Source organism: Pseudophryne corroboree, unplaced genomic scaffold, assembly GCF_028390025.1.
Source record: "Pseudophryne corroboree isolate aPseCor3 unplaced genomic scaffold, aPseCor3.hap2 scaffold_413, whole genome shotgun sequence".
NCBI classification, from domain to species: domain Eukaryota; kingdom Metazoa; phylum Chordata; class Amphibia; order Anura; family Myobatrachidae; genus Pseudophryne; species Pseudophryne corroboree.
Window position 1 is genome coordinate 231,528 of NW_026970047.1, and position 72,089 is coordinate 303,616.

The window sequence follows — 72,089 nt, forward strand, 5'->3', positions numbered from 1 at the left end:
TGAAAACAAGGTGATATCTAATTAGCACACAGGTAAGGAATTAAGAAAATCTTTATTTAAGGGTGAAGATGTTTCTCACAAAATTGTTGACCCAATGCAACATTGAAATTCAAGCTGGAAAGATGATTTTAATATATCACTTGTACATTTTGTATTGCTCTTCTGGTGACAATGTAGTTTGTTTTTGTCAATTACCATTTTAATAATAGGGTAAAGAAAATGAAGTGGATTTTTGAAAGAAAACAATACTGTCAATATACTATTAAAACAAATTAAAATGGTAAAAGTTATTGTACTTTAAGTAAAAATAAAAGAGACAAAATATCAATCCCAGTTTTGGATTACTTTAATTAACAAAAAAAAATGCATATAGCAGAGGATAGTTTCAATCTGCCTACCTCTCGGTTATGAGCCCAGCATGCTTCCATTGCAGTACTCTGCTGCACATGTAAGTTCAAGAGATCCTGAAGCACTCACTCATCATGGGAAAGTACCAATGTGTTTCTTCGTTGGTTGATGGAAGAAACATCTTACAAAAACTCTCCAGATTATTGACTTTTTAAAGTTTTTCTAGGAAACGTTTTAGATGAATGCTTATTAGCCTTTGTCAGTATGGACTTTTGCAAAGTGTCTCTGTGGTGCAATCAGTTAGTATGTACGGCTATTAACCAAAAGGTTGGTGGTTCAATCCCACCCAGGGACCTAATTGACCTTGTTATCAGATTTTGGTGATCTTTAAGTAGACAAGTCAAAATTTCAAACCCCCTGTTATGGTGTAGGGTACCTGGCCTTCTCTGATGTAATCAGAGTTAGATTTGATTCAGTGATTTTATAAAAACAGCTAGGAAGCACAATTTAGCAGTGGGTTGCAGAGAAAAAAAATATGCTGGCAGAAAAATCCAATTGAGTGATTAAACAGCTCTTTATTTTCTGGCTTTATTTTTATGCTAACAAATTTGTTCTCTGAAAAGTGTCCACAAAGCCAAGTCTCTGATTAACACCTTTGTAAGGATGGTTTTTCACCTATTACTAAATTAAACTTGCTTCATTGGAAAGGCAGCAAGATGCATCCTCATTTCAATGTCTACTGAAATAATACAGGTTGACACCTGGAAACATTAACGCCACTGCATCCTTGCTGCTTTCTCATGTGGAAGTCTGTTTAATGTGAAAACAAGGTGATATCTAATTAGCACACAGGTAAGGAATTAAGAAAATCTTTATTTAAGGGTGAAGATGTTTCTCACAAAATCGTTGCCCCAATGCATCATTGAAATTCAAGCTGGAAAGATGATTTTAATATATCACTTGTACATTTTGTATTGCTCTTCTGGTGACAATGTAGTTTGTTTTTGTCAATTACCATTTTAATAATAGGGTAAAGAAAATGAAGTGGATTTTTGAAAGAAAACAATACTGTCAATATACTATTAAAACAAATTAAAATGGTAAAAGTTATTGTACTTTAAGTAAAAATAAAAGAGACAAAATATCAATCCCAGTTTTGGATTACTTTAATTAACAAAAAAAAATGCATATAGCAGAGGATAGTTTCAATCTGCCTACCTCTGGGTTATGGGCCCAGCATGCTTCCATTGCAGTACTCTGCTGCACATGTAAGTGCAAGAGATCCTGAAGCACTCACTCATCATGGGAAAGTACCAATGTGTTTCTTCGTTGGTTGATGGAAGAAACATCTTACAAAAACTCTCCAGATTATTGACTTTTTAAAGTTTTTCTAGGAAACGTTTTAGATGAATGCTTATTAGCCTTTGTCAGTATGGACTTTTGCAAAGTGTCTCTGTGGCGCAATCAGTTAGTATGTACGGCTATTAACCATACGGTTGGTGGTTCAATCCCACCCAGGGACCTAATTGACCTTGTTATCAGATTTTGGTGATCTTTAAGTAGACAAGTCAAAATTTCAAACCCCCTGTTATGGTGTAGGGTACCTGGCCTTCTCTGATGTAATCAGAGTTAGATTTGATTCAGTGATTTTATACAAACAGCTAGGAAGCACAATTTAGCAGTGGGTTGCAGAGAAAAAAAATATGCTGGCAGAAAAATCCAATTGAGTGATTAAACAGCTCTTCATTTTCTGGCTTTATTTGTATGCTAACAAATTTGTTCTCTGAAAAGTGTCCACAAAGCCAAGTCTCTGATTAACACCTTTGTAAGGATGGTTTTTCACCTATTACTAAATTAAACTTGCTTCATTGGAAAGGCAGCAAGATGCATCCTCATTTCAATGTCTACTGAAATAATACAAGTTGACACCAGGAAACATTAACGCCACTGCATCCTTGCTGCTTTCTCATGTGGAAGTCTGTTTAATATGAAAACAAGGTGATATCTAATTAGCACACAGGTAAGGAATTAAGAAAATCTTTATTTAAGGGTGAAGATGTTTCTCACAAAATCGTTGCCCCAATGCATCATTGAAATTCAAGCTGGAAATATGATTTTAATATATCACTTGTACATGTTGTATTGCTCTTCTGGTGACAATGTAGTTTGTTTTTGTCAATTACCATTTTAATAATAGGGTAAAGAAAATGAAGTGGATTTTTGAAAGAAAACAATACTGTCAATATACTATTAAAACAAATTAAAATGGTAAAAGTTATTGTACTTTAAGTAAAAATAAAAGAGACAAAATATCAATCCCAGTTTTGGATTACTTTAATTAACAAAAAAAAATGCATATAGCAGAGGATAGTTTCAATCTGCCTACCTCTGGGTTATGGGCCCAGCATGCTTCCATTGCAGTACTCTGCTGCACATGTAAGTTCAAGAGATCCTGAAGCACTCACTCATCATGGGAAAGTACCAATGTGTTTCTTCGTTGGTTGATGGAAGAAACATCTTACAAAAACTCTCCAGATTATTGACTTTTTAAAGTTTTTCTAGGAAACGTTTTAGTTAAATGCTTATTAGCCTTTGTCAGTATGGACTTTTGCAAAGTGTCTCTGTGGCGCAATCAGTTAGTATGTACGGCTATTAACCAAAGGGTTGGTGGTTCAATCCCACCCAGGGACCTAATTGACCTTGTTATCAGATTTTGGTGATCTTTAAGTAGACAAGTCAAAATTTCAAACCCCCTGTTATGGTGTAGGGTACCTGGCCTTCTCTGATGTAATCAGAGTTAGATTTGATTCAGTGATTTTATAAAAACAGCTAGGAAGCACAATTTAGCAGTGGGTTGCAGAGAAAAAAAATATGCTGGCAGAAAAATCCAATTGAGTGATTAAACAGCTCTTTATTTTCTGGCTTTATTTTTATGCTAACAAATTTGTTCTCTGAAAAGTGTCCACAAAGCCAAGTCTCTGATTAACACCTTTGTAAGGATGGTTTTTCACCTATTACTAAATTAAACTTGCTTCATTGGAAAGGCAGCAAGATGCTTCCTCATTTCAATGTCTACTGAAATAATACAGGTTGACACCAGGAAACATTAACGCCACTGCATCCTTGCTGCTTTCTCATGTGGAAGTCTGTTTAATGTGAAAACAAGGTGATATCTAATTAGCACACAGGTAAGGAATTAAGAAAATCTTTATTTAAGGGTGAAGATGTTTCTCACAAAATCGTTGCCCCAATGCATCATTGAAATTCAAGCTGGAAAGATGATTTTAATATATCACTTGTACATTTTGTTTTGCTCTTCTGGTGACAATGTAGTTTGTTTTTGTCAATTACCATTTTAATAATAGGGTAAAGAAAATGAAGTGGATTTTTGAAAGAAAACAATACTGTCAATATACTATTAAAACAAATTAAAATGGTAAAAGTTATTGTACTTTAAGTAAAAATAAAAGAGACAAAATATCAATCCCAGTTTTGGATTACTTTAATTAACAACAAAAAAATGCATATAGCAGAGGATAGTTTCAATCTGCCTACCTCTGGGTTATGGGCCCAGCATGCTTCCATTGCAGTACTCTGCTGCACATGTAAGTTCAAGAGATCCTGAAGCACTCACTCATCATGGGAAAGTACCAATGTGTTTCTTCGTTGGTTGATGGAAGAAACATCTTACAAAAACTCTCCAGATTATTAACTTTTTAAAGTTTTTTTAGGAAACGTTTTAGATGAATGCTTATTAGCCTTAGTCAGTATAGACTTTTGCAAAGTGTCTCTGTGGCGCAATCAGTTAGTATGTACGGCTATTAACCAAAAGGTTGGTGGTTCAATCCCACCCAGGGACCTAATTGACCTTGTTATCAGATTTTGGTGATCTTTAAGTAGACAAGTCAAAATTTCAAACCCCCTGTTATGGTGTAGGGTACCTGGCCTTCTCTGATGTAATCAGAGTTAGATTTGATTCAGTGATTTTATAAAAACAGCTAGGAAGCACAATTTAGCAGTGGGTTGCAGAGAAAAAAAATATGCTGGCAGAAAAATCCAATTGAGTGATTAAACAGCTCTTTATTTTCTGGCTTTATTTTTATGCTAACAAATTTGTTCTCTGAAAAGTGTCCACAAAGCCAAGTCTCTGATTAACACCTTTGTAAGGATGGTTTTTCACCTATTACTAAATTAAACTTGCTTCATTGGAAAGGCAGCAAGATGCATCCTCATTTCAATGTCTACTGAAATAATACAGGTTGACACCAGGAAACATTAACGCCACTGCATCCTTGCTGCTTTCTCATGTGGAAGTCTGTTTAATGTGAAAACAAGGTGATATCTAATTAGCACACAGGTAAGGAATTAAGAAAATCTTTATTTAAGGGTGAAGATGTTTCTCACAAAATCGTTGCCCCAATGCATCATTGAAATTCAAGCTGGAAAGATGATTTTAATATATCACTTGTACATTTTGTATTGCTCTTCTGGTGACAATGTAGTTTGTTTTTGTCAATTACCATTTTAATAATAGGGTAAAGAAAATGAAGTGGATTTTTGAAAGAAAACAATACTGTCAATATACTATTAAAACAAATTAAAATGGTAAAAGTTATTGTACTTTAAGTAAAAATAAAAGAGACAAAATATCAATCCCAGTTTTGGATTACTTTAATTAACAAACAAAAAAATGCATATAGCAGAGGATAGTTTCAATCTGCCTACCTCTGGGTTATGGGCCCAGCATGCTTCCATTGCAGTACTCTGCTGCACATGTAAGTTCAAGAGATCCTGAAGCACTCACTCATCATGGGAAAGTACCAATGTGTTTCTTCGTTGGTTGATGGAAGAAACATCTTACAAAAACTCTCCAGATTATTAACTTTTTAAAGTTTTTCTAGGAAACGTTTTAGATGAATGCTTATTAGCCTTTGTCAGTATAGACTTTTGCAAAGTGTCTCTGTGGCGCAATCAGTTAGTATGTACGGCTATTAACCAAAAGGTTGGTGGTTCAATCCCACCCAGGGACCTAATTGACCTTGTTATCAGATTTTGGTGATCTTTAGGTAGACAAGTCAAAATTTCAAACCCCCTGTTATGGTGTAGGGTACCTGGCCTTCTCTGATGTAGTTAGATTTGATTCAGTGATTTTATAAAAACAGCTAGGAAGCACAATTTAGCAGTGGGTTGCAGTGAAAAAAAATATGCTGGCAGAAAAATCCAATTGAGTGATTAAACAGCTCTTTATTTTCTGGCTTTATTTTTATGCTAACAAATTTGTTCTCTGAAAAGTGTCCACAAAGCCAAGTCTCTGATTAACACCTTTGTAAGGATGGTTTTTCACCTATTACTAAATTAAACTTGCTTCATTGGAAAGGCAGCAAGATGCATCCTCATTTCAATGTCTACTGAAATAATACAAGTTGACACCAGGAAACATTAACGCCACTGCATCCTTGCTGCTTTCTCATGTGGAAGTCTGTTTAATGTGAAAACAAGGTGATATATAATTAGCACACAGGTAAGGAATTAAGAAAATCTTTATTTAAGGGTGAAGATGTTTCTCACAAAATTGTTGACCCAATGCATCATTGAAATTCAAGCTGGAAAGATGATTTTAATATATCACTTGTACATTTTGTATTGCTCTTCTGGTGACAATGTAGTTTGTTTTTGTCAATTACCATTTTAATAATAGGGTAAAGAAAATGAAGTGGATTTTTGAAAGAAAACAATACTGTCAATATACTATTAAAACAAATTAAAATGGTAAAAGTTATTGTACTTTAAGTAAAAATAAAAGAGACAAAATATCAATCCCAGTTTTGGATTACTTTAATTAACAAAAAAAAAATGCATATAGCAGAGGATAGTTTCAATCTGCCTACCTCTGGGTTATGGGCCCAGCATGCTTCCATTGCAGTACTCTGCTGCACATGTAAGTTCAAGAGATCCTGAAGCACTCACTCATCATGGGAAAGTACCAATGTGTTTCTTCATTGGTTGATGGAAGAAACATCTTACAAAAACTCTCCAGATTATTGACTTTTTAAAGTTTTTCTAGGAAACGTTTTAGATGAATGCTTATTAGCCTTTGTCAGTATGGACTTTCGCAAAGTGTCTCTGTGGCGCAATCAGTTAGTATGTATGGCTATTAACCAAAAGGTTGGTGGTTCAATCCCACCCAGGGACCTAATTGACCTTGTTATCAGATTTTGGTGATCTTTAAGTAGACAAGTCAAAATTTCAAACCCCCTGTTATGGTGTAGGGTACCTGGCCTTCTCTGATGTAATCAGAGTTAGATTTGATTCAGTGATTTTATAAAAACAGCTAGGAAGCACAATTTAGCAGTGGGTTGCAGAAAAAAAAAATATGCTGGCAGAAAAATCCAATTGAGTGATTAAACAGCTCTTTATTTTCTGGCTTTATTTTATGCTAACAAATTTGTTCTCTGAAAAGTGTCCACAAAGCCAAGTCTCTGATTAACACCTTTGAAAGGATGGTTTTTCACCTATTACTAAATTAAACTTGCTTCATTGGAAAGGCAGCAAGATGCATCCTCATTTCAATGTCTACTGAAATAATACAGGTTGACACCAGGAAACATTAACGCCACTGCATCCTTGCTGCTTTCTCATGTGGAAGTCTGTTTAATGTGAAAACAAGGTGATATCTAATTAGCACACAGGTAAGGAATTAAGAAAATCTTTATTTAAGGGTGAAGATGTTTCTCACAAAATCGTTGCCCCAATGCATCATTGAAATTCAAGCTGGAAAGATGATTTTAATATATCACTTGTACATTTTGTATTGCTCTTCTGGTGACAATGTAGTTTGTTTTTGTCAATTACCATTTTAATAATAGGGTAAAGAAAATTAAGTGGATTTTTGAAAGAAAACAATACTGTCAATATACTATTAAAACAAATTAAAATGGTAAAAGTTATTGTACTTTAAGTAAAAATAAAAGAGCCAAAATATCAATCCCAGTTTTGGATTACTTTAATTAACAAACAAAAAAATGCATATAGCAGAGGATAGTTTCAATCTGCCTACCTCTGGGTTATGGGCCCAGCATGCTTCCATTGCTGTACTCTTCTGCACATGTAAGTGCAAGAGATCCTGAAGCACTCACTCATCATGGGAAAGTACCAATGTGTTTCTTCGTTGGTTGATAGAAGAAACATCTTACAAAAACTCTCCAGATTATTGATTTTTTTAAGTTTTTCTAGGAAACGTTTTAGATGAATGCTTATTAGCATTTGTCAGTATGTACTTTTGCAAAGTGTCTCTGTGGCGCAATCAGTTAGCGTGTACGGCTATTAACCAAAAGGTTGGTGGTTCAATCCCACCCAGGGACGTAATTGACCTTGTTATCAGATTTTGGTGATCTTTAAGTAGACAAGTCAAATTTCATACACCCTGTTATGGTGTAGGGTACCTGGCCTTCTCTGATGTAATCAGAGTTAGATTTGATTCAGTGATTTTATAAAAACATCTAGGAAGCACAATTTAGCAGTGGGTTGCAGAGAAAAAGAAATATGCTGGCAAAAAAATCAAATTGCGTGATTAAACAGCTCTTCATTTTCTGGCTTTATTTTTATGCTAACAAATTTGTTCTCTGAAAAGTGTCCACAAAGCCAAGTCTCTGATTAACACCTTTGTAGGGATGGTTTTTCACCTATTACTAAATTAAACTTGCTTCATTGGAAAGGCAGCAAGATGTATCCTCATTTCAATGTCTACTGAAATTATACAGGTTGACACCAGGAAACATTAACGCCACTGCATCCTTGCTGCTTTCTCATGTGGAAGTCTGTTTAATGTGAAAACAAGGTGATATCTAATTAGCACACAGGTAAGGAATTAAGAAAATCTTTATTTAAGGGTGAAGATGTTTCTCACAAAATTGTTGACCCAATGCATCATTGAAATTCAAGCTGGAAAGATGATTTTAATATATCACTTGTACATTTTGTATTGCTCTTCTGGTGACAATGTAGTTTGTTTTTGTCAATTACCATTTTAATAATAGGGTAAAGAAAATGAAGTGGATTTTTGAAAGAAAACAATACTGTCAATATACTATTAAAACAAATTAAAATGGTAAAAGTTATTGTACTTTAAGTAAAAATAAAAGAGACACAATATCAATCCCAGTTTTGGATTACTTTAATTAACAAAAAAAATGCATATAGCAGAGGATAGTTTCAATCTGCCTACCTCTGGGTTATGGGCCCAGCATGCTTCCATTGCAGTACTCTGCTGCACATGTAAGTGCAAGAGATCCTGAAGCACTCACTCATCATGGGAAAGTACCAATGTGTTTCTTCGTTGGTTGATGGAAGAAACATCTTACAAAAACTCTCCAGATTATTGACTTTTTAAAGTTTTTCTAGGAAACGTTTTAGATGAATGCTTATTAGCCTTTGTCAGTATAGACTTTTGCAAAGTGTCTCTGTGGCGCAATCGGTTAGTGTCTTTGGCTATTAACCAAAAGGTTGGTGGTTCAATCCCACCCAGGGATGTAATTAACCTTGTGATCAGATTTTGGTGATATTTAAGGAGACAAGTCAAAATTTCAAACCTCCTCTTATGGTGTAGGGTACATGGCCTTCTCTGATGTAATCAGAGTTAGATTTGATTCAGTGATTTTATAAAAAACAGCTAGGAAGCACAATTTAGCAGTGGGTTGCAGAGAAATAAAATATGCTGGCAGAAAAATCCAATCGAGTGATTAAACAGCTCTTCATTTTCTGGCTTTATTTTTATGCTAACAAATTTGTTCTCTGAAAAGTGTCCACAAAGCCAAGTCTCTGATTAACACCTTTGTAAGGATGGTTTTTCACCTATTACTAAATTAAACTTGATTCATTGGAAAGGCAGCAAGATGCATCCTCATTTCAATGTCTACTGAAATAATACAAGTTGACACCAGGAAACATTAACGCCACTGCATCCTTGCTGCTTTCTCATGTGGAAGTCTGTTTAATGTGAAAACAAGGTGATATCTAATTAGCACACAGGTAAGGAATTAAGAAAATCTTTATTTAAGGGTGAAGATGTTTCTCACAAAATTGTTGACCCAATGCAACATTGAAATTCAAGCTGGAAAGATGATTTTAATATATCACTTGTACATTTTGTATTGCTCTTCTGGTGACAATGTAGTTTGTTTTTGTCAATTACCATTTTAATAATAGGGTAAAGAAAATGAAGTGGATTTTTGAAAGAAAACAATACTGTCAATATACTATTAAAACAAATTAAAATGGTAAACGTTATTGTACTTTAAGTAAAAATAAAAGAGACAAAATATCAATCCCAGTTTTGGATTACTTTAACAAAAAAAAATGCATATAGCAGAGGATAGTTTCAATCTGCCTACCTCTCGGTTATGAGCCCAGCATGCTTCCATTGCAGTACTCTGCTGCACATGTAAGTTCAAGAGATCCTGAAGCACTCACTCATCATGGGAAAGTACCAATGTGTTTCTTCGTTGGTTGATGGAAGAAACATCTTACAAAAACTCTCCAGATTATTGACTTTTTAAAGTTTTTCTAGGAAACGTTTTAGATGAATGCTTATTAGCCTTTGTCAGTATGGACTTTTGCAAAGTGTCTCTGTGGTGCAATCAGTTAGCGTGTACGGCTATTAACCAAAAGGTTGGTGGTTCAATCCCACCCAGGGACCTAATTGACCTTGTTATCAGATTTTGGTGATCTTTAAGTAGACAAGTCAAATTTCATACCCCCTGTTATGGTGTAGGGTACCTGGCCTTCTCTGATGTAATCAGAGTTAGATTTGATTCAGTGATTTTATAAAAACAGCTAGGAAGCACAATTTAGCAGTGGGTTGCAGAAAAAAAAAATATGCTGGCAGAAAAATCCAATTGAGTGATTAAACAGCTCTTTATTTTCTGGCTTTATTTTTATGCTAACAAATTTGTTCTCTGAAAAGTGTCCACAAAGCCAAGTCTCTGATTAACACCTTTGTAAGGATGGTTTTTCACCTATTACTAAATTAAACTTGCTTCATTGGAAAGGCAGCAAGATGCATCCTCATTTCAATGTCTACTGAAATAATACAGGTTGACACCAGGAAACATTAACGCCACTGCATCCTTGCTGCTTTCTCATGTGGAAGTCTGTTTAATGTGAAAACAAGGTGATATCTAATTAGCACACAGGTAAGGAATTAAGAAAATCTTTATTTAAGGGTGAAGATGTTTCTCACAAAATCGTTGCCCCAATGCATCATTGAAATTCAAGCTGGAAAGATGATTTTAATATATCACTTGTACATTTTGTATTGCTCTTCTGGTGACAATGTAGTTTGTTTTTGTCAATTACCATTTTAATAATAGGGTAAAGAAAATTAAGTGGATTTTTGAAAGAAAACAATACTGTCAATATACTATTAAAACAAATTAAAATGGTAAAAGTTATTGTACTTTAAGTAAAAATAAAAGAGCCAAAATATCAATCCCAGTTTTGGATTACTTTAATTAACAAACAAAAAAATGCATATAGCAGAGGATAGTTTCAATCTGCCTACCTCTGGGTTATGGGCCCAGCATGCTTCCATTGCTGTACTCTTCTGCACATGTAAGTGCAAGAGATCCTGAAGCACTCACTCATCATGGGAAAGTACCAATGTGTTTCTTCGTTGGTTGATAGAAGAAACATCTTACAAAAACTCTCCAGATTATTGATTTTTTTAAGTTTTTCTAGGAAACGTTTTAGATGAATGCTTATTAGCATTTGTCAGTATGTACTTTTGCAAAGTGTCTCTGTGGCGCAATCAGTTAGCGTGTACGGCTATTAACCAAAAGGTTGGTGGTTCAATCCCACCCAGGGACGTAATAGACCTTGTTATCAGATTTTGGTGATCTTTAAGTAGACAAGTCAAATTTCATACCCCCTGTTATGGTGTAGGGTACCTGGCCTTCTCTGATGTAATCAGAGTTAGATTTGATTCAGTGATTTTATAAAAACATCTAGGAAGCACAATTTAGCAGTGGGTTGCAGAGAAAAAGAAATATGCTGGCAAAAAAATCAAATTGCGTGATTAAACAGCTCTTCATTTTCTGGCTTTATTTTTATGCTAACAAATTTGTTCTCTGAAAAGTGTCCACAAAGCCAAGTCTCTGATTAACACCTTTGTAAGGATGGTTTTTCACCTATTACTAAATTAAACTTGATTCATTGGAAAGGCAGCAAGATGCATCCTCATTTCAATGTCTACTGAAATAATACAAGTTGACACCAGGAAACATTAACGCCACTGCATCCTTGCTGCTTTCTCATGTGGAAGTCTGTTTAATGTGAAAACAAGGTGATATCTAATTAGCACACAGGTAAGGAATTAAGAAAATCTTTATTTAAGGGTGAAGATGTTTCTCACAAAATTGTTGACCCAATGCAACATTGAAATTCAAGCTGGAAAGATGATTTTAATATATCACTTGTACATTTTGTATTGCTCTTCTGGTGACAATGTAGTTTGTTTTTGTCAATTACCATTTTAATAATAGGGTAAAGAAAATGAAGTGGATTTTTGAAAGAAAACAATACTGTCAATATACTATTAAAACAAATTAAAATGGTAAAAGTTATTGTACTTTAAGTAAAAATAAAAGAGACACAATATCAATCCCAGTTTTGGATTACTTTAATTAACAAAAAAAATGCATATAGCAGAGGATAGTTTCAATCTGCCTACCTCTGGGTTATGGGCCCAGCATGCTTCCATTGCAGTACTCTGCTGCACATGTAAGTGCAAGAGATCCTGAAGCACTCACTCATCATGGGAAAGTACCAATGTGTTTCTTCGTTGGTTGATGGAAGAAACATCTTACAAAAACTCTCCAGATTATTGACTTTTTAAAGTTTTTCTAGGAAACGTTTTAGATGAATGCTTATTAGCCTTTGTCAGTATGGACTTTTGCAAAGTGTCTCTGTGGCGCAATCGGTTAGTGTGTTTGGCTATTAACCAAAAGGTTGGTGGTTCAATCCCACCCAGGGATGTAATTAACCTTGTGATCAGATTTTGGTGATATTTAAGGAGACAAGTCAAAATTTCAAACCTCCTCTTATGGTGTAGGGTACATGGCCTTCTCTGATGTAATCAGAGTTAGATTTGATTCAGTGATTTTATAAAAAACAGCTAGGAAGCACAATTTAGCAGTGGGTTGCAGAGAAATAAAATATGCTGGCAGAAAAATCCAATCGAGTGATTAAACAGCTCTTCATTTTCTGGCTTTATTTTTATGCTAACAAATTTGTTCTCTGAAAAGTGTCCACAAAGCCAAGTCTCTGATTAACACCTTTGTAAGGATGGTTTTTCACCTATTACTAAATTAAACTTGATTCATTGGAAAGGCAGCAAGATGCATCCTCATTTCAATGTCTACTGAAATAATACAAGTTGACACCAGGAAACATTAACGCCACTGCATCCTTGCTGCTTTCTCATGTGGAAGTCTGTTTAATGTGAAAACAAGGTGATATCTAATTAGCACACAGGTAAGGAATTAAGAAAATCTTTATTTAAGGGTGAAGATGTTTCTCACAAAATTGTTGACCCAATGCAACATTGAAATTCAAGCTGGAAAGATGATTTTAATATATCACTTGTACATTTTGTATTGCTCTTCTGGTGACAATGTAGTTTGTTTTTGTCAATTACCATTTTAATAATAGGGTAAAGAAAATGAAGTGGATTTTTGAAAGAAAACAATACTGTCAATATACTATTAAAACAAATTAAAATGGTAAACGTTATTGTACTTTAAGTAAAAATAAAAGAGACAAAATATCAATCCCAGTTTTGGATTACTTTAACAAAAAAAAATGCATATAGCAGAGGATAGTTTCAATCTGCCTACCTCTCGGTTATGAGCCCAGCATGCTTCCATTGCAGTACTCTGCTGCACATGTAAGTTCAAGAGATCCTGAAGCACTCACTCATCATGGGAAAGTACCAATGTGTTTCTTCGTTGGTTGATGGAAGAAACATCTTACAAAAACTCTCCAGATTATTGACTTTTTAAAGTTTTTCTAGGAAACGTTTTAGATGAATGCTTATTAGCCTTTGTCAGTATGGACTTTTGCAAAGTGTCTCTGTGGTGCAATCAGTTAGCGTGTACGGCTATTAACCAAAAGGTTGGTGGTTCAATCCCACCCAGGGACCTAATTGACCTTGTTATCAGATTTTGGTGATCTTTAAGTAGACAAGTCAAATTTCATACCCCCTGTTATGGTGTAGGGTACCTGGCCTTCTCTGATGTAATCAGAGTTAGATTTGATTCAGTGATTTTATAAAAACATCTAGGAAGCACAATTTAGCAGTGGGTTGCAGAGAAAAAGAAATATGCTGGCAAAAAAATCAAATTGCGTGATTAAACAGCTCTTCATTTTCTGGCTTTATTTTTATGCTAACAAATTTGTTCTCTGAAAAGTGTCCACAAAGCCAAGTCTCTGATTAACACCTTTGTAGGGATGGTTTTTCACCTATTACTAAATTAAACTTGCTTCATTGGAAAGGCAGCAAGATGTATCCTCATTTCAATGTCTACTGAAATAATACAGGTTGACACCAGGAAACATTAACGCCACTGCATCCTTGCTGCTTTCTCATGTGGAAGTCTGTTTAATGTGAAAACAAGGTGATATCTAATTAGCACACAGGTAAGGAATTAAGAAAATCTTTATTTAAGGGTGAAGATGTTTCTCACAAAATTGTTGACCCAATGCATCATTGAAATTCAAGCTGGAAAGATGATTTTAATATATCACTTGTACATTTTGTATTGCTCTTCTGGTGACAATGTAGTTTGTTTTTGTCAATTACCATTTTAATAATAGGGTAAAGAAAATGAAGTGGATTTTTGAAAGAAAACAATACTGTCAATATACTATTAAAACAAATTAAAATGGTAAAAGTTATTGTACTTTAAGTAAAAATAAAAGAGACACAATATCAATCCCAGTTTTGGATTACTTTAATTAACAAAAAAAATGCATATAGCAGAGGATAGTTTCAATCTGCCTACCTCTGGGTTATGGGCCCAGCATGCTTCCATTGCAGTACTCTGCTGCACATGTAAGTGCAAGAGATCCTGAAGCACTCACTCATCATGGGAAAGTACCAATGTGTTTCTTCGTTGGTTGATGGAAGAAACATCTTACAAAAACTCTCCAGATTATTGACTTTTTAAAGTTTTTCTAGGAAACGTTTTAGATGAATGCTTATTAGCCTTTGTCAGTATGGACTTTTGCAAAGTGTCTCTGTGGCGCAATCGGTTAGTGTGTTTGGCTATTAACCAAAAGGTTGGTGGTTCAATCCCACCCAGGGATGTGATTAACCTTGTGATCAGATTTTGGTGATATTTAAGGAGACAAGTCAAAATTTCAAACCTCCTCTTATGGTGTAGGGTACATGGCCTTCTCTGATGTAATCAGAGTTAGATTTGATTCAGTGATTTTATAAAAAACAGCTAGGAAGCACAATTTAGCAGTGGGTTGCAGAGAAAAAAAATATGCTGGCAGAAAAATCCAATCGAGTGATTAAACAGCTCTTCATTTTCTGGCTTTATTTTTATGCTAACAAATTTGTTCTCTGAAAAGTGTCCACAAAGCCAAGTCTCTGATTAACACCTTTGTAAGGATGGTTTTTCACCTATTACTAAATTAAACTTGCTTCATTGGAAAGGCAGCAAGATGCATCCTCATTTCAATGTCTACTGAAATAATACAAGTTGACACCAGGAAACATTAACGCCACTGCATCCTTGCTGCTTTCTCATGTGGAAGTCTGTTTAATGTGAAAACAAGGTGATATCTAATTAGCACACAGGTAAGGAATTAAGAAAATCTTTATTTAAGGGTGAAGATGTTTCTCACAAAATTGTTGACCCAATGCAACATTGAAATTCAAGCTGGAAAGATGATTTTAATATATCACTTGTACATTTTGTATTGCTCTTCTGGTGACAATGTAGTTTGTTTTTGTCAATTACCATTTTAATAATAGGGTAAAGAAAATGAAGTGGATTTTTGAAAGAAAACAATACTGTCAATATACTATTAAAACAAATTAAAATGGTAAACGTTATTGTACTTTAAGTAAAAATAAAAGAGACAAAATATCAATCCCAGTTTTGGATTACTTTAACAAAAAAAAAATGCATATAGCAGAGGATAGTTTCAATCTGCCTACCTTTCGGTTATGAGCCCAGCATGCTTCCATTGCAGTACTCTGCTGCACATGTAAGTTCAAGAGATCCTGAAGCACTCACTCATCATGGGAAAGTACCAATGTGTTTCTTCGTTGGTTGATGGAAGAAACATCTTACAAAAACTCTCCAGATTATTGACTTTTTAAAGTTTTTCTAGGAAACGTTTTAGATGAATGCTTATTAGCCTTTGTCAGTATGGACTTTTGCAAAGTGTCTCTGTGGCGCAATCAGTTAGTATGTACGGCTATTAACCAAAAGGTTGGTGGTTCAATCCCACCCAGGGACCTAATTTACCTTGTTATCAGATTTTGGTGATCTTTAAGTAGACAAGTCAAAATTTCAAACCCCCTGTTATGGTGTAGGGTACCTGGCCTTCTCTGATGTAATCAGAGTTAGATTTGATTCAGTGATTTTATAAAAACAGCTAGGAAGCACAATTTAGCAGTGGGTTGCAGAGAAAAAAAATATGCTGGCAGAAAAATCCAATTGCGTGATTAAACAGCTCTTTATTTTCTGGCTTTATTTTTATGCTAACAAATTTGTTCTCTGAAAAGTGTCCACAAAGCCAAGTCTCTGATTAACACCTTTGTAAGGATGGTTTTTCACCTATTACTAAATTAAACTTGCTTCATTGGAAAGGCAGCAAGATGCATCCTCATTTCAATGTCTACTGAAATAATACAGGTTGACACCAGGAAACATTAACGCCACTGCATCCTTGCTGCTTTCTCATGTGGAAGTCTGTTAAATGTGAAAACAAGGTGATATCTAATTAGCACACAGGTAAGGAATTAAGAAAATCTTTATTTAAGGGTGAAGATGTTTCTCACAAAATCGTTGCCCCAATGCATCATTGAAATTCAAGCTGGAAAGATGATTTTAATATATCACTTGTACATTTTGTTTTGCTCTTCTGGTGACAATGTAGTTTGTTTTTGTCAATTACCATTTTAATAATAGGGTAAAGAAAATGAAGTGGATTTTTGAAAGAAAACAATACTGTCAATATACTATTAAAACAAATTAAAATGGTAAAAGTTATTGTACTTTAAGTAAAAATAAAAGAGCCAAAATATCAATCCCAGTTTTGGATTACTTTAATTAACAAACAAAAAAATGCATATAGCAGAGGATAGTTTCAATCTGCCTACCTCTGGGTTATGGGCCCAGCATGCTTCCATTGCTGTACTCTGCTGCACATGTAAGTGCAAGAGATCCTGAAGCACTCACTCATCATGGGAAAGTACCAATGTGTTTCTTCGTTGGTTGATAGAAGAAACATCTTACAAAAACTCTCCAGATTATTGACTTTTTTAAGTTTTTCTAGGAAACGTTTTAGATGAATGCTTATTAGCATTTGTCAGTATGTACTTTTTGCAAAGTGTCTCTGTGGCGCAATCAGTTAGTGTGTACGGCTATTGACCAAAAGGTTGGTGGTTCAATCCCACCCAGGGACGTAATTGACCTTGTTATCAGATTTTGGTGATCTTTAAGTAGACAAGTCAAATTTCATACCCCCTGTTATGGTGTAGGGTACCTGGCCTTCTCTGATGTAATCAGAGTTAGATTTGATTCAGTGATTTTATAAAAACATCTAGGAAGCACAATTTAGCAGTGGGTTGCAGAGAAAAAGAAATATGCTGGCAAAAAAACCAAATTGCGTGATTAAACAGCTCTTCATTTTCTGGCTTTATTTTAATGCTAACAAATTTGTTCTCTGAAAAGTGTCCACAAAGCCAAGTCTCTGATTAACACCTTTGTAGGGATGGTTTTTCACCTATTACTAAATTAAACTTGCTTCATTGGAAAGGCAGCAAGATGTATCCTCATTTCAATGTCTACTGAAATAATACAGGTTGACACCAGGAAACATTAACGCCACTGCATCCTTGCTGCTTTCTCATGTGGAAGTCTGTTTAATGTGAAAACAAGGTGATATCTAATTAGCACACAGGTAAGGAATTAAGAAAATCTTTATTTAAGGGTGAAGATGTTTCTCACAAAATTGATGACCCAATGCAACATTGAAATTCAAGCTGGAAAGATGATTTTAATATATCACTTGTACATTTTGTTTTGCTCTTCTGGTGACAATGTAGTTTGTTTTTGTCAATTACCATTTTAATAATAGGGTAAAGAAAATGAAGTGGATTTTTGAAAGAAAACAATACTGTCAATATACTATTAAAACAAATTAAAATGGTAAAAGTTATTGTACTTTAAGTAAAAATAAAAGAGCCAAAATATCAATCCCAGTTTTGGATTACTTTAATTAACAAACAAAAAAATGCATATAGCAGAGGATAGTTTCAATCTGCCTACCTCTGGGTTATGGGCCCAGCATGCTTCCATTGCTGTACTCTGCTGCACATGTAAGTGCAAGAGATCCTGAAGCACTCACTCATCATGGGAAAGTACCAATGTGTTTCTTCGTTGGTTGATAGAAGAAACATCTTACAAAAACTCTCCAGATTATTGATTTTTTTAAGTTTTTCTAGGAAACGTTTTAGATGAATGCTTATTAGCATTTGTCAGTATGTACTTTTGCAAAGTGTCTCTGTGGCGCAATCAGTTAGTGTGTATGACTATTAACCAAAAGGTTGGTGGTTCAATCCCACCCAGGGACGTAATTGACCTTATCAGATTTTGGTGATCTTTAAGTAGACAAGTCAAATTTCATACCCCCTGTTATGGTGTAGGGTACCTGGCCTTCTCTGATGTAATCAGAGTTAGATTTGATTCAGTGATTTTATAAAAACATCTAGGAAGCACAATTTAGCAGTGGGTTGCAGAGAAAAAGAAATATGCTGGCAAAAAAATCAAATTGCGTGATTAAACAGCTCTTCATTTTCTGGCTTTATTTTTATGCTAACAAATTTGTTCTCTGAAAAGTGTCCACAAAGCCAAGTCTCTGATTAACACCTTTGTAGGGATGGTTTTTCACCTATTACTAAATTAAACTTGCTTCATTGGAAAGGCAGCAAGATGTATCCTCATTTCAATGTCTACTGAAATAATACAGGTTGACACCAGGAAACATTAACGCCACTGCATCCTTGCTGCTTTCTCATGTGGAAGTCTGTTTAATGTGAAAACAAGGTGATATCTAATTAGCACACAGGTAAGGAATTAAGAAAATCTTTATTTAAGGGTGAAGATGTTTCTCACAAAATTGTTGACCCAATGCATCATTGAAATTCAAGCTGGAAAGATGATTTTAATATATCACTTGTACATTTTGTATTGCTCTTCTGGTGACAATGTAGTTTGTTTTTGTCAATTACCATTTTAATAATAGGGTAAAGAAAATGAAGTGGATTTTTGAAAGAAAACAATACTGTCAATATACTATTAAAACAAATTAAAATGGTAAAAGTTATTGTACTTTAAGTAAAAATAAAAGAGCCAAAATATCAATCCCAGTTTTGGATTACTTTAATTAACAAAAAAAAAATGCATATAGCAGAGGATAGTTTTAATCTGCCTACCTCTGGGTTATGGGCCCAGCATGCTTCCATTGCTGTACTCTGCTGCACATGTAAGTGCAAGAGATCCTGAAGCACTCACTCATCATGGGAAAGTACCAATGTGTTCCTTCGTTGGTTGATAGAAGAAACATCTTACAAAAACTCTCCAGATTATTGACTTTTTTAAGTTTTTCTAGGAAACGTTTTAGATGAATGCTTATTAGCATTTGTCAGTATGTACTTTTTGCAAAGTGTCTCTGTGGCGCAATCAGTTAGTATGTACGGCTATTAACCAAAAGGTTGGTGGTTCAATCCCACCCAGGGACCTAATTGACCTTGTTATCAGATTTTGGTGATCTTTAAGTAGACAAGTCAAAATTTCAAACCCCCTGTTATGGTGTAGGGTACCTGGCCTTCTCTGATGTAATCAGAGTTAGATTTGATTCAGTGATTTTATAAAAACAGCTAGGAAGCACAATTTAGCAGTGGGTTGCAGAGAAAAAAAATATGCTGGCAGAAAAATCCAATTGAGTGATTAAACAGCTCTTTATTTTCTGGCTTTATTTTTATGCTAACAAATTTGTTCTCTGAAAAGTGTCCACAAAGCCAAGTCTCTGATTAACACCTTTGTAAGGATGGTTTTTCACCTATTACTAAATTAAACTTGCTTCATTGGAAAGGCAGCAAGATGCATCCTCATTTCAATGTCTACTGAAATAATACAAGTTGACACCAGGAAACATTAACGCCACTGCATCCTTGCTGCTTTCTCATGTGGAAGTCTGTTTAATGTGAAAACAAGGTGATATATAATTAGCACACAGGTAAGGAATTAAGAAAATCTTTATTTAAGGGTGAAGATGTTTCTCACAAAATTGTTGACCCAATGCATCATTGAAATTCAAGCTGGAAAGATGATTTTAATATATCACTTGTACATTTTGTATTGCTCTTCTGGTGACAATGTAGTTTGTTTTTGTCAATTACCATTTTAATAATAGGGTAAAGAAAATGAAGTGGATTTTTGAAAGAAAACAATACTGTCAATATACTATTAAAACAAATTAAAATGGTAAAAGTTATTGTACTTTAAGTAAAAATAAAAGAGACAAAATATCAATCCCAGTTTTGGATTACTTTAATTAACAAAAAAAAAATGCATATAGCAGAGGATAGTTTCAATCTGCCTACCTCTGGGTTATGGGCCCAGCATGCTTCCATTGCAGTACTCTGCTGCACATGTAAGTTCAAGAGATCCTGAAGCACTCACTCATCATGGGAAAGTACCAATGTGTTTCTTCGTTGGTTGATGGAAGAAACATCTTACAAAAACTCTCCAGATTATTGACTTTTTAAAGTTTTTCTAGGAAACGTTTTAGATGAATGCTTATTAGCCTTTGTCAGTATGGACTTTTGCAAAGTGTCTCTGTGGCGCAATCAGTTAGTATGTACAGCTATTAACCAAAAGGTTGGTGGTTCAATCCCACCGAGGGACCTAATTGACCTTGTTATCAGATTTTGGTGATCTTTAAGTAGACAAGTCAAAATTTCAAACCCCCTGTTATGGTGTAGGGTACCTGGCCTTCTCTGATGTAATCAGAGTTAGATTTGATTCAGTGATTTTATAAAAACAGCTAGGAAGCACAATTTAGCAGTGGGTTGCAGAAAAAAAAAATATGCTGCCAGAAAAATCCAATAGAGTGATTAAACAGCTCTTTATTTTCTGGCTTTATTTTTATGCTAACAAATTTGTTCTCTGAAAAGTGTCCACAAAGCCAAGTCTCTGATTAACACCTTTGTAAGGATGGTTTTTCACCTATTACTAAATTAAACTTGCTTCATTGGAAAGGCAGCAAGATGCATCCTCATTTCAATGTCTACTGAAATAATACAGGTTGACACCAGGAAACATTAACGCCACTGCATCCTTGCTGCTTTCTCATGTGGAAGTCTGTTTAATGTGAAAACAAGGTGATATCTAATTAGCACACAGGTAAGGAATTAAGAAAATCTTTATTTAAGGGTGAAGATGTTTCTCACAAAATCGTTGCCCCAATGCATCATTGAAATTCAAGCTGGAAAGATGATTTTAATATATCACTTGTACATTTTGTATTGCTCTTCTGGTGACAATGTAGTTTGTTTTTGTCAATTACCATTTTAATAATAGGGTAAAGAAAATTAAGTGGATTTTTGAAAGAAAACAATACTGTCAATATACTATTAAAACAAATTAAAATGGTAAAAGTTATTGTACTTTAAGTAAAAATAAAAGAGCCAAAATATCAATCCCAGTTTTGGATTACTTTAATTAACAAACAAAAAAATGCATATAGCAGAGGATAGTTTCAATCTGCCTACCTCTGGGTTATGGGCCCAGCATGCTTCCATTGCTGTACTCTGCTGCACATGTAAGTGCAAGAGATCCTGAAGCACTCACTCATCATGGGAAAGTACCAATGTGTTTCTTCGTTGGTTGATAGAAGAAACATCTTACAAAAACTCTCCAGATTATTGATTTTTTTAAGTTTTTCTAGGAAACGTTTTAGATGAATGCTTATTAGCATTTGTCAGTATGTACTTTTGCAAAGTGTCTCTGTGGCGCAATCAGTTAGTGTGTACGGCTATTAACCAAAAGGTTGGTGGTTCAATCCCACCCAGGGACGTAATTGACCTTGTTATCAGATTTTGGTGATCTTTAAGTAGACAAGTCAAATTTCATACCCCCTGTTATGGTGTAGGGTACATGGCCTTCTTTGATGTAATCAGAGTTAGATTTGATTCAGTGATTTTATAAAAAAAACAGCTAGGAAGCACAATTTAGCAGTGGGTTGCAGAGAAAAAGAAATATGCTGGCAAAAAAATCCAATTGAGTGATTAAACAGCTCTTCATTTTCTGGCTTTATTTTTATGCTAACAAATTTGTTCTCTGAAAAGTGTCCACAAAGCCAAGTCTCTGATTAACACCTTTGTAAGGATGGTTTTTCACCTATTACTAAATTAAACTTGCTTCATTGGAAAGGCAGCAAGATGCATCCTCATTTCAATGTGTACTGAAATAATACAAGTTGACACCAGGAAACATTAACGCCACTGCATCCTTGCTGCTTTCTCATGTGGTCATGTGGAAGTCTGTTTAATGTGAAAACAAGGTGATATCTAATTAGCACACAGGTAAGGAATTAAGAAAATCTTTATTTAAGGGTGAAGATGTTTCTCACAAAATTGTTGACCCAATGCAACATTGAAATTCAAGCTGGAAAGATGATTTTAATATATCACTTGTACATTTTGTATTGCTCTTCTGGTGACAATGTAGTTTGTTTTTGTCAATTACCATTTTAATAATAGGGTAAAGAAAATGAAGTGGATTTTTGAAAGAAAACAATACTGTCAATATACTATTAAAACAAATTAAAATGGTAAAAGTTATTGTACTTTAAGTAAAAATAAAAGAGACAAAATATCAATCCCAGTTTTGGATTACTTTAATTAACAAAAAAAAAATGCATATAGCAGAGGATAGTTTCAATCTGCCTACCTCTCGGTTATGAGCCCAGCATGCTTCCATTGCAGTACTCTGCTGCACATGTAAGTTCAAGAGATCCTGAAGCACTCACTCATCATGGGAAAGTACCAATGTGTTTCTTCGTTGGTTGATGGAAGAAACATCTTACAAAAACTCTCCAGATTATTGACTTTTTAAAGTTTTTCTAGGAAACGTTTTAGATGAATGCTTATTAGCCTTTGTCAGTATGGACTTTTGCAAAGTGTCTCTGTGGTGCAATCAGTTAGTATGTACGGCTATTAACCAAAAGGTTGGTGGTTCAATCCCACCCAGGGACCTAATTGACCTTGTTATCAGATTTTGGTGATCTTTAAGTAGACAAGTCAAATTTCATACCCCCTGTTATGGTGTAGGGTACCTGGCCTTCTCTGATGTAATCAGAGTTAGATTTGATTCAGTGATTTTATAAAAACATCTAGGAAGCACAATTTAGCATTGGGTTGCAGAGAAAAAGAAATATGCTGGCAAAAAAATCAAATTGCGTGATTAAACAGCTCTTCATTTTCTGGCTTTATTTTTATGCTAACAAATTTGTTCTCTGAAAAGTGTCCACAAAGCCAAGTCTCTGATTAACACCTTTGTAGGGATGGTTTTTCACCTATTACTAAATTAAACTTGCTTCATTGGAAAGGCAGCAAGATGCATCCTCATTTCAATGTCTACTGAAATAATACAGGTTGACACCAGGAAACATTAACGCCACTGCATCCTTGCTGCTTTCTCATGTGGAAGTCTGTTTAATGTGAAAACAAGGTGATATCTAATTAGCACACAGGTAAGGAATTAAGAAAATCTTTATTTAAGGGTGAAGATGTTTCTCACAAAATTGTTGACCCAATGCATCATTGAAATTCAAGCTGGAAAGATGATTTTAATATATCACTTGTACATTTTGTATTGCTCTTCTGGTGACAATGTAGTTTGTTTTTGTCAATTACCATTTTAATAATAGGGTAAAGAAAATGAAGTGGATTTTTGAAAGAAAACAATACTGTCAATATACTATTAAAACAAATTAAAATGGTAAAAGTTATTGTACTTGTACCCGGGGACTAGTGTGTGAGTGGTGCTGGCTCCTGCACAGTGACAGAAACTGGGTGTTGCACGTAATGTCACAGTGAAACACCCATATTCTGTCACTGAAGAGGAGCCGGCACTTTGGTGTCACCCCCCTTGGCGGGTGACACTCGGGTGTGGGCCGCAACCCCGTTGTGATGCCACTGACCAATGGGAAGCTTTACGTGGCTTACCCATGTGTTAGTAGCCCCAAGCATCTTTTGTGTTAGTCCCTGAAGAAAAACTTCAAATATTTACAAATAAATTTTGTAATCAATGGGCCTAATTCAGTAAGGATTGCAAATTCTGCTAAGTAACAGAATTTGCAATCCTTTGGTTCGCATGCTGGGGCCACCCAGCATGCCGCCTCCCTTCTTGACCACGCTGAAATTGCAGTCGCAGTGCAGTTCAGCGTGATCATAAAAAATGGGTTAGCCTCCTGTTGGTGCAGACTGTATGTGTGCGCAGGAAGCCGCCACCATTTTTGTGATCGCAGCTGCTGCATGTGATGTCATGCAACCGCTCTGACCACGCCTCCTGTTTCTCCGTTGCCGACCCCATTTTGAAGCCCTGCCCACGCACCGCTCCATCTCCGACTTGGAAATGGAGTGTTGCTGACCCCCCCCCCCAGCACCGATTGACAGTCAGAGGCGATTGCATTAACTGCGGGGTGCCGCAGAAAATGCAGGCGCATGCGTATGCTCTTAGCAATTTTTGCAGTTGGACTGCTTATTGCGATTGCAATCCAACCTGAATCAGGCTCTATTACCTATCACAATGCACTGCGGGTAGTACAAAATGGGGTTAATATAAGAGAAAACCCCCCAGAGCTGTGCTCCTTAACTGTCCCTGGTGGCTAGTGGAGCGGCTGCCCAGTAATCAGTGTCCACGCCAGTGCGCACATGGCCCGCCCCCTACAGCCACGCTGGATCACGGTATAGTGTGGGCACAGAAGTCCCTTACCTCCCTTTCATCAGCGGCCTCGTGATCCCGGAGGGCGGTGTGTGTGTGACTGACCTTAGGAAGAAACCGGAGCCTCCGCTGCAGTGACCCAGCAACCAGGGCGCGGGAGTATACTGCGCCGCTGGGAGTGATGGAGCTGCAGTAAAGATGTCTATTAGACCTAGCCTGCTGCAGCCCTTGTAGATTCTTATAAAAAAAAGTTCTTCTTTTCTTGTCAAAATTAATAGCTAAGAATAGGCTGCCTGAGGCAGCCCCCTCTTAAGTGGCCTGCTACTGAAGGCACCAACTACAAACTGAGCTCCCTTGTTCATGGAAGCGAGGTTATAGAGGAGGGGGCGCTGAGCATCTTGGGAACAGTCAAAAGCTTTGAGCCTGTTGGTGCCTCAGATCAAGATCCTACTCTACACCCCAATGTGAATCCTTGTGGAGTCCAGTGTATCCCACAGAAGAAATGAATGTGTCACACCTATTGGCAGCAACATTAGAATAGCTGCTGATGGGCACAATTGAGAAAGGAAGGGGGGAAAACATTTGAATCCAGCACATATATGTAATTTGAATATGTAATTTGTACCTTCCTACTTTAAAATGTAATGGATGAACCTCACCCTGTGAGAACTATCTTCATGATCAAGAGATCTCATATGCAAGATAAGTATGTGTTGGCAGAGGCGCTCACTGGGCAGAGATGCTGATCGCATCTCTGGCATGTGCCGGTGCACTGCGGCACCAGCACACACACACACACACTTCAGACCTGATCTCCTGTTGTGTGAATATGCACAGCAGAGATCAGGTCTGAATTAGGCCCTATATACAGCTGTCAGTAAGGCAGGGATCTGCTGCTGCCAGTGAGGCAGGGATGTGCTGCTGTCAGTGAAGCAGTGATCTGCTGCTGCCAGTGAGGCAGGGATCTGCTGCTGCCAGTGAGGCAGGGATGTGCTGCTATAAGTGAGGCAGGTATGTGCTGCTGTCAATGAGGCAGGGATGTGCTGCTGTCAGTGAAGCAGGGATGTGCTGCTGTCAGCGAGGCAGTGATCTGCTGCCCACTATCTCCCTATCACCCCTGCCTGAGTCACACACTTTCCCTGTCACCCCTGCCCCAGTTACCCACTATCTCCCAGTCACCGCTGCCTCAGTTAACCACTATACCTGCGACCCCTGCCTCAGTCACCCACTATACCAGTCACCCCTGCTTTAGTCACCCACTATCTCTGTCACCCCTGCCTCAGTCAACCACTATCTCCATATCACCCCTACCTCAGTCACCCACTATCCCTGTCACCTCTGCCTCAGTCACCCACTGTCACCCTATCACCCCTGCCTCAGTCACCCACTATCCCTGTCACCCCTGCCTCAGTCTCCTACTGTCCCTGTCACCCCTGCCACAGTCATCCACTATATCCCTATCACCCCTGCCTTAGTCACTGACTATCTCCCAGTCACCCCGGCCTCAGTCACCCACTATCTCCCAGTCATACATGCTTCAGTCACCCACTATCTCCCAGTCATCCCTGCCTCAGTCACCTACTGACACCAGTGCAGACATTTCTGCTGCGGCCTCTCCACTCTCCAGCGTGAACGTACTGACGACTGAGGAAATCCGCTTCCCAGTTGAGGACTCCGGGAATGAACACTGCCGATATTGCTGGCAGATGACGTTCTACCCAACTGAGGATTTTTGATACTTCCAGCTTTGCCATGCAATTTCGAGTGCCGCCTTGATGATTTGTGTACACTACCGTGGTGTCGTTGTCCGATTGTACTTGAACAGGCCTGTTCTGTACTAGAGGCAGGGCCAGTGTCAATGAATTGAACACTGCCCGCAATTCCAGAATGTTTATCGGGAGGAGAGATTCCTCCCTGGTCCACCGATGGTGAAGGGTCGTCATCACGGCCATGACCTTGGTGAATTTCCGAGGTGCCGTGGCCAAACCAGAAGGCAGGACCTGAAATCCAAAAACTAACCAGGCACAACACTGCTTAGCTTCCAACATCAGATGAGATTGGACATATCCAGTGTGATGCGGCTGTAGATGATTTTTGCTGTTTCTAACTTCTACTTCTAACTACTGGTACATCAATGAATAAGTTTCAAAATATAATGCATCAAGAGAACGGTGTTGGTAGTATAAAACTACCTACAGCACCTGGTATTCCCAGGTGGTCTCACATCCAAGAACAAACCAGGCCTAAAATCAGGTGATATTGGGCACATACAGTGTGGTGTGGCTGTAGATGAGCTTGTGGTTTCTGTTAGAGTTCTTCTACTTCTAACTACTCGTACATAAATGAGTAAGCAGCCGATTTATTAAACCTGGTGAAATGATAATTTGCATGGTGATAAAGTACCAGCCAATCAGCTCCTAATTGCCATGTCACAGGCTGGGTTTGAAAAATGACAGTTAGGAGCTGTCTGGCTGGTACTTTATCACCTTGCACTTTATCAGTTCACCAGGCTTAATAGATCTGCCCCAATGTTTCAAAATGGAATGCATCAAGAGAACGGTGTTAGTATTGTAAAAATACACACAGCTCCTGGTATTTCCTTTTGGTCTCCCATCCAAGTACTAAAACCAGGACCAACACTGGTCAGCTTCCATGATCAGGAGAGATTGGGCAAATCCAGTGTGCTGTGGCTGTAGATGAGCTGGTGGTTTCTGTTACAGCTCTTCTACTTCTAACTTCTGGTACATAAAAGAATACATGTAAAAATTAAATGTACCAAGAAAATGGTGTTGGTAGTTTAAAAACACCTAAAGAATCTGATACTACCAAGCAGTCTCCCATCCATGTATTAACAAAGTCCAATACTGCTTTGCTTCAAAAATCAAATGAGATTGGGCATATCCAGTGTGGTGTGGCTTTAGATAAGCTTTGTGGTTTCTGTTAGAGCTCTTCTGCTTCTAACTACTGGTACATTAATGAATATGTATAAGGTTGTAGTTTATCCAATATGCCTTTACTACCTTACCTTTCAACCCCCCCTCCCTCCCCTCTTCTCCTTATAGCTTACTTAGTTCTCTCCTCCTCGTGTGTGCGTTATTTGTTTTCTCATACGTACTAGAGGATGCTGGGGTCACATTAAGAACCATGGGGTATAGACGGGATCCGCAGGAGACATGGGCACTTTAAGACTTTCAAAGGGTGTGAACTGTCTCCTCCCTCTATGCCCCTCCTCCAGACTCCAGTTTTAGTATTGTGCGCAGTGATACTGGATGCACTACAGGGGAGCTCTACTGAGTTTCTCTGAAAAGACTTGTTAGTTTTTTTTATTTTCAGGAAGGCTGCTGGCAACAGTCTCCCTGCTTCGTGGGACTTAGGGGAGAGAAGTATGACCAACTTCTAGTGAGTTCAATGGCTCTGCTTCAGGCTGACAGGACACCATTAGCTCCTGAGGGTGCTGATCGCTGGGTACGCCTAGATGCACACTCCCGCAGCCTGCCGTCACCCCCTTACAGAGCCAGAAGACAGGTGAGTAGCAGAAGAACAGAAGACTTCTTCTTCAGTGACGGCATTCTGAGGTACCGAGCAGCGAGCGGAACGCTGCGCGCCATGCTCACACACAAACACAGGCACTGCAGGGTGCAGGGCACGGGGGGGGGGCACCCTGGGCAGCATAAATTCCTCACAAAAGGCTGGAAAAAGTGGACATTAGTACCTGGGCACTGTCCTTACCCCGCTAGCGTAATTAATTATTTCTGAGCGGGACAGATATGCGCCATTACAGCGGCGGGGCTTCTTCCTCACCTCACCAGAACATCTTTAGAGCATTACAAGTCTATCACTATAGAGTTTATTATTTCCCAGACTGTGTACTTTTGGCGCTGGATTGTGAGCTGAAAAATCCTCTGATTGGCAAGGAAAAGCTGTCTTGTACCATTGCATTTTTCTCCCAAACGAAGGACACTAGAAAGAAAATTTTAAAGCCTCCTGTTAGGCCATCATCTACACGACATAGCCCTGAATTTTCCAATGCGCAGCTCTTTGCAAAAGAGAGATATTGGCAAGGAAAAGCTGTCTTGTACCTTTGCATTTTTCTCCCAAACGAAGGTCACTAGAAAGAAAATTTTAAAGCCTCCTGTTAGGCCATCATCTACACGACATAGCCCTGAATTTTCCAATGCGTAGCTCTTTGCAAAAGAGAGATATTGGCAAGGAAAAGCTGTCTTGTACCTTTGCATTTTTCTCCCAAACGAAGGACACTAGAATTGCAATTTTAAAGCCTCCTGTTAGGCCATCATCTACACGACATAGCCCTGAATTTTCCAATGCGCAGCTCTTTGCAAAAGAGAGATATTGGCAAGGAAAAGCTGTCTTGTACCATTGCATTTTTCTCCCAAACGAAGGACACTAGAAAGAAAATTTTAAAGCCTCCTGTTAGACCATCATCTACACGGCATAGCCATGAATTTTCCAATGCGCAGCTCTTTGCAAACGAGAGATATTGGCAAGGAAAAGCTGTCTTATACCTTTGCATTTTTCTCCCAAACGAAGGACACTAGAAAGAAAATTTTAAAGCCTCCTGTTAGGCCATCATCTACACGACATAGCCCTGAATTTTCCAATGCGCAGCTCTTTGCAAAATAGAGATATTGGCAAGGAAAAGCTGTATTGTACCATTGCATTTTTCTCCCAAACGAAGGACACTAGAAAGAAAATTTTAAAGCCTCCTGTTAGACCATCATCTACACGACATAGCCCTGAATTTTCCAATGCGCAGCTCTTTGCAAAAGAGAGATATTGGCAAGGAAAAGCTGTCTTGTACCATTGCATTTTTCTCCCAAACGAAGGACACTAGAATTAAAATTTTAAAGCCTGCTGTTAGGCCATCATCTACACGATATAGCCCTGAATTTTCCAATGCGCAGCTCTTTGCAAACGAGAGATATTGGCAAGGAAAAGCTGTCTTATACCTTTGCATTTTTCTCCCAAACGAAGGACACTAGAAAGAAAATTTTAAAGCCTTCTGTTAGGCCATCATCTACACGACATAGCCCTGAATTTTCCAATGCGCAGCTCTTTGCAAAAGAGAGATATTGGCAAGGAAAAGCTGTCTTGTACCATTGCATTTTTCTCCCAAAAGAAGGACACTAGAAAGAAAATTTTAAAGCCTCCTGTTAGACCATCATCTACACGACATAGCCCTGAATTTTCCAATGCGCAGCTCTTTGCAAAAGAGAGATATTGGCAAGGAAAAGCTGTCTTGTACCATTGCATTTTTTTCCCAAACGAAGGACACTAGAAATAAAATTTTAAAGCCTCCTGTTAGGCCATCATCTACACGACATAGCCCTGAATTTTCCAATGCGCAGCTCTTTGCAAAAGAGAGATATTGGCAAGGAAAAGCTGTCTTGTACCATTGCATTTTTCTCCCAAACGAAGGACACTAGAAAGAAAATTTTAAAGCCTCCTGTTAGACCATCATCTACACGGCATAGCCATGAATTTTCCAATGCGCAGCTCTTTGCAAAAGAGAGATATTGGCAAGGAAAAGCTGTCTTGTACCTTTGCATTTTTCTCCCAAACGAAGGACACTAGAATTAAAATTTTAAAGCCTCCTGTTAGACCATCATCTACACGGCATAGCCATGAATTTTCCAATGCGCAGCTCTTTGCAAAAGAGAGATATTGGCAAGGAAAAGCTAACTTGTACCTTTGCATTTTTCTCCCAAACGAAGGTCACTAGAAAGAAAATTTTAAAGCCTCCTGTTAGGCCATCATCTACACGACATAGCCCTGAATTTTCCAATGCGCAGCTCTTTGCAAAAGAGAGATATTGGCAAGGAAAAGCTGTCTTGTACCATTGCATTTTTCTCCCAAACGAAGGTCACTAGAAAGAAAATTTTAAAGCCTCCTGTTAGGCCATCATCTACACGACATAGCCCTGAATTTTCCAATGCGCAGCTCTTTGCAAAAGAGAGATATTGGCAAGGAAAAGCTGTCTTGTACCATTGCATTTTTCTCCCAAACGAAGGTCACTAGAAAGAAAATTTTAAAGCCTCCTGTTAGGCCATCATCTACACGACATAGCCCTGAATTTTCCAATGCGCAGCTCTTTGCAAAAGAGAGATATTGGCAAGGAAAAGCTGTCTTGTACCATTGCATTTTTCTCCCAAACGAAGGACACTAGAAAGAAAATTTTAAAGCCTCCTGTTAGGCCATCATCTACACGACATAGCCCTGAATTTTCCAATGCGCAGCTCTTTGCAAAAGAGAGATATTGGCAAGGAAAAGCTGTCTTGTACCATTGCATTTTTCTCCCAAACGAAGGACACTAGAAAGAAAATTTTAAAGCCTCCTGTTAGACCATCATCTACACGGCATAGCCATGAATTTTCCAATGCGCAGCTCTTTGCAAAAGAGAGATATTGGCAAGGAAAAGCTGTCTTGTACCTTTGCATTTTTCTCCCAAACGAAGGACACTAGAATTAAAATTTTAAAGCCTCCTGTTAGGCCATCATCTACACGATATAGCCCTGAATTTTCCAATGCGCAGCTCTTTGCAAAATAGAGATATTGGCAAGGAAAAGCTGTCTTGTACCATTGCATTTTTCTTCCAAACGAAGGACACTAGAATGAAAATTTTAAAGCCTCCTGTTAGACCATCATCTACACGGCATAGCCATGAATTTTCCAATGCGCAGCTCTTTGCAAAAGAGAGATATTGGCAAGGAAAAGCTAACTTGTACCTTTGCATTTTTCTCCCAAACGAAGGACACTAGAAAGAAAATTTTAAAGCCTCCTGTTAGGCCATCATCTACACGACATAGCCCTGAATTTTCCAATGCGCAGCTCTTTGCAAAAGAGAGATATTGGCAAGGAAAAGCTGTCTTATACCTTTGCATTTTTCTCCCAAACGAAGGACACTAGAAAGAAAATTTTAAAGCCTTCTGTTAGGCCATCATCTACACGACATAGCCCTGAATTTTCCAATGCGCAGCTCTTTGCAAAAGAGAGATATTGGCAAGGAAAAGCTGTCTTGTACCATTGCATTTTTCTCCCAAAAGAAGGACACTAGAATTAAAATTTTAAAGCCTGCTGTTAGGCCATCATCTACACGATATAGCCCTGAATTTTCCAATGCGCAGCTCTTTGCAAACGAGAGATATTGGCAAGGAAAAGCTGTCTTATACCTTTGCATTTTTCTCCCAAACGAAGGACACTAGAAAGAAAATTTTAAAGCCTTCTGTTAGGCCATCATCTACACGACATAGCCCTGAATTTTCCAATGCGCAGCTCTTTGCAAAAGAGAGATATTGGCAAGGAAAAGCTGTCTTGTACCATTGCATTTTTCTCCCAAAAGAAGGACACTAGAAAGAAAATTTTAAAGCCTCCTGTTAGACCATCATCTACACGACATAGCCCTGAATTTTCCAATGCGCAGCTCTTTGCAAAAGAGAGATATTGGCAAGGAAAAGCTGTCTTGTACCATTGCATTTTTTTCCCAAACGAAGGACACTAGAAATAAAATTTTAAAGCCTCCTGTTAGGCCATCATCTACACGACATAGCCCTGAATTTTCCAATGCGCAGCTCTTTGCAAAAGAGAGATATTGGCAAGGAAAAGCTGTCTTGTACCATTGCATTTTTCTCCCAAACGAAGGACACTAGAAAGAAAATTTTAAAGCCTCCTGTTAGACCATCATCTACACGGCATAGCCATGAATTTTCCAATGCGCAGCTCTTTGCAAAAGAGAGATATTGGCAAGGAAAAGCTGTCTTGTACCTTTGCATTTTTCTCCCAAACGAAGGACACTAGAATTAAAATTTTAAAGCCTCCTGTTAGACCATCATCTACACGGCATAGCCATGAATTTTCCAATGCGCAGCTCTTTGCAAAAGAGAGATATTGGCAAGGAAAAGCTAACTTGTACCTTTGCATTTTTCTCCCAAACGAAGGTCACTAGAAAGAAAATTTTAAAGCCTCCTGTTAGGCCATCATCTACACGACATAGCCCTGAATTTTCCAATGCGCAGCTCTTTGCAAAAGAGAGATATTGGCAAGGAAAAGCTGTCTTGTACCATTGCATTTTTCTCCCAAACGAAGGTCACTAGAAAGAAAATTTTAAAGCCTCCTGTTAGGCCATCATCTACACGACATAGCCCTGAATTTTCCAATGCGCAGCTCTTTGCAAAAGAGAGATATTGGCAAGGAAAAGCTGTCTTGTACCATTGCATTTTTCTCCCAAACGAAGGACACTAGAAAGAAAATTTTAAAGCCTCCTGTTAGGCCATCATCTACACGACATAGCCCTGAATTTTCCAATGCGCAGCTCTTTGCAAAAGAGAGATATTGGCAAGGAAAAGCTGTCTTGTACCATTGCATTTTTCTCCCAAACGAAGGACACTAGAAAGAAAATTTTAAAGCCTCCTGTTAGACCATCATCTACACGGCATAGCCATGAATTTTCCAATGCGCAGCTCTTTGCAAAAGAGAGATATTGGCAAGGAAAAGCTGTCTTGTACCTTTGCATTTTTCTCCCAAACGAAGGACACTAGAATTAAAATTTTAAAGCCTCCTGTTAGGCCATCATCTACACGATATAGCCCTGAATTTTCCAATGCGCAGCTCTTTGCAAAATAGAGATATTGGCAAGGAAAAGCTGTCTTGTACCATTGCATTTTTCTTCCAAACGAAGGACACTAGAATGAAAATTTTAAAGCCTCCTGTTAGACCATCATCTACACGGCATAGCCATGAATTTTCCAATGCGCAGCTCTTTGCAAAAGAGAGATATTGGCAAGGAAAAGCTAACTTGTACCTTTGCATTTTTCTCCCAAACGAAGGACACTAGAAAGAAAATTTTAAAGCCTCCTGTTAGGCCATCATCTACACGACATAGCCCTGAATTTTCCAATGCGCAGCTCTTTGCAAAAGAGAGATATTGGCAAGGAAAAGCTGTCTTATACCTTTGCATTTTTCTCCCAAACGAAGGACACTAGAAAGAAAATTTTAAAGCCTCCTGTTAGGCCATCATCTACACGACATAGCCCTGAATTTTCCAATGCGCAGCTCTTTGCAAAAGAGAGATATTGGCAAGGAAAAGCTGTCTTGTACCATTGCATTTTTCTCCCAAACGAAGGACACTAGAAAGAAAATTTTAAAGCCTCCTGTTAGACCATCATCTACACGACATAGCCCTGAATTTTCCAATGCGCAACTCTTTGCAAAAGAGCGATATTGGCAAGGAAAAGCTGTCTTGTACCATTGCATTTTTCTCCCAAACGAAGGACACTAGAAATAAAATTTTAAAGCCTCCTGTTAGGCCATCATCTACACGACATAGCCCTGAATTTTCCAATGCGCAGCTCTTTGCAAAAGAGAGATATTGGCAAGGAAAAGCTGTCTTGTACCTTTGCATTTTTCTCCCAAACGAAGGTCACTAGAAAGAAAATTTTAAAGCCTCCTGTTAGGCCATCATCTACACGACATAGCCCTGAATTTTCCAATGCGCAGCTCTTTGCAAAAGAGAGATATTGGCAAGGAAAAGCTGTCTTGTACCTTTGCATTTTTCTCCCAAACGAAGGACACTAGAAAGAAAATTTTAAAGCCTCCTGTTAGGCCATCATCTACACGACATAGCCCTGAATTTTCCAATGCGCAGCTCTTTGCAAAAGAGAGATATTGGCAAGGAAAAGCTGTCTTGTACCTTTGCATTTTTCTCCCAAACGAAGGTCACTAGAAAGAAAATTTTAAAGCCTCCTGTTAGGCCATCATCTACACGACATAGCCCTGAATTTTCCAATGCGTAGCTCTTTGCAAAAGAGAGATATTGGCAAGGAAAAGCTGTCTTGTACCTTTGCATTTTTCTCCCAAACGAAGGACACTAGAATTGCAATTTTAAAGCCTCCTGTTAGGCCATCATCTACACGACATAGCCCTGAATTTTCCAATGCGCAGCTCTTTGCAAAAGAGAGATATTGGCAAGGAAAAGCTGTCTTGTACCATTGCATTTTTCTCCCAAACGAAGGACACTAGAAAGAAAATTTTAAAGCCTCCTGTTAGACCATCATCTACACGGCATAGCCATGAATTTTCCAATGCGCAGCTCTTTGCAAAAGAGAGATATTGTCAAGGAAAAGCTGTCTTGTACCTTTGCATTTTTCTCCCAAACGAAGGACACTAGAATTAAAATTTTAAAGCCTCCTGTTAGGCCATCATCTACACGATATAGCCCTGAATTTTCCAATGCGCAGCTCTTTGCAAACGAGAGATATTGGCAAGGAAAAGCTGTCTTATACCTTTGCATTTTTCTCCCAAACGAAGGACACTAGAAAGAAAATGTTAAAGCCTCCTGTTAGGCCATCATCTACACGACATAGCCCTGAATTTTCCAATGCGCAGCTCTTTGCAAAATAGAGATATTGGCAAGGAAAAGCTGTATTGTACCATTGCATTTTTCTCCCAAACGAAGGACACTAGAAAGAAAATTTTAAAGCCTCCTGTTAGACCATCATCTACACGACATAGCCCTGAATTTTCCAATGCGCAGCTCTTTGCAAAAGAGAGATATTGGCAAGGAAAAGCTGTCTTGTACCATTGCATTTTTCTCCCAAACGAAGGACACTAGAATTAAAATTTTAAAGCCTCCTGTTAGGCCATCATCTACACGATATAGCCCTGAATTTTCCAATGCGCAGCTCTTTGCAAACGAGAGATATTGGCAAGGAAAAGCTGTCTTATACCTTTGCATTTTTCTCCCAAACGAAGGACACTAGAAAGAAAATTTTAAAGCCTTCTGTTAGGCCATCATCTACACGACATAGCCCTGAATTTTCCAATGCGCAGCTCTTTGCAAAAGAGAGATATTGGCAAGGAAAAGCTGTCTTGTACCATTGCATTTTTCTCCCAAACGAAGGACACTAGAAAGAACATTTTAAAGCCTCCTGTTAGACCATCATCTACACGACATAGCCCTGAATTTTCCAATGCGCAGCTCTTTGCAAAAGAGAGATATTGGCAAGGAAAAGCTGTCTTGTACCATTGCATTTTTTTCCCAAACGAAGGACACTAGAAATAAAATTTTAAAACCTCCTGTTAGGCCATCATCTACACGACATAGCCCAGAATTTTCCAATGCGCAGCTCTTTGCAAAAGAGAGATATTGGCAAGGAAAAGCTGTCTTGTACCATTGCATTTTTCTCCCAAACGAAGGACACTAGAAATAAAATTTTAAAGCCTCCTGTTAGACCAACATCTACACGGCATAGCCATGAATTTTCCAATGCGCAGCTCTTTGCAAAAGAGAGATATTGGCAAGGAAAAGCTGTCTTGTACCTTTGCATTTTTCTCCCAAACGAAGGTCACTAGAAAGAAAATTTTAAAGCCTCCTGTTAGGCCATCATCTACACGACATAGCCCTGAATTTTCCAATGCGCAGCTCTTTGCAAAAGAGAGATATTGGCAAGGAAAAGCTGTCTTGTACCATTGCATTTTTCTCCCAAACGAAGGACACTAGAAAGAAAATTTTAAAGCCTCCTGTTAGGCCATCATCTACACGACATAGCCCTGAATTTTCCAATGCGCAGCTCTTTGCAAAAGAGAGATATTGGCAAGGAAAAGCTGTCTTGTACCATTGCATTTTTCTCCCAAACGAAGGACACTAGAAAGAAAATTTTAAAGCCTCCTGTTAGACCATCATCTACACGGCATAGCCATGAATTTTCCAATGCGCAGCTCTTTGCAAAAGAGAGATATTGGCAAGGAAAAGCTGTCTTGTACCTTTGCATTTTTCTCCCAAACGAAGGACACTAGAATTAAAATTTTAAAGCCTCCTGTTAGGCCATCATCTACACGATATAGCCCTGAATTTTCCAATGCGCAGCTCTTTGCAAAATAGAGATATTGGCAAGGAAAAGCTGTCTTGTACCATTGCATTTTTCTCCCAAACGAAGGACACTAGAATGAAAATTTTAAAGCCTCCTGTTAGACCATCATCTACACGGCATAGCCATGAATTTTCCAATGCGCAGCTCTTTGCAAAAGAGAGATATTGGCAAGGAAAAGCTGTCTTGTACTTTTGCATTTTTCTCCCAAACGAAGGTCACTAGAAAGAAAATTTTAAAGCCTCCTGTTAGGCTATCATCTACACGACATAGCCCTGAATTTTCCAATGCGTAGCTCTTTGCAAAAGAGAGATATTGGCAAGGAAAAGCTGTCTTGTACCTTTGCATTTTTCTCCCAAACGAAGGACACTAGAATTAAAATTTTAAAGCCTCCTGTTAGGCCATCATCTACACGACATAGCCCTGAATTTTCCAATGCGCAGCTCTTTGCAAAAGAGAGATATTGGCAAGGAAAAGCTGTCTTGTACCTTTGCATTTTTCTCCCAAACGAAGGTCACTAGAAAGAAAATTTTAAAGCCTCCTGTTAGGCTATCATCTACACGACATAGCCCTGAATTTTCCAATGCGTAGCTCTTTGCAAAAGAGAGATATTGGCAAGGAAAAGCTGTCTTGTACCTTTGCATTTTTCTCCCAAACGAAGGACACTAGAAAGAAAATTTTAAAGCCTCCTGTTAGGCCATCATCTACACGACATAGCCCTGAATTTTCCAATGCGCAGCTCTTTGCAAAAGAGAGATATTGGCAAGGAAAAGCTGTCTTGTACCATTGCATTTTTCTCCCAAACGAAGGACACTAGAAAGAAAATTTTAAAGCCTCCTGTTAGACCATCATCTACACGGCATAGCCATGAATTTTCCAATGCGCAGCTCTTTGCAAAAGAGAGATATTGGCAAGGAAAAGCTGTCTTGTACCATTGCATTTTTCTCCCAAACGAAGGACACTAGAAAGAAAATTTTAAAGCCTCCTGTTAGGCCATCATCTACACGACATAGCCCTGAATTTTCCAATGCGCAGCTCTTTGCAAAAGAGAGATATTGGCAAGGAAAAGCTGTCTTGTACCATTGCATTTTTCTCCCAAACGAAGGACACTAGAAAGAAAATTTTAAAGCCTCCTGTTAGACCATCATCTACACGACATAGCCCTGAATTTTCCAATGCGCAGCTCTTTGCAAAAGAGAGATATTGGCAAGGAAAAGCTGTCTTGTACCATTGCATTTTTCTCCCAAACGAAGGACACTAGAAATAAAATTTTAAAGCCTCCTGTTAGACCAACATCTACACGGCATAGCCATGAATTTTCCAATGCGCAGCTCTTTGCAAAAGAGAGATATTGGCAAGGAAAAGCTGTCTTGTACCTTTGCATTTTTCTCCCAAACGAAGGTCACTAGAAAGAAAATTTTAAAGCCTCCTGTTAGGCCATCATCTACACGACATAGCCCTGAATTTTCCAATGCGCAGCTCTTTGCAAAAGAGAGATATTGGCAAGGAAAAGCTGTCTTGTACCATTGCATTTTTCTCCCAAACGAAGGACACTAGAAAGAAAATTTTAAAGCCTCCTGTTAGGCCATCATCTACACGACATAGCCCTGAATTTTCCAATGCGCAGCTCTTTGCAAAAGAGAGATATTGGCAAGGAAAAGCTGTCTTGTACCATTGCATTTTTCTCCCAAACGAAGGACACTAGAAGAAAATTTTAAAGCCTCCTGTTAGGCCATCATCTACACGACATAGCCCTGAATTTTCCAATGCGCAGCTCTTTGCAAAAGAGAGATATTGGCAAGGAAAAGCTGTCTTGTACCTTTGCATTTTTCTCCCAAACGAAGGACACTAGAATTAAAATTTTAAAGCCTCCTGTTAGGCCATCATCTACACGACATAGCCCTGAATTTTCCAATGCGCAGCTCTTTGCAAAAGAGAGATATTGGCAAGGAAAAGCTGTCTTGTACCATTGCATTTTTCTCCCAAACGAAGGACACTAGAAGAAAATTTTAAAGCCTCCTGTTAGGCCATCATCTACACGACATAGCCCTGAATTTTCCAATGCGCAGCTCTTTGCAAAAGAGAGATATTGGCAAGGAAAAGCTGTCTTGTACCTTTGCATTTTTCTCCCAAACGAAGGACACTAGAATTAAAATTTTAAAGCCTCCTGTTAGGCCATCATCTACACGACATAGCCCTGAATTTTCCAATGCGTAGCTCTTTGCAAAAGAGAGATATTGGCAAGGAAAAGCTGTCTTGTACCATTGCATTTTTCTCCCAAACGAAGGACACTAGAAAGAAAATTTTAAAGCCTTCTGTTAGGCCATCATCTACACGACATAGCCCTGAATTTTCCAATGCGCAGCTCTTTGCAAAAGAGAGATATTGGCAAGGAAAAGCTGTCTTGTACCTTTGCATTTTTCTCCCAAACGAAGGACACTAGAAAGAAAATTTTAAAGCCTCCTGTTAGGCCATCATCTACACGAAATAGCCCTGATTTTTCCAATGCGCAGCTCTTTGCAAAAGAGAGATATTGGCAAGGAAAAGCTGTCTTGTACCATTGCATTTTTCTCCCAAACGAAGGACACTAGAAAGAAAATTTTAAAGCCTCCTGTTAGGCCATCAGCTACACGACATAGCCCTGAATTTTCCAATGCGCAGCTCTTTGCAAAAGAGAGATATTGGCAAGGAAAAGCTGTCTTGTACCTTTGCATTTTTCTCCCAAACGAAGGACACTAGAATTAAAATTTTAAAGCCTCCTGTTAGGCCATCATCTACACGACATAGCCCTGAATTTTCCAATGCGTAGCTCTTTGCAAAAGAGAGATATTGGCAAGGAAAAGCTGTCTTGTACCATTGCATTTTTCTCCCAAACGAAGGACACTAGAAAGAAAATTTTAAAGCCTCCTGTTAGGCCATCATCTACAAGACATAGCCCTGAATTTTCCAATGCGCAGCTCTTTGCAAAAGAGAGATATTGGCAAGGAAAAGCTGTCTTGTACCTTTGCATTTTTCTCCCAAACGAAGGACACTAGAAAGAAAATTTTAAAGCCTCCTGTTAGGCCATCATCTACACGAAATAGCCCTGATTTCTCCAATGCGCAGCTCTTTGCAAAAGAGAGATATTGGCAAGGAAAAGCTGTCTTGTACCATTGCATTTTTCTCCCAAACGAAGGACACTAGAAAGAAAATTTTAAAGCCTCCTGTTAGGCCATCATCTACACGACATAGCCCTGAATTTTCCAATGCGTAGCTCTTTGCAAAAGAGAGATATTGGCAAGGTAAAGCTGTCTTGTACCATTGCATATTTCTCCCAAACGAAGGACACTAGAATTAAAATTTTAAAGCCTCCTGTTAGGCCATCATCTACACGACATAGCCCTGAATTTTCCAATGCGCAGCTCTTTGCAAAAGAGAGATATTGGCAAGGAAAAGCTGTCTTGTACCATTGCATTTTTCTCCCAAACGAAGGTCACTAGAAAGAAAATTTTAAAGCCTCCTGTTAGGCCATCATCTACACGACATAGCCCTGAATTTTCCAATGCGTAGCTCTTTGCAAAAGAGAGATATTGGCAAGGAAAAGCTGTCTTGTACCATTGCATTTTTCTCCCAAACGAAGGACACTAGAAAGAAAATTTTAAAGCCTTCTGTTAGGCCATCATCTACACGACATAGCCCTGAATTTTCCAATGCGCAGCTCTTTGCAAAAGAGAGATATTGGCAAGGAAAAGCTGTCTTGTACCTTTGCATTTTTCTCCCAAACGAAGGACACTAGAAAGAAAATTTTAAAGCCTCCTGTTAGGCCATCATCTACACGAAATAGCCCTGATTTTTCCAATGCGCAGCTCTTTGCAAAAGAGAGATATTGGCAAGGAAAAGCTGTCTTGTACCATTGCATTTTTCTCCCAAACGAAGGACACTAGAAAGAAAATTTTAAAGCCTCCTGTTAGGCCATCATCTACACGACATAGCCCTGAATTTTCCAATGCGCAGCTCTTTGCAAAAGAGAGATATTGGCAAGGAAAAGCTGTCTTGTACCTTTGCATTTTTCTCCCAAACGAAGGACACTAGAATTAAAATTTTAAAGCCTCCTGTTAGGCCATCATCTACACGACATAGCCCTGAATTTTCCAATGCGTAGCTCTTTGCAAAAGAGAGATATTGGCAAGGAAAAGCTGTCTTGTACCATTGCATTTTTCTCCCAAACGAAGGACACTAGAAAGAAAATTTTAAAGCCTCCTGTTAGGCCATCATCTACAAGACATAGCCCTGAATTTTCCAATGCGCAGCTCTTTGCAAAAGAGAGATATTGGCAAGGAAAAGCTGTCTTGTACCTTTGCATTTTTCTCCCAAACGAAGGACACTAGAAAGAAAATTTTAAAGCCTCCTGTTAGGCCATCATCTACACGAAATAGCCCTGATTTCTCCAATGCGCAGCTCTTTGCAAAAGAGAGATATTGGCAAGGAAAAGCTGTCTTGTACCATTGCATTTTTCTCCCAAACGAAGGACACTAGAAAGAAAATTTTAAAGCCTCCTGTTAGGCCATCATCTACACGACATAGCCCTGAATTTTCCAATGCGTAGCTCTTTGCAAAAGAGAGATATTGGCAAGGTAAAGCTGTCTTGTACCATTGCATATTTCTCCCAAACGAAGGACACTAGAATTAAAATTTTAAAGCCTCCTGTTAGGCCATCATCTACACGACATAGCCCTGAATTTTCCAATGCGCAGCTCTTTGCAAAAGAGAGATATTGGCAAGGAAAAGCTGTCTTGTACCATTGCATTTTTCTCCCAAACGAAGGTCACTAGAAAGAAAATTTTAAAGCCTCCTGTTAGGCCATCATCTACACGACATAGCCCGGAATTTTCCAATGCGTAGCTCTTTGCAAAAGAGAGATATTGGCAAGGAAAAGCTGTCTTGTACCTTTGCATTTTTCTCCCAAACGAAGGACACTAGAAAGAAAATTTTAAAGCCTCCTGTTAGGCCATCATCTACACGACATAGCCATGAATTTTCCAATGCGCAGCTCTTTGCAAAAGAGAGATATTGGCAAGGAAAAGCTAACTTGTACCTTTGCATTTTTCTCCCAAACGAAGGACACTAGAAAGAAAATTTTAAAGCCTCCTGTTAGGCCATCATCTACACGACATAGCCCTGAATTTTCCAATGCGCAGCTCTTTGCAAAAGAGAGATATTGGCAAGGAAAAGCTGTCTTGTACCATTGCATTTTTCTCCCAAACGAAGGACACTAGAAAGAAAATTTTAAAGCCTCCTGTTAGACCATCATCTACACGACATAGCCCTGAATTTTCCAATGCGCAGCTCTTTGCAAAAGAGAGATATTGGCAAGGAAAAGCTGTCTTGTACCATTGCATTTTTCTCCCAAACGAAGGACACTAGAAATAAAATTTTAAAGCCTCCTGTTAGACCAACATCTACACGGCATAGCCATGAATTTTCCAATGCGCAGCTCTTTGCAAAAGAGAGATATTGGCAAGGAAAAGCTGTCTTGTACCTTTGCATTTTTCTCCCAAACGAAGGACACTAGAATTAAAATTTTAAAGCCTCCTGTTAGGCCATCATCTACACGATATAGCCCTGAATTTTCCAATGCGCAGCTCTTTGCAAACGAGAGATATTGGCAAGGAAAAGCTGTCTTATACCTTTGCATTTTTCTCCCAAACGAAGGACACTAGAAAGAAAATTTTAAAGCCTCCTGTTAGGCCATCATCTACACGACATAGCCCTGAATTTTCCAATGCGCAGCTCTTTGCAAAAGAGAGATATTGGCAAGGGAAAGCTGTCTTGTACCATTGCATTTTTCTCCCAAACGAAGGACACTAGAAAGAAAATTTTAAAGCCTCCTGTTAGACCATCATCTACACGACATAGCCCTGAATTTTCCAATGCGCAGCTCTTTGCAAAAGAGAGATATTGGCAAGGAAAAGCTGTCTTGTACCATTGCATTTTTCTCCCAAACGAAGGACACTAGAAAGAAAATTTTAAAGCCTCCTGTTAGGCCATCATCTACACGACATAGCCCTGAATTTTCCAATGCGTAGCTCTTTGCAAAAGAGAGATATTGGCAAGGAAAAGCTGTCTTGTACCTTTGCATTTTTCTCCCAAACGAAGGACACTAGAAAGAAAATTGTAAAGCCTCCTGTTAGGCCATCATCTACACGAAATAGCCCTGAATTTTCCAATACGCAGCTCTTTGCAAAAGAGAGATATTGGCAAGGAAAAGCTGTCTTGTACCATTGCATTTTTCTCCCAAACGAAGGACACTAGAAAGAAAATTTTAAAGCCTCCTGTTAGGCCATCATCTACACGACATAGCCCTGAATTTTCCAATGCGCAGCGCTTTGCAAAAGAGAGATATTGGCAAGGAAAAGCTGTCTTGTACCATTGCATTTTTCTCCCAAACGAAGGACACTAGAAAGAAAATTTTAAAGCCTCCTGTTAGGCTATCATCTACACGACATAGCCCTGAATTTTCCAATGCGTAGCTCTTTGCAAAAGAGAGATATTGGCAAGGAAAAGCTGTCTTGTACCTTTGCATTTTTCTCCCAAACGAAGGACACTAGAATTAAAATTTTAAAGCCTCCTGTTAGGCCATCATCTACACGACATAGCCCTGAATTTTCCAATGCGCAGCTCTTTGCAAAAGAGAGATATTGGCAAGGAAAAGCTGTCTTGTACCTTTGCATTTTTCTCCCAAACGAAGGTCACTAGAAAGAAAATTTTAAAGCCTCCTGTTAGGCTATCATCTACACGACATAGCCCTGAATTTTCCAATGCGTAGCTCTTTGCAAAAGAGAGATATTGGCAAGGAAAAGCTGTCTTGTACCTTTGCATTTTTCTCCCAAACGAAGGACACTAGAAAGAAAATTTTAAAGCCTCCTGTTAGGCCATCATCTACACGACATAGCCCTGAATTTTCCAATGCGCAGCTCTTTGCAAAAGAGAGATATTGGCAAGGAAAAGCTGTCTTGTACCATTGCATTTTTCTCCCAAACGAAGGACACTAGAAAGAAAATTTTAAAGCCTCCTGTTAGACCATCATCTACACGGCATAGCCATGAATTTTCCAATGCGCAGCTCTTTGCAAAAGAGAGATATTGGCAAGGAAAAGCTGTCTTGTACCATTGCATTTTTCTCCCAAACGAAGGACACTAGAAAGAAAATTTTAAAGCCTCCTGTTAGGCCATCATCTACACGACATAGCCCTGAATTTTCCAATGCGCAGCTCTTTGCAAAAGAGAGATATTGGCAAGGAAAAGCTGTCTTGTACCATTGCATTTTTCTCCCAAACGAAGGACACTAGAAAGAAAATTTTAAAGCCTCCTGTTAGACCATCATCTACACGACATAGCCCTGAATTTTCCAATGCGCAGCTCTTTGCAAAAGAGAGATATTGGCAAGGAAAAGCTGTCTTGTACCATTGCATTTTTCTCCCAAACGAAGGACACTAGAAATAAAATTTTAAAGCCTCCTGTTAGACCAACATCTACACGGCATAGCCATGAATTTTCCAATGCGCAGCTCTTTGCAAAAGAGAGATATTGGCAAGGAAAAGCTGTCTTGTACCTTTGCATTTTTCTCCCAAACGAAGGTCACTAGAAAGAAAATTTTAAAGCCTCCTGTTAGGCCATCATCTACACGACATAGCCCTGAATTTTCCAATGCGCAGCTCTTTGCAAAAGAGAGATATTGGCAAGGAAAAGCTGTCTTGTACCATTGCATTTTTCTCCCAAACGAAGGACACTAGAAAGAAAATTTTAAAGCCTCCTGTTAGGCCATCATCTACACGACATAGCCCTGAATTTTCCAATGCGCAGCTCTTTGCAAAAGAGAGATATTGGCAAGGAAAAGCTGTCTTGTACCATTGCATTTTTCTCCCAAACGAAGGACACTAGAAGAAAATTTTAAAGCCTCCTGTTAGGCCATCATCTACACGACATAGCCCTGAATTTTCCAATGCGCAGCTCTTTGCAAAAGAGAGATATTGGCAAGGAAAAGCTGTCTTGTACCTTTGCATTTTTCTCCCAAACGAAGGACACTAGAATTAAAATTTTAAAGCCTCCTGTTAGGCCATCATCTACACGACATAGCCCTGAATTTTCCAATGCGCAGCTCTTTGCAAAAGAGAGATATTGGCAAGGAAAAGCTGTCTTGTACCATTGCATTTTTCTCCCAAACGAAGGACACTAGAAGAAAATTTTAAAGCCTCCTGTTAGGCCATCATCTACACGACATAGCCCTGAATTTTCCAATGCGCAGCTCTTTGCAAAAGAGAGATATTGGCAAGGAAAAGCTGTCTTGTACCTTTGCATTTTTCTCCCAAACGAAGGACACTAGAATTAAAATTTTAAAGCCTCCTGTTAGGCCATCATCTACACGACATAGCCCTGAATTTTCCAATGCGTAGCTCTTTGCAAAAGAGAGATATTGGCAAGGAAAAGCTGTCTTGTACCATTGCATTTTTCTCCCAAACGAAGGACACTAGAAAGAAAATTTTAAAGCCTTCTGTTAGGCCATCATCTACACGACATAGCCCTGAATTTTCCAATGCGCAGCTCTTTGCAAAAGAGAGATATTGGCAAGGAAAAGCTGTCTTGTACCTTTGCATTTTTCTCCCAAACGAAGGACACTAGAAAGAAAATTTTAAAGCCTCCTGTTAGGCCATCATCTACACGAAATAGCCCTGATTTTTCCAATGCGCAGCTCTTTGCAAAAGAGAGATATTGGCAAGGAAAAGCTGTCTTGTACCATTGCATTTTTCTCCCAAACGAAGGACACTAGAAAGAAAATTTTAAAGCCTCCTGTTAGGCCATCAGCTACACGACATAGCCCTGAATTTTCCAATGCGCAGCTCTTTGCAAAAGAGAGATATTGGCAAGGAAAAGCTGTCTTGTACCTTTGCATTTTTCTCCCAAACGAAGGACACTAGAATTAAAATTTTAAAGCCTCCTGTTAGGCCATCATCTACACGACATAGCCCTGAATTTTCCAATGCGTAGCTCTTTGCAAAAGAGAGATATTGGCAAGGAAAAGCTGTCTTGTACCATTGCATTTTTCTCCCAAACGAAGGACACTAGAAAGAAAATTTTAAAGCCTCCTGTTAGGCCATCATCTACAAGACATAGCCCTGAATTTTCCAATGCGCAGCTCTTTGCAAAAGAGAGATATTGGCAAGGAAAAGCTGTCTTGTACCTTTGCATTTTTCTCCCAAACGAAGGACACTAGAAAGAAAATTTTAAAGCCTCCTGTTAGGCCATCATCTACACGAAATAGCCCTGATTTCTCCAATGCGCAGCTCTTTGCAAAAGAGAGATATTGGCAAGGAAAAGCTGTCTTGTACCATTGCATTTTTCTCCCAAACGAAGGACACTAGAAAGAAAATTTTAAAGCCTCCTGTTAGGCCATCATCTACACGACATAGCCCTGAATTTTCCAATGCGTAGCTCTTTGCAAAAGAGAGATATTGGCAAGGTAAAGCTGTCTTGTACCATTGCATATTTCTCCCAAACGAAGGACACTAGAATTAAAATTTTAAAGCCTCCTGTTAGGCCATCATCTACACGACATAGCCCTGAATTTTCCAATGCGCAGCTCTTTGCAAAAGAGAGATATTGGCAAGGAAAAGCTGTCTTGTACCATTGCATTTTTCTCCCAAACGAAGGTCACTAGAAAGAAAATTTTAAAGCCTCCTGTTAGGCCATCATCTACACGACATAGCCCTGAATTTTCCAATGCGTAGCTCTTTGCAAAAGAGAGATATTGGCAAGGAAAAGCTGTCTTGTACCATTGCATTTTTCTCCCAAACGAAGGACACTAGAAAGAAAATTTTAAAGCCTTCTGTTAGGCCATCATCTACACGACATAGCCCTGAATTTTCCAATGCGCAGCTCTTTGCAAAAGAGAGATATTGGCAAGGAAAAGCTGTCTTGTACCTTTGCATTTTTCTCCCAAACGAAGGACACTAGAAAGAAAATTTTAAAGCCTCCTGTTAGGCCATCATCTACACGAAATAGCCCTGATTTTTCCAATGCGCAGCTCTTTGCAAAAGAGAGATATTGGCAAGGAAAAGCTGTCTTGTACCATTGCATTTTTCTCCCAAACGAAGGACACTAGAAAGAAAATTTTAAAGCCTCCTGTTAGGCCATCATCTACACGACATAGCCCTGAATTTTCCAATGCGCAGCTCTTTGCAAAAGAGAGATATTGGCAAGGAAAAGCTGTCTTGTACCTTTGCATTTTTCTCCCAAACGAAGGACACTAGAATTAAAATTTTAAAGCCTCCTGTTAGGCCATCATCTACACGACATAGCCCTGAATTTTCCAATGCGTAGCTCTTTGCAAAAGAGAGATATTGGCAAGGAAAAGCTGTCTTGTACCATTGCATTTTTCTCCCAAACGAAGGACACTAGAAAGAAAATTTTAAAGCCTCCTGTTAGGCCATCATCTACAAGACATAGCCCTGAATTTTCCAATGCGCAGCTCTTTGCAAAAGAGAGATATTGGCAAGGAAAAGCTGTCTTGTACCTTTGCATTTTTCTCCCAAACGAAGGACACTAGAAAGAAAATTTTAAAGCCTCCTGTTAGGCCATCATCTACACGAAATAGCCCTGATTTCTCCAATGCGCAGCTCTTTGCAAAAGAGAGATATTGGCAAGGAAAAGCTGTCTTGTACCATTGCATTTTTCTCCCAAACGAAGGACACTAGAAAGAAAATTTTAAAGCCTCCTGTTAGGCCATCATCTACACGACATAGCCCTGAATTTTCCAATGCGTAGCTCTTTGCAAAAGAGAGATATTGGCAAGGTAAAGCTGTCTTGTACCATTGCATATTTCTCCCAAACGAAGGACACTAGAATTAAAATTTTAAAGCCTCCTGTTAGGCCATCATCTACACGACATAGCCCTGAATTTTCCAATGCGCAGCTCTTTGCAAAAGAGAGATATTGGCAAGGAAAAGCTGTCTTGTACCATTGCATTTTTCTCCCAAACGAAGGTCACTAGAAAGAAAATTTTAAAGCCTCCTGTTAGGCCATCATCTACACGACATAGCCCGGAATTTTCCAATGCGTAGCTCTTTGCAAAAGAGAGATATTGGCAAGGAAAAGCTGTCTTGTACCTTTGCATTTTTCTCCCAAACGAAGGACACTAGAAAGAAAATTTTAAAGCCTCCTGTTAGGCCATCATCTACACGACATAGCCATGAATTTTCCAATGCGCAGCTCTTTGCAAAAGAGAGATATTGGCAAGGAAAAGCTAACTTGTACCTTTGCATTTTTCTCCCAAACGAAGGACACTAGAAAGAAAATTTTAAAGCCTCCTGTTAGGCCATCATCTACACGACATAGCCCTGAATTTTCCAATGCGCAGCTCTTTGCAAAAGAGAGATATTGGCAAGGAAAAGCTGTCTTGTACCATTGCATTTTTCTCCCAAACGAAGGACACTAGAAAGAAAATTTTAAAGCCTCCTGTTAGACCATCATCTACACGGCATAGCCATGAATTTTCCAATGCGCAGCTCTTTGCAAAAGAGAGATATTGGCAAGGAAAAGCTGTCTTGTACCATTGCATTTTTCTCCCAAACGAAGGACACTAGAAAGAAAATTTTAAAGCCTCCTGTTAGGCCATCATCTACACGACATAGCCCTGAATTTTCCAATGCGCAGCTCTTTGCAAAAGAGAGATATTGGCAAGGAAAAGCTGTCTTGTACCATTGCATTTTTCTCCCAAACGAAGGACACTAGAAAGAAAATTTTAAAGCCTCCTGTTAGACCATCATCTACACGACATAGCCCTGAATTTTCCAATGCGCAGCTCTTTGCAAAAGAGAGATATTGGCAAGGAAAAGCTGTCTTGTACCATTGCATTTTTCTCCCAAACGAAGGACACTAGAAATAAAATTTTAAAGCCTCCTGTTAGACCAACATCTACACGGCATAGCCATGAATTTTCCAATGCGCAGCTCTTTGCAAAAGAGAGATATTGGCAAGGAAAAGCTGTCTTGTACCTTTGCATTTTTCTCCCAAACGAAGGTCACTAGAAAGAAAATTTTAAAGCCTCCTGTTAGGCCATCATCTACACGACATAGCCCTGAATTTTCCAATGCGCAGCTCTTTGCAAAAGAGAGATATTGGCAAGGAAAAGCTGTCTTGTACCATTGCATTTTTCTCCCAAACGAAGGACACTAGAAAGAAAATTTTAAAGCCTCCTGTTAGGCCATCATCTACACGACATAGCCCTGAATTTTCCAATGCGCAGCTCTTTGCAAAAGAGAGATATTGGCAAGGAAAAGCTGTCTTGTACCATTGCATTTTTCTCCCAAACGAAGGACACTAGAAGAAAATTTTAAAGCCTCCTGTTAGGCCATCATCTACACGACATAGCCCTGAATTTTCCAATGCGCAGCTCTTTGCAAAAGAGAGATATTGGCAAGGAAAAGCTGTCTTGTACCTTTGCATTTTTCTCCCAAACGAAGGACACTAGAATTAAAATTTTAAAGCCTCCTGTTAGGCCATCATCTACACGACATAGCCCTGAATTTTCCAATGCGCAGCTCTTTGCAAAAGAGAGATATTGGCAAGGAAAAGCTGTCTTGTACCATTGCATTTTTCTCCCAAACGAAGGACACTAGAAGAAAATTTTAAAGCCTCCTGTTAGGCCATCATCTACACGACATAGCCCTGAATTTTCCAATGCGCAGCTCTTTGCAAAAGAGAGATATTGGCAAGGAAAAGCTGTCTTGTACCTTTGCATTTTTCTCCCAAACGAAGGACACTAGAATTAAAATTTTAAAGCCTCCTGTTAGGCCATCATCTACACGACATAGCCCTGAATTTTCCAATGCGTAGCTCTTTGCAAAAGAGAGATATTGGCAAGGAAAAGCTGTCTTGTACCATTGCATTTTTCTCCCAAACGAAGGACACTAGAAAGAAAATTTTAAAGCCTTCTGTTAGGCCATCATCTACACGACATAGCCCTGAATTTTCCAATGCGCAGCTCTTTGCAAAAGAGAGATATTGGCAAGGAAAAGCTGTCTTGTACCTTTGCATTTTTCTCCCAAACGAAGGACACTAGAAAGAAAATTTTAAAGCCTCCTGTTAGGCCATCATCTACACGAAATAGCCCTGATTTTTCCAATGCGCAGCTCTTTGCAAAAGAGAGATATTGGCAAGGAAAAGCTGTCTTGTACCATTGCATTTTTCTCCCAAACGAAGGACACTAGAAAGAAAATTTTAAAGCCTCCTGTTAGGCCATCAGCTACACGACATAGCCCTGAATTTTCCAATGCGCAGCTCTTTGCAAAAGAGAGATATTGGCAAGGAAAAGCTGTCTTGTACCTTTGCATTTTTCTCCCAAACGAAGGACACTAGAATTAAAATTTTAAAGCCTCCTGTTAGGCCATCATCTACACGACATAGCCCTGAATTTTCCAATGCGTAGCTCTTTGCAAAAGAGAGATATTGGCAAGGAAAAGCTGTCTTGTACCATTGCATTTTTCTCCCAAACGAAGGACACTAGAAAGAAAATTTTAAAGCCTCCTGTTAGGCCATCATCTACAAGACATAGCCCTGAATTTTCCAATGCGCAGCTCTTTGCAAAAGAGAGATATTGGCAAGGAAAAGCTGTCTTGTACCTTTGCATTTTTCTCCCAAACGAAGGACACTAGAAAGAAAATTTTAAAGCCTCCTGTTAGGCCATCATCTACACGAAATAGCCCTGATTTCTCCAATGCGCAGCTCTTTGCAAAAGAGAGATATTGGCAAGGAAAAGCTGTCTTGTACCATTGCATTTTTCTCCCAAACGAAGGACACTAGAAAGAAAATTTTAAAGCCTCCTGTTAGGCCATCATCTACACGACATAGCCCTGAATTTTCCAATGCGTAGCTCTTTGCAAAAGAGAGATATTGGCAAGGTAAAGCTGTCTTGTACCATTGCATATTTCTCCCAAACGAAGGACACTAGAATTAAAATTTTAAAGCCTCCTGTTAGGCCATCATCTACACGACATAGCCCTGAATTTTCCAATGCGCAGCTCTTTGCAAAAGAGAGATATTGGCAAGGAAAAGCTGTCTTGTACCATTGCATTTTTCTCCCAAACGAAGGTCACTAGAAAGAAAATTTTAAAGCCTCCTGTTAGGCCATCATCTACACGACATAGCCCTGAATTTTCCAATGCGTAGCTCTTTGCAAAAGAGAGATATTGGCAAGGAAAAGCTGTCTTGTACCATTGCATTTTTCTCCCAAACGAAGGACACTAGAAAGAAAATTTTAAAGCCTTCTGTTAGGCCATCATCTACACGACATAGCCCTGAATTTTCCAATGCGCAGCTCTTTGCAAAAGAGAGATATTGGCAAGGAAAAGCTGTCTTGTACCTTTGCATTTTTCTCCCAAACGAAGGACACTAGAAAGAAAATTTTAAAGCCTCCTGTTAGGCCATCATCTACACGAAATAGCCCTGATTTTTCCAATGCGCAGCTCTTTGCAAAAGAGAGATATTGGCAAGGAAAAGCTGTCTTGTACCATTGCATTTTTCTCCCAAACGAAGGACACTAGAAAGAAAATTTTAAAGCCTCCTGTTAGGCCATCATCTACACGACATAGCCCTGAATTTTCCAATGCGCAGCTCTTTGCAAAAGAGAGATATTGGCAAGGAAAAGCTGTCTTGTACCTTTGCATTTTTCTCCCAAACGAAGGACACTAGAATTAAAATTTTAAAGCCTCCTGTTAGGCCATCATCTACACGACATAGCCCTGAATTTTCCAATGCGTAGCTCTTTGCAAAAGAGAGATATTGGCAAGGAAAAGCTGTCTTGTACCATTGCATTTTTCTCCCAAACGAAGGACACTAGAAAGAAAATTTTAAAGCCTCCTGTTAGGCCATCATCTACAAGACATAGCCCTGAATTTTCCAATGCGCAGCTCTTTGCAAAAGAGAGATATTGGCAAGGAAAAGCTGTCTTGTACCTTTGCATTTTTCTCCCAAACGAAGGACACTAGAAAGAAAATTTTAAAGCCTCCTGTTAGGCCATCATCTACACGAAATAGCCCTGATTTCTCCAATGCGCAGCTCTTTGCAAAAGAGAGATATTGGCAAGGAAAAGCTGTCTTGTACCATTGCATTTTTCTCCCAAACGAAGGACACTAGAAAGAAAATTTTAAAGCCTCCTGTTAGGCCATCATCTACACGACATAGCCCTGAATTTTCCAATGCGTAGCTCTTTGCAAAAGAGAGATATTGGCAAGGTAAAGCTGTCTTGTACCATTGCATATTTCTCCCAAACGAAGGACACTAGAATTAAAATTTTAAAGCCTCCTGTTAGGCCATCATCTACACGACATAGCCCTGAATTTTCCAATGCGCAGCTCTTTGCAAAAGAGAGATATTGGCAAGGAAAAGCTGTCTTGTACCATTGCATTTTTCTCCCAAACGAAGGTCACTAGAAAGAAAATTTTAAAGCCTCCTGTTAGGCCATCATCTACACGACATAGCCCGGAATTTTCCAATGCGTAGCTCTTTGCAAAAGAGAGATATTGGCAAGGAAAAGCTGTCTTGTACCTTTGCATTTTTCTCCCAAACGAAGGACACTAGAAAGAAAATTTTAAAGCCTCCTGTTAGGCCATCATCTACACGACATAGCCATGAATTTTCCAATGCGCAGCTCTTTGCAAAAGAGAGATATTGGCAAGGAAAAGCTAACTTGTACCTTTGCATTTTTCTCCCAAACGAAGGACACTAGAAAGAAAATTTTAAAGCCTCCTGTTAGGCCATCATCTACACGACATAGCCCTGAATTTTCCAATGCGCAGCTCTTTGCAAAAGAGAGATATTGGCAAGGAAAAGCTGTCTTGTACCATTGCATTTTTCTCCCAAACGAAGGACACTAGAAAGAAAATTTTAAAGCCTCCTGTTAGACCATCATCTACACGACATAGCCCTGAATTTTCCAATGCGCAGCTCTTTGCAAAAGAGAGATATTGGCAAGGAAAAGCTGTCTTGTACCATTGCATTTTTCTCCCAAACGAAGGACACTAGAAATAAAATTTTAAAGCCTCCTGTTAGACCAACATCTACACGGCATAGCCATGAATTTTCCAATGCGCAGCTCTTTGCAAAAGAGAGATATTGGCAAGGAAAAGCTGTCTTGTACCTTTGCATTTTTCTCCCAAACGAAGGACACTAGAATTAAAATTTTAAAGCCTCCTGTTAGGCCATCATCTACACGATATAGCCCTGAATTTTCCAATGCGCAGCTCTTTGCAAACGAGAGATATTGGCAAGGAAAAGCTGTCTTATACCTTTGCATTTTTCTCCCAAACGAAGGACACTAGAAAGAAAATTTTAAAGCCTCCTGTTAGGCCATCATCTACACGACATAGCCCTGAATTTTCCAATGCGCAGCTCTTTGCAAAAGAGAGATATTGGCAAGGGAAAGCTGTCTTGTACCATTGCATTTTTCTCCCAAACGAAGGACACTAGAAAGAAAATTTTAAAGCCTCCTGTTAGACCATCATCTACACGACATAGCCCTGAATTTTCCAATGCGCAGCTCTTTGCAAAAGAGAGATATTGGCAAGGAAAAGCTGTCTTGTACCATTGCATTTTTCTCCCAAACGAAGGACACTAGAAAGAAAATTTTAAAGCCTCCTGTTAGGCCATCATCTACACGACATAGCCCTGAATTTTCCAATGCGTAGCTCTTTGCAAAAGAGAGATATTGGCAAGGAAAAGCTGTCTTGTACCTTTGCATTTTTCTCCCAAACGAAGGACACTAGAAAGAAAATTGTAAAGCCTCCTGTTAGGCCATCATCTACACGAAATAGCCCTGAATTTTCCAATACGCAGCTCTTTGCAAAAGAGAGATATTGGCAAGGAAAAGCTGTCTTGTACCATTGCATTTTTCTCCCAAACGAAGGACACTAGAAAGAAAATTTTAAAGCCTCCTGTTAGGCCATCATCTACACGACATAGCCCTGAATTTTCCAATGCGCAGCGCTTTGCAAAAGAGAGATATTGGCAAGGAAAAGCTGTCTTGTACCATTGCATTTTTCTCCCAAACGAAGGACACTAGAAAGAAAATTTTAAAGCCTCCTGTTAGGCCATCATCTACACGACATAGCCCTGAATTTTCCAATGCGTAGCTCTTTGCAAAAGAGAGATATTGGCAAGGAAAAGCTGTCTTGTACCATTGCATTTTTCTCCCAAACGAAGGACACTAGAAAGAAAATTTTAAAGCCTCCTGTTAGGCCATCATCTACACGACATAGCCCTGAATTTTCCAATGCGCAGCTCTTTGCAAAAGAGAGATATTGGCAAGGAAAAGCTGTCTTGTACCTTTGCATTTTTCTCCCAAACGAAGGACACTAGAATTAAAATTTTAAAGCCTCCTGTTAGGCCATCATCTACACGACATAGCCCTGAATTTTCCAATGCGTAGCTCTTTGCAAAAGAGAGATATTGGCAAGGAAAAGCTGTCTTGTACCATTGCATTTTTCTCCCAAACGAAGGACACTAGAAAGAAAATTTTTAAGCCTCCTGTTAGGCCATCATCTACACGACATAGCCCTGAATTTTCCAATGCGCAGCTCTTTGCAAAAGAGAGATATTGGCAAGGAAAAGCTGTCTTGTACCATTGCATTTTTCTCCCAAACGAAGGACACTAGAAAGAAAATTTTAAAGCCTCCTGTTAGGCCATCATCTACACGACATAGCCCTGAATTTTCCAATGCGTAGCTCTTTGCAAAAGAGAGATATTGGCAAGGAAAAGCTGTCTTGTACCATTGCATTTTTCTCCCAAACGAAGGACACTAGAAAGAAAATTTTAAAGCCTCCTGTTAGGCCATCATCTACACGACATAGCCCTGAATTTTCCAATGCGTAGCTCTTTGCAAAAGAGAGATATTGGCAAGGAAAAGCTGTCTTGTACCATTGCATTTTTCTCCCAAACGAAGGACACTAGAAGAAAATTTTAAAGCCTCCTGTTAGGCCATCATCTACACGACATAGCCCTGAATTTTCCAATGCGCAGCTCTTTGCAAAAGAGAGATATTGGCAAGGAAAAGCTGTCTTGTACCTTTGCATTTTTCTCCCAAACGAAGGACACTAGAAGAAAATTTTAAAGCCTCCTGTTAGGCCATCATCTACACGACATAGCCCTGAATTTTCCAATGCGCAGCTCTTTGCAAAAGAGAGATATTGGCAAGGAAAAGCTGTCTTGTACCTTTGCATTTTTCTCCCAAACGAAGGACACTAGAATTAAAATTTTAAAGCCTCCTGTTAGGCCATCATCTACACGACATAGCCCTGAATTTTCCAATGCGTAGCTCTTTGCAAAAGAGAGATATTGGCAAGGAAAAGCTGTCTTGTACCATTGCATTTTTCTCCCAAACGAAGGACACTAGAAAGAAAATTTTAAAGCCTCCTGTTAGGCCATCATCTACACGACATAGCCCTGAATTTTCCAATGCGCAGCTCTTTGCAAAAGAGAGATATTGGCTAGGAAAAGCTGTCTTGTTCCTTTGCATTTTTCTCCCAAACGAAGGACACTAGAAAGAAAATTTTAAAGCCTCCTGTTAGGCCATCATCTACACGAAATAGCCCTGAATTTTCCAATGCGTAGCTCTTTGCAAAAGAGAGATATTGGCAAGGAAAAGCTGTCTTGTACCATTGCATTTTTCTACCAAACGAAGGACACTAGAAAGAAAATTTTAAAGCCTCCTGTTAGGCCATCATCTACACGACATAGCCCTGAATTTTCCAATGCGTAGCTCTTTGCAAAAGAGAGATATTGGCAAGGTAAAGCTGTCTTGTACCATTGCATATTTCTCCCAAACGAAGGACACTAGAATTAACATTTTAAAGCCTCCTGTTAGGCCATCATCTACACGACATAGACCTGAATTTTCCAATGCGCAGCTCTTTGCAAAAGAGAGATATTGGCAAGGAAAAGCTGTCTTGTACCTTTGCATTTTTCTCCCAAACGAAGGACACTAGAAAGAAAATTGTAAAGCCTCCTGTTAGGCCATCATCTACACGAAATAGCCCTGAATTTTCCAATACGCAGCTCTTTGCAAAAGAGAGATATTGGCAAGGAAAAGCTGTCTTGTACCATTGCATTTTTCTCCCAAACGAAGGACACTAGAAAGAAAATTTTAAAGCCTCCTGTTAGGCCATCATCTACACGACATAGCCCTGAATTTTCCAATGCGCAGCTCTTTGCAAAAGAGAGATATTGGCAAGGAAAAGCTGTCTTGTACCATTGCATTTTTCTCCCAAACGAAGGACACTAGAAAGAAAATTTTAAAGCCTCCTGTTAGGCCATCATCTACACGACATAGCCCTGAATTTTCCAATGCGCAGCTCTTTGCAAAAGAGAGATATTGGCAAGGAAAAGCTGTCTTGTACCTTTGCATTTTTCTCCCAAACGAAGGACACTAGAATTAAAATTTTAAAGCCTCCTGTTAGGCCATCATCTACACGACATAGCCCTGAATTTTCCAATGCGTAGCTCTTTGCAAAAGAGAGATATTGGCAAGGAAAAGCTGTCTTGTACCATTGCATTTTTCTCCCAAACGAAGGACACTAGAAAGAAAATTTTAAAGCCTCCTGTTAGGCCATCATCTACACGACATAGCCCTGAATTTTCCAATGCGCAGCTCTTTGCAAAAGAGAGATATTGGCTAGGAAAAGCTGTCTTGTTCCTTTGCATTTTTCTCCCAAACGAAGGACACTAGAAAGAAAATTTTAAAGCCTCCTGTTAGGCCATCATCTACACGAAATAGCCCTGAATTTTCCAATGCGTAGCTCTTTGCAAAAGAGAGATATTGGCAAGGAAAAGCTGTCTTGTACCATTGCATTTTTCTCCCAAACGAAGGACACTAGAAAGAAAATTTTAAAGCCTCCTGTTAGGCCATCATCTACACGACATAGCCCTGAATTTTCCAATGCGTAGCTCTTTGCAAAAGAGAGATATTGGCAAGGTAAAGCTGTCTTGTACCATTGCATATTTCTCCCAAACGAAGGACACTAGAATTAACATTTTAAAGCCTCCTGTTAGGCCATCATCTACACGACATAGACCTGAATTTTCCAATGCGCAGCTCTTTGCAAAAGAGAGATATTGGCAAGGAAAAGCTGTCTTGTACCATTGCATTTTTCTCCCAAACGAAGGTCACTAGAAAGAAAATTTTAAAGCCTCCTGTTAGGCCATCATCTACACGACATAGCCCTGAATTTTCCAATGCGTAGCTCTTTGCAAAAGAGAGATATTGGCAAGGAAAAGCTGTCTTGTACCTTTGCATTTTTCTCCCAAACGAAGGACACTAGAAAGAAAATTGTAAAGCCTCCTGTTAGGCCATCATCTACACGAAATAGCCCTGAATTTTCCAATACGCAGCTCTTTGCAAAAGAGAGATATTGGCAAGGAAAAGCTGTCTTGTACCATTGCATTTTTCTCCCAAACGAAGGACACTAGAAAGAAAATTTTAAAGCCTCCTGTTAGGCCATCATCTACACGACATAGCCCTGAATTTTCCAATGCGCAGCTCTTTGCAAAAGAGAGATATTGGCAAGGAAAAGCTGTCTTGTACCATTGCATTTTTCTCCCAAACGAAGGACACTAGAAAGAAAATTTTAAAGCCTCCTGTTAGGCCATCATCTACACGACATAGCCCTGAATTTTCCAATGCGTAGCTCTTTGCAAAAGAGAGATATTGGCAAGGAAAAGCTGTCTTGTACCATTGCATTTTTCTCCCAAACGAAGGACACTAGAAAGAAAATTTTAAAGCCTCCTGTTAGGCCATCATCTACACGACATAGCCCTGAATTTTCCAATGCGTAGCTATTTGCAAAAGAGAGATATTGGCAAGGAAAAGCTGTCTTGTACCATTGCATTTTTCTCCCAAACGAAGGACACTAGAAAGAAAATTTTTAAGCCTCCTGTTAGGCCATCATCTACACGACATAGCCCTGAATTTTCCAATGCGCAGCTCTTTGCAAAAGAGAGATATTGGCAAGGAAAAGCTGTCTTGTACCATTGCATTTTTCTCCCAAACGAAGGACACTAGAAAGAAAATTTTAAAGCCTCCTGTTAGGCCATCATCTACACGACATAGCCCTGAATTTTCCAATGCGTAGCTCTTTGCAAAAGAGAGATATTGGCAAGGAAAAGCTGTCTTGTACCATTGCATTTTTCTCCCAAACGAAGGACACTAGAAAGAAAATTTTAAAGCCTCCTGTTAGGCCATCATCTACACGACATAGCCCTGAATTTTCCAATGCGTAGCTCTTTGCAAAAGAGAGATATTGGCAAGGAAAAGCTGTCTTGTACCATTGCATTTTTCTCCCAAACGAAGGACACTAGAAGAAAATTTTAAAGCCTCCTGTTAGGCCATCATCTACACGACATAGCCCTGAATTTTCCAATGCGCAGCTCTTTGCAAAAGAGAGATATTGGCAAGGAAAAGCTGTCTTGTACCTTTGCATTTTTCTCCCAAACGAAGGACACTAGAATTAAAATTTTAAAGCCTCCTGTTAGGCCATCATCTACACGACATAGCCCTGAATTTTCCAATGCGTAGCTCTTTGCAAAAGAGAGATATTGGCAAGGAAAAGCTGTCTTGTACCATTGCATTTTTCTCCCAAACGAAGGACACTAGAAAGAAAATTTTAAAGCCTCCTGTTAGGCCATCATCTACACGACATAGCCCTGAATTTTCCAATGCGCAGCTCTTTGCAAAAGAGAGATATTGGCTAGGAAAAGCTGTCTTGTACCTTTGCATTTTTCTCCCAAACGAAGGACACTAGAAAGAAAATTTTAAAGCCTCCTGTTAGGCCATCATCTACACGAAATAGCCCTGAATTTTCCAATGCGTAGCTCTTTGCAAAAGAGAGATATTGGCAAGGAAAAGCTGTCTTGTACCATTGCATTTTTCTCCCAAACGAAGGACACTAGAAAGAAAATTTTAAAGCCTCCTGTTAGGCCATCATCTACACGACATAGCCCTGAATTTTCCAATGCGTAGCTCTTTGCAAAAGAGAGATATTGGCAAGGTAAAGCTGTCTTGTACCATTGCATATTTCTCCCAAACGAAGGACACTAGAATTAACATTTTAAAGCCTCCTGTTAGGCCATCATCTACACGACATAGACCTGAATTTTCCAGTGCGCAGCTCTTTGCAAAAGAGAGATATTGGCAAGGAAAAGCTGTCTTGTACCATTGCATTTTTCTCCCAAACGAAGGTCACTAGAAAGAAAATTTTAAAGCCTCCTGTTAGGCCATCATCTACACGACATAGCCCTGAATTTTCCAATGCGTAGCTCTTTGCAAAAGAGAGATATTGGCAAGGAAAAGCTGTCTTGTACCATTGCATTTTTCTCCCAAACGAAGGTCACTAGAAAGAAAATTTTAAAGCTTCCTGTTAGGCCATCATCTACACGACATAGCCCGGAATTTTCCAATGCGTAGCTCTTTGCAAAAGAGAGATATTGGCAAGGAAAAGCTGTCTTGTACCTTTGCATTTTTCTCCCAAACGAAGGACACTAGAAAGAAAATTTTAAAGCCTCCTGTTAGGCCATCATCTACACGAAATAGCCCTGAATTTTCCAATGCGCAGCTCTTTGCAAAAGAGAGATATTGGCAAGGAAAAGCTGTCTTGTACCATTGCATTTTCCTCCCAAACGAAGGACACTAGAAAGAAAATTTTAAAGCCTCCTGTTAGGCCATCATCTACACGACATAGCCCTGAATTTTCCAATGCGTAGCTCTTTGCAAAAGAGAGATATTGGCAAGGAAAAGCTGTCTTGTACCATTGCATTTTTCTCCCAAACGAAGGACACTAGAAAGAAAATTTTAAAGCCTCCTGTTAGGCCATCATCTACACGACATAGCCCTGAATTTTCCAATGCGTAGCTCTTTGCAAAAGAGAGATATTGGCAAGGAAAAGCTGTCTTGTACCATTGCATATTTCTCCCAAACGAAGGACACTAGAAAGAAAATTTTAAAGCCTCCTGTTAGGCCATCATCTACACGACATAGCCCTGAATTTTCCAATGCGTAGCTCTTTGCAAAAGAGAGATATTGGCAAGGAAAAGCTGTCTTGTACCATTGCATTTTTCTCCCAAACGAAGGACACTAGAAAGAAAATTTTAAAGCCTCCTGTTAGGCCATCATCTACACGACATAGCCATGAATTTTCCAATGCGCAGCTCTTTGCAAAAGAGAGATATTGGCAAGGAAAAGCTGTCTTGTACCATTGCATTTTTCTCCCAAACGAAGGTCACTAGAAAGAAAATTTTAAAGCCTCCTGTTAGGCCATCATCTACACGACATAGCCCTGAATTTTCCAATGCGTAGCTCTTTGCAAAAGAGAGATATTGGCAAGGAAAAGCTGTCTTGTACCATTGCATTTTTCTCCCAAACGAAGGACACTAGAAAGAAAATTTTAAAGCCTCCTGTTAGACCATCATCTACACGGCATAGCCATGAATTTTCCAATGCGCAGCTCTTTGCAAAAGAGAGATATTGGCAAGGAAAAGCTGTCTTGTACCTTTGCATTTTTCTCCCAAACGAAGGTCACTAGAAAGAAAATTTTAAAGCCTCCTGTTAGGCTATCATCTACACGACATAGCCCTGAATTTTCCAATGCGCAGCTCTTTGCAAAAGAGAGATATTGGCAAGGAAAAGCTGTCTTGTACCATTGCATTTTTCTCCCAAACGAAGGACACTAGAAAGAAAATTTTAAAGCCTCCTGTTAGACCATCATCTACACGGCATAGCCATGAATTTTCCAATGCGCAGCTCTTTGCAAAAGAGAGATATTGGCAAGGAAAAGCTGTCTTGTACCTTTGCATTTTTCTCCCAAACGAAGGTCACTAGAAAGAAAATTTTAAAGCCTCCTGTTAGGCTATCATCTACACGACATAGCCCTGAATTTTCCAATGCGCAGCTCTTTGCAAAAGAGAGATATTGGCAAGGAAAAGCTGTCTTGTACCATTGCATTTTTCTCCCAAACGAAGGACACTAGAAAGAAAATTTTAAAGCCTCCTGTTAGACCATCATCTACAAGGCATAACCATGAATTTTCCAATGCGCAGCTCTTTGCAAAAGAGAGATATTGGCAAGGAAAAGCTGTCTTGTACCATTGCATTTTTCTCCCAAACGAAGGTCACTAGAAAGAAAATTTTAAAGCCTCCTGTTAGGCCATCATCTACACGACATAGCCCTGAATTTTCCAATGCGTAGCTCTTTGCAAAAGAGAGATATTGGCTAGGAAAAGCTGTCTTGTACCTTTGCATTTTTCTCCCAAACGAAGGACACTAGAAAGAAAATTTTAAAGCCTCCTGTTAGGCCATCATCTACACGAAATAGCCCTGAATTTTCCAATGCGTAGCTCTTTGCAAAAGAGAGATATTGGCAAGGAAAAGCTGTCTTGTACCATTGCATTTTTCTCCCAAACGAAGGACACTAGAAAGAAAATTTTAAAGCCTCCTGTTAGGCCATCATCTACACGACATAGCCCTGAATTTTCCAATGCGTAGCTCTTTGCAAAAGAGAGATATTGGCAAGGTAAAGCTGTCTTGTACCATTGCATATTTCTCCCAAACGAAGGACACTAGAATTAACATTTTAAAGCCTCCTGTTAGGCCATCATCTACACGACATAGACCTGAATTTTCCAGTGCGCAGCTCTTTGCAAAAGAGAGATATTGGCAAGGAAAAGCTGTCTTGTACCATTGCATTTTTCTCCCAAACGAAGGTCACTAGAAAGAAAATTTTAAAGCCTCCTGTTAGGCCATCATCTACACGACATAGCCCTGAATTTTCCAATGCGTAGCTCTTTGCAAAAGAGAGATATTGGCAAGGAAAAGCTGTCTTGTACCATTGCATTTTTCTCCCAAACGAAGGTCACTAGAAAGAAAATTTTAAAGCTTCCTGTTAGGCCATCATCTACACGACATAGCCCGGAATTTTCCAATGCGTAGCTCTTTGCAAAAGAGAGATATTGGCAAGGAAAAGCTGTCTTGTACCTTTGCATTTTTCTCCCAAACGAAGGACACTAGAAAGAAAATTTTAAAGCCTCCTGTTAGGCCATCATCTACACGAAATAGCCCTGAATTTTCCAATGCGCAGCTCTTTGCAAAAGAGAGATATTGGCAAGGAAAAGCTGTCTTGTACCATTGCATTTTCCTCCCAAACGAAGGACACTAGAAAGAAAATTTTAAAGCCTCCTGTTAGGCCATCATCTACACGACATAGCCCTGAATTTTCCAATGCGTAGCTCTTTGCAAAAGAGAGATATTGGCAAGGAAAAGCTGTCTTGTACCATTGCATTTTTCTCCCAAACGAAGGACACTAGAAAGAAAATTTTAAAGCCTCCTGTTAGGCCATCATCTACACGACATAGCCCTGAATTTTCCAATGCGTAGCTCTTTGCAAAAGAGAGATATTGGCAAGGAAAAGCTGTCTTGTACCATTGCATATTTCTCCCAAACGAAGGACACTAGAAAGAAAATTTTAAAGCCTCCTGTTAGGCCATCATCTACACGACATAGCCCTGAATTTTCCAATGCGTAGCTCTTTGCAAAAGAGAGATATTGGCAAGGAAAAGCTGTCTTGTACCTTTGCATTTTTCTCCCAAACGAAGGACACTAGAATTAAAATTTTAAAGCCTCCTGTTAGGCCATCATCTACACGACATAGCCCTGAATTTTCCAATGCGCAGCTCTTTGCAAAAGAGAGATATTGGCAAGGAAAAGCTGTCTTGTACCATTGCATTTTTCTCCCAAACGAAGGACACTAGAAAGAAAATTTTAAAGCCTCCTGTTAGGCCATCATCTACACGACATAGCCATGAATTTTCCAATGCGCAGCTCTTTGCAAAAGAGAGATATTGGCAAGGAAAAGCTGTCTTGTACCTTTGCATTTTTCTCCCAAACGAAGGTCACTAGAAAGAAAATTTTAAAGCCTCCTGTTAGGCCATCATCTACACGACATAGCCCTGAATTTTCCAATGCGTAGCTCTTTGCAAAAGAGAGATATTGGCAAGGAAAAGCTGTCTTGTACCATTGCATTTTTCTCCCAAACGAAGGACACTAGAAAGAAAATTTTAAAGCCTCCTGTTAGACCATCATCTACAAGGCATAACCATGAATTTTCCAATGCGCAGCTCTTTGCAAAAGAGAGATATTGGCAAGGAAAAGCTGTCTTGTACCATTGCATTTTTCTCCCAAACGAAGGTCACTAGAAAGAAAATTTTAAAGCCTCCTGTTAGGCCATCATCTACACGACATAGCCCTGAATTTTCCAATGCGTAGCTCTTTGCAAAAGAGAGATATTGGCAAGGAAAAGCTGTCTTGTACCATTGCATTTTTCTCCCAAACGAAGGACACTAGAAGAAAATTTTAAAGCCTCCTGTTAGGCCATCATCTACACGACATAGCCCTGAATTTTCCAATGCGTAGCTCTTTGCAAAAGAGAGATATTGGCAAGGAAAAGCTGTCTTGTACCATTGCATTTTTCTCCCAAACGAAGGACACTAGAAAGAAAATTTTAAAGCCTCCTGTTAGACCATCATCTACACGGCATAGCCATGAATTTTCCAATGCGCAGCTCTTTGCAAAAGAGAGATATTGGCAAGGAAAAGCTGTCTTGTACCTTTGCATTTTTCTCCCAAACGAAGGTCACTAGAAAGAAAATTTTAAAGCCTCCTGTTAGGCTATCATCTACACGACATAGCCCTGAATTTTCCAATGCGCAGCTCTTTGCAAAAGAGAGATATTGGCAAGGAAAAGCTGTCTTGTACCATTGCATTTTTCTCCCAAACGAAGGACACTAGAAAGAAAATTTTAAAGCCTCCTGTTAGACCATCATCTACACGGCATAGCCATGAATTTTCCAATGCGCAGCTCTTTGCAAAAGAGAGATATTGGCAAGGAAAAGCTGTCTTGTACCTTTGCATTTTTCTCCCAAACGAAGGTCACTAGAAAGAAAATTTTAAAGCCTCCTGTTAGGCTATCATCTACACGACATAGCCCTGAATTTTCCAATGCGCAGCTCTTTGCAAAAGAGAGATATTGGCAAGGAAAAGCTGTCTTGTACCATTGCATTTTTCTCCCAAACGAAGGACACTAGAAAGAAAATTTTAAAGCCTCCTGTTAGACCATCATCTACAAGGCATAACCATGAATTTTCCAATGCGCAGCTCTTTGCAAAAGAGAGATATTGGCAAGGAAAAGCTGTCTTGTACCATTGCATTTTTCTCCCAAACGAAGGTCACTAGAAAGAAAATTTTAAAGCCTCCTGTTAGGCCATCATCTACACGACATAGCCCTGAATTTTCCAATGCGTAGCTCTTTGCAAAAGAGAGATATTGGCTAGGAAAAGCTGTCTTGTACCTTTGCATTTTTCTCCCAAACGAAGGACACTAGAAAGAAAATTTTAAAGCCTCCTGTTAGGCCATCATCTACACGAAATAGCCCTGAATTTTCCAATGCGTAGCTCTTTGCAAAAGAGAGATATTGGCAAGGAAAAGCTGTCTTGTACCATTGCATTTTTCTCCCAAACGAAGGACACTAGAAAGAAAATTTTAAAGCCTCCTGTTAGGCCATCATCTACACGACATAGCCCTGAATTTTCCAATGCGTAGCTCTTTGCAAAAGAGAGATATTGGCAAGGTAAAGCTGTCTTGTACCATTGCATATTTCTCCCAAACGAAGGACACTAGAATTAACATTTTAAAGCCTCCTGTTAGGCCATCATCTACACGACATAGACCTGAATTTTCCAGTGCGCAGCTCTTTGCAAAAGAGAGATATTGGCAAGGAAAAGCTGTCTTGTACCATTGCATTTTTCTCCCAAACGAAGGTCACTAGAAAGAAAATTTTAAAGCCTCCTGTTAGGCCATCATCTACACGACATAGCCCTGAATTTTCCAATGCGTAGCTCTTTGCAAAAGAGAGATATTGGCAAGGAAAAGCTGTCTTGTACCATTGCATTTTTCTCCCAAACGAAGGTCACTAGAAAGAAAATTTTAAAGCTTCCTGTTAGGCCATCATCTACACGACATAGCCCGGAATTTTCCAATGCGTAGCTCTTTGCAAAAGAGAGATATTGGCAAGGAAAAGCTGTCTTGTACCTTTGCATTTTTCTCCCAAACGAAGGACACTAGAAAGAAAATTTTAAAGCCTCCTGTTAGGCCATCATCTACACGAAATAGCCCTGAATTTTCCAATGCGCAGCTCTTTGCAAAAGAGAGATATTGGCAAGGAAAAGCTGTCTTGTACCATTGCATTTTCCTCCCAAACGAAGGACACTAGAAAGAAAATTTTAAAGCCTCCTGTTAGGCCATCATCTACACGACATAGCCCTGAATTTTCCAATGCGTAGCTCTTTGCAAAAGAGAGATATTGGCAAGGAAAAGCTGTCTTGTACCATTGCATTTTTCTCCCAAACGAAGGACACTAGAAAGAAAATTTTAAAGCCTCCTGTTAGGCCATCATCTACACGACATAGCCCTGAATTTTCCAATGCGTAGCTCTTTGCAAAAGAGAGATATTGGCAAGGAAAAGCTGTCTTGTACCATTGCATATTTCTCCCAAACGAAGGACACTAGAAAGAAAATTTTAAAGCCTCCTGTTAGGCCATCATCTACACGACATAGCCCTGAATTTTCCAATGCGTAGCTCTTTGCAAAAGAGAGATATTGGCAAGGAAAAGCTGTCTTGTACCTTTGCATTTTTCTCCCAAACGAAGGACACTAGAATTAAAATTTTAAAGCCTCCTGTTAGGCCATCATCTACACGACATAGCCCTGAATTTTCCAATGCGCAGCTCTTTGCAAAAGAGAGATATTGGCAAGGAAAAGCTGTCTTGTACCATTGCATTTTTCTCCCAAACGAAGGACACTAGAAAGAAAATTTTAAAGCCTCCTGTTAGGCCATCATCTACACGACATAGCCATGAATTTTCCAATGCGCAGCTCTTTGCAAAAGAGAGATATTGGCAAGGAAAAGCTGTCTTGTACCTTTGCATTTTTCTCCCAAACGAAGGTCACTAGAAAGAAAATTTTAAAGCCTCCTGTTAGGCCATCATCTACACGACATAGCCCTGAATTTTCCAATGCGTAGCTCTTTGCAAAAGAGAGATATTGGCAAGGAAAAGCTGTCTTGTACCATTGCATTTTTCTCCCAAACGAAGGACACTAGAAAGAAAATTTTAAAGCCTCCTGTTAGACCATCATCTACAAGGCATAACCATGAATTTTCCAATGCGCAGCTCTTTGCAAAAGAGAGATATTGGCAAGGAAAAGCTGTCTTGTACCATTGCATTTTTCTCCCAAACGAAGGTCACTAGAAAGAAAATTTTAAAGCCTCCTGTTAGGCCATCATCTACACGACATAGCCCTGAATTTTCCAATGCGTAGCTCTTTGCAAAAGAGAGATATTGGCAAGGAAAAGCTGTCTTGTACCATTGCATTTTTCTCCCAAACGAAGGACACTAGAAGAAAATTTTAAAGCCTCCTGTTAGGCCATCATCTACACGACATAGCCCTGAATTTTCCAATGCGCAGCTCTTTGCAAAAGAGAGATATTGGCAAGGAAAAGCTGTCTTGTACCTTTGCATTTTTCTCCCAAACGAAGGACACTAGAATTAAAATTTTAAAGCCTCCTGTTAGGCCATCATCTACACGACATAGCCCTGAAATTTCCAATGCGTAGCTCTTTGCAAAAGAGAGATATTGGCAAGGAAAAGCTGTCTTGTACCATTGCATTTTTCTCCCAAACGAAGGACACTAGAAAGAAAATTTTAAAGCCTCCTGTTAGGCCATCATCTACACGACATAGCCCTGAATTTTCCAATGCGCAGCTCTTTGCAAAAGAGAGATATTGGCAAGGAAAAGCTGTCTTGTACCTTTGCATTTTTCTCCCAAACGAAGGACACTAGAAAGAAAATTTTAAAGCCTCCTGTTAGGCCATCATCTACACGAAATAGCCCTGAATTTTCCAATGCGCAGCTCTTTGCAAAAGAGAGATATTGGCAAGGAAAAGCTGTCTTGTACCATTGCATTTTTCTCCCAAACGAAGGACACTAGAAAGAAAATTTTAAAGCCTTCTGTTAGGCCATCATCTACACGACATAGCCCTGAATTTTTCAATGCGCAGCTCTTTGCAAAAGAGAGATATTGGCAAGGAAAAGCTGTCTTGTACCATTGCATTTTTCTCCCAAACGAAGGACACTAGAAAGAAAATTTTAAAGCCTCCTGTTAGACCATCATCTACACGGCATAGCCATGAATTTTCCAATGCGCAGCTCTTTGCAAAAGAGAGATATTGGCAAGGAAAAGCTGTCTTGTACCTTTGCATTTTTCTCCCAAACGAAGGACACTAGAATTAAAATTTTAAAGCCTCATGTTAGGCCATCATCTACACGACATAGCCCTGAATTTTCCAATGCGCAGCTCTTTGCAAAAGAGAGATATTGGCAAGGAAAAGCTGTCTTGTACCTTTGCATTTTTCTCCCAAACGAAGGTCACTAGAAAGAAAATTTTAAAGCCTCCTGTTAGGCTATCATCTACACGACATAGCCCTGAATTTTCCAATGCGCAGCTCTTTGCAAAAGAGAGATATTGGCAAGGAAAAGCTGTCTTGTACCATTGCATTTTTCTCCCAAACGAAGGACACTAGAAAGAAAATTTTAAAGCCTCCTGTTAGGCTATCATCTACACGACATAGCCCTGAATTTTCCAATGCGTAGCTCTTTGCAAAAGAGAGATATTGGCAAGGAAAAGCTGTCTTGTACCATTGCATTTTTCTCCCAAACGAAGGTCACTAGAAAGAAAATTTTAAAGCCTCCTGTTAGGCCATCATCTACACGACATAGCCCTGAATTTTCCAAAGCGTAGCTCTTTGCAAAAGAGAGATATTGGCAAGGAAAAGCTGTCTTGTACCTTTGCATTTTTCTCCCAAACGAAGGACACTAGAAAGAAAATTTTAAAGCCTCCTGTTAGACCATCATCTACACGGCATAGCCATGAATTTTCCAATGCGCAGCTCTTTGCAAAAGAGAAAACTACTGCCATAAAATAAACCTTTTTTGTTTTTTTAAAAGATTTACCGGTAGGTTTAAAATCTTATTTTCTACTTTATTCTTTTCTATCCTAGTTTATTACGACCAACTCTCATCCAAGGAGTTTGATATTCTACTACCTGCATGCAATTTAAATTGCTTAAATTGTTTATATGGTTGATTTGTCCTTCACAATCCATAATCTGCAACTTGGATGTACTTGTGTCATTGAAAATCTTATAATAAAAATGTATATACAGATACTCAACCTGTATATTGAAAAAAAAAAAAAGTTATAAGACATATGCATTCAATATTTGAAGAAACAAAATAAAATAAAGCTATCTATTGGGTTTCACTAACAAGCACATTGGAAGACTTGACTACTGTTAAAAGACATGCATTACATGGTATAGAGCCACAAACCACAATGTAGTAAAATAAAAACAAACTTACATGTGTATCAAACCTATGTGAGGCTTACATTGATAGTGCAAGATCAACACTCTATCAACTGTGCAAACTAGACTGCACATAAATGCCATAAAATTTATCTGAGATTTTAGTAAATAAGGCCCGTTGCTGTCCGGGTCACGCAGCCGTCACGGCCCGCCCCCATACGGTCCGGTCATGTCTGCGTTGTCCTGACTGTGCCCCCAAAATGGCGGCACAACGCCGCTGGCCCGACTCCTCCTGCCCAGTGACCGCCTCTGCCTGTCAATCAGGCAGAGGCGCTCACTGGGCAGAGATGCTGATCGCATCTCTGGCATGTGCCGGTGCACTGCGGCACCAGCACACACGCACTTCAGACCTGATCTCCTGTTGTGTGAATATGCACAGCAGGGATCAGGTCTGAATTAGGCCCTATATACAGCTGTCAGTAAGGCAGGGATGTGCTGCTGCCAGTGAGGCAGGGATGTGCTGCTGGTAGTGAAGCAGTGATGTGCTGCTGTCAGCGAAGCAGTGCTGTGCTGCTGTCAGCGAGACAGGGATGTGCTGCTGTCAGCGAGGCAGGGATGTGCTGCTGTCAGCGAAGCAGGGATGTGCTGCTGTCAGCGAAGCAGGGATGTGCTGCTGTCAGCGAAGCAGGGATGTGCTGCTGTCAGCGAGGCAGGGATGTGCTGCTGTCAGCGAGGCAGGGATGTGCTGCTGTCAGCGAGGCAGGGATGTGCTGCTATAAGTGAGGTAGGGATGTGCTGCTGTCATTGAAGCAGGAATGTGCTGCTGCAGTGAGGCAGAGATATGCAGCCCACTATCTCCCTATCACCCCTGCCTGAGTCACACACTTTCCCTGTCACCCCTGCCTCAGTTACCCACTATCTCCCAGTCACCGCTGCCTCAGTCAACCACTATATCTGCGATCCCTGCCTCAGTCACCCACTATACCAGTCACCCCTGCTTTAGTCACCCACTGTCACCCTATCACCCCTGCTTCAGTCACCCACTATCCCTGTCAACCCTGCCTCAGTCACCCACTATCTCCCAGTCACCCCTGCCTCAGTCAGCCACTATCCCTGTCACCCCTGCCTCAGTCTCTTACTGTCCCTGTCACCCCTGCCACAGTCATCCACTATCTCCCTATCACCCCTGCCTTAGTCATTTATTATACCTGTCACCCACTTTCTTCCCATACTTACCCAACCCCTTCCTATCACCCCTCCCTCAGTAACCCACTATCTCCCTGTCACCCACTATCTCCCAGTCACCCCGGCCTCAGTCACCCACTATCTCCCACTCATACATGCTTCAGTCACCCACTATCTCCCAGTCATCCCTGCCTCAGTCACCTACTGACACCAGTGCAGACATTTCTGCTGCGGCCTCTCCACTCTCCAGCGTGAACGTCCTGACGACTGAGGAAATCCGCTTCCTAGTTGAGGACTCCGGGAATGAACACTGCCGATATTGCTGTCAGATGACTTTCTACCCAACGGAGGATTTTTGATACTTCCAGCTTTGCCATGCAGTTTCGAGTGCCGCCTTGATGATTTGTGTACACTACCGTGGTGGCGTTGTCAGATTGTACTTGAACAGGCCTGTTCTGTACTAGAGGCAGGGCCAGTGTCAATTAATTGAACACTGCCTGCAATTCCAGAATGTATATCAGGAGGAGAGATTCCTCCCTGGTCCACCGACCCTGGAGAAAGTGTTGCTCCAACACCATGGCCCAGCCCAAAAGACTGGCATCCATTGTCAGGAGGACACAGTTGGAGATCCAGAAGGGATGGCCCCTGCTCAACTGTTGGTCCTGTAACCACCAGCTCAGTGTCAGACGAACCTCCGGAGTCAAGGAGATCATTTGAGACATCATCCGATGAGGCAGGCCGTCCCACTTGGAGAGGATTAACCTCTGCAGAGGGCGGTAATGAAATTGAGCGTACTCTACCATATCGAAAGCCGACACCATGAGGTCTAGTACTTGCATCGCCGTGTGTATCAACACTCTTGGGCGAGAGAGGACGATACCGCCCAGCCTCTGCTGCCAACAGACTGCTATTAGCTAGTTATCCTTCTGCCTTCCCTATCTATGACACAGACTGCTGCTAATGCTACCAGAATGTTCCCAGTGGCTTCACACCAACAGTGAATCCCAGCCGATGATGTAGGGCAGCGTGTGGGGGAGGGGGTCAGTTGCTGTGGCTCCAACATGGTAACCGCCAATGGACTGCAATGCTTTATCGAAAGGGGGGGCGCCAGTCCCTTACTTTGCCAGGGGCGCTTGGACCCCTAGCTACACCTCTGTTGACCCTAACCGATACCCCTAAACTAACCATAATTCCTGCAGTAAAAATCCATGTTTCTATGTATATAGGGGGTCATTCCGAGTTGATCGCTTGCTGCCGTTGTTCGCTGCGTAGCAATCAGTTGAAAAAAAATGGCTAATCTGTGCATGCGCATGCTCCGTAATGTGCATGCGCATCGTACGGGTACAAAGTCCATTGTGGTTTTGCACTAGTTCTAGCGATTATTCCAATCACAGAACAGGCCACAAGGAGATTGACAGAAAGAGGGCGTTTCTGGGTGTCAACTGACCGTTTTCAGGGAGTGCTTGGAAAAATGCAGGCGTGGCAGAAGAAATGCAGACGTGGCTGGGCATTCGCTGGATGGGTGTGTGACATCAAAAGCCGTCCTCGGTTGTTAGAATCAACGCACACGAAGTGTAACTACAGTGCTGGTCTTATTTTGAAACGATTTTGCAGGCGCTCTGCTGCTCAAGTGTTCGCACTTCTCCAAAGTGAATATACACTCTCCAGTGGGCAGCGACAATGCGTTTGCATGGCTGCTAAAAACTGCTAGCGAGCAATCAACTCAGAATGACCCCCATAGTGTATTGCAAGAAAATATCTGTAAATCCAATGGTACCGTAAGTGCGGTATATACTCGCACTTCTTTGCGGGGTGAGAACATCTCCCCTAAGTGAAGTCAGCCCTATGAATAGAGTTTGTGTGATCCCTGTGCAGCAGTCACAGAAAGGGTTCATCTCTGCAGTTTGTCACTCAAATTACATTGCTGCATTTTTTCTAGAAGTGGATCTGAGAGCTGTTACCCGCAGACCAGCTACAATAATTATCCTGGGTACTCACTAGACCAGTGGTTCTCAAACTGCACCCTGGGGTGCCTCAGGACACTTGCAGGGGTGCCTTGGATTGATGGTCCAGGACCAATTCAAAATATTTATAGTTAGTGTTATAGGCAAAACCAGTGCTGTTGGCTGGCAATCATAACATATGTGCACAAGCAGAAGCAAATCCTGTCCCCTACCAAAGGGCCAGTGCTAGGGTGTTTGGCACCTCCCTGCAAACTATTAATTTGGGCCCTCTCTCCAATACTTAATAAAGGGACAGTGCGCTCCTTAAAAAAAGAAGGTGTGGTATCACAAGGAAGGGGCATGGCCACACAATAGCACCCCAAATCAAAATACGCCACACAGTAGCACTGTCTTATTGTCATTACACCGCATGTAATAATAATAATAATAATAATAATAATAATACCCACAGTCGCAGTGCCCTTTATACACATAACCACCATATCAGTGCAGCTTACACACATAATGCCAACAGTAGCAGTGCCCCTCCTACACATGCCCACGGTGGCAATCCTTTACATGGCAAATATCAACCTGGTTTTGCCATGTAAAGGATTGCCACTTTAAAAAACAAACAATAAAAAAAAAAAAAACAACAGGAAAAAACACAAAATCTCTCACTTTCTGATTCTCACACCCTATTACATTCCTCCCTATATATTTAAATGTTTCTATTACTGTATGTTCCCTCTTCCCTTCTCCAAACTATACACATCAACATTTTTTAGTATTTCCAGGTAAGTTTTGTGATGTAGGCCATGCACAATTTTAGTTGCCCTAATGTATTTACAGCCTTCTGGAGATATGGCTTCTGGAACTGAACACAGGATTCTAAATGTGGCTGTACCAAGGACCTATACAGTGGCATTACAGGTTGAGTATCCCTCATCCAAAATGCTTGGGACCAGAGGAATTTTGGATATCGGATTTTTCTGTATTTTGGA

The 72,089-nt window shown here is 39.6% G+C and overlaps 2 non-coding genes across 2 annotated transcripts; both read left to right on the forward strand.

Annotated features, from left to right (window-relative positions):
• Nucleotides 1-12,304: 12,304 nt before the first annotated feature.
• On the forward strand, nt 12,305-12,378 carry TRNAN-AUU (transfer RNA asparagine (anticodon AUU)). The gene has a single exon. It is a non-coding gene; the product is annotated as a tRNA-Asn (tRNA).
• Nucleotides 12,379-14,636: 2,258 nt separating this feature from the next.
• TRNAN-AUU (transfer RNA asparagine (anticodon AUU)) lies at nt 14,637-14,710 on the forward strand. The gene has a single exon. It is a non-coding gene; the product is annotated as a tRNA-Asn (tRNA).
• Nucleotides 14,711-72,089: the final 57,379 nt, after the last annotated feature.